Here is a 72,089-nt window from a genome sequence, read left to right on the forward strand (position 1 = left end):
AACTCACTGAAGAATGCTGGAGTTCATGAATTTTATGCAATTCTCAGCCACAGTCTTGACAGTGGAATAGAGAAGGGAAGAAAATACTACATGAGTGATAATTTCCAGGCTGAGAATGAACACTCAGTATAAAATTTTTCAAAGCATTTGTGTTGCAAACTCTGTAAAAGACATTGGGTTCTAATGTGCATTTTGAAAGAACAACATCAGTGTGACAATATGGACTTCATTAGCTCCAGCTTCAACTGTGGAAATAAATTTGTCTTGAAGACACAGTCTAACCTCTCTATAACAAATCACCACTGAGCTCAGATAAATATTTATGATTTCAAACTGTTCAGGGTAATAGGGTTTGGCTGTTTGCTGCATTAGAAAAAATGGAGAAACTTGCAATTTGAATTAAAGATTTATATATAGTACTTTCATGGAAATTGTTTTCCACTCATCAATATTTAGATGAAATCTTAAAAAGGAAGCCCAAATTAAATGAGAATGTAAATAAAAAGGATATTTCTTGATCATGTACAACATATATTGGGGATTTTTTTTGTAGGTTTATATTAGGATTAATTTTGCTTTTTTTTCCCCTACAGACTGATCAATAAAATTAGTTCACTCTTGTTGATAGGAGAATTAAAGCAGGATGCTCTGCTGAAAGTTAGGATACTGATTTGGGAAACAGATTATATCTACACAGAGTATTTCCATAGGGAAAACAGCAATAGAAACATAGAAATAGAAATAGATTTTATGTAGCTTTGTTCAAAATATGCAGTCATTATGTCATTATAGTTTTGCTTAAACCTCATAAAAATATTTTGGGCTTATCTACACTGAGTATATGTTATCTACACTTAAATATACATATAGGTACATATGGGTACATATAGGTCACATGTAGGAAATTTTTTATGCGCAAATTTTTTTGTACTATACTTTTAAGGTTTCTTGACCATGGCTTTGACTGGCCTAAGCAAGATTGTCTTACTGCCAGTTTTCAGCTTCTCACTGCTGGATCATCAGTTTTCCCTATTTTATAAGTATCTGGGGACCCTGGCAGACCGCAAGGTGGGCATGATGAGCAATGTGCCCTCCCAGCAAAGAGGGCACCAGCACAGGGGAGATGATTAGTGAAGGAGTGCAGTCAGCAGGTGGAGAGAGACAACTCTTCTGCTCTACTGAGAAACTGGGAACATGTGAGGAACTGTTAAACCCTGGCCTTCCCACTGCTAACAAAAAAGACATTGTCATACTGCAAGTGAGCTGCATAGAAGGCTACAAAGACAAAGAGGGCTCGGGACACACTGTACGAGAAGCTACTGAGATGCTGAGGGAAATGTGTGCTCAGTTTGGAGAAACCAAGAGACATTGTCATACTGCAAGTGAGCTGCATAGAAGGCTACAAAGACAAAGAGGGCTCTGGGACACACTGTACGAGAATCTACTGACATGCTGAGGGAAATGTGCGCTCAGTTTGGAGAAACCAAATACAATGATTGCTGTATGAAACTGGGTGATGGTACCTATTTCAGTCATATGCAGGAGATTTTTTACACACATACTTATTGTATTATACTTTTAAGGCTTCTTGACCATGGCTTTGACTGTCCTAATTGTCTTACTGCCAGTTTTCAGCTTCTTGCTATTGGATCATCATCCAGAGGAGCTGGAGCCACATTCTTGTCAGGGTGCATAGAAAAAGGATGATGGGCAGAAGATGCCAACTACACAAAGGAAACTCTGAATAATAGGAGCACAATATTCACAGGAGAGAGGCCAAGCAGTATCTCAGACCATTCAGAGGGGCTGTGGGTTTGCCAGCTCTAGGGATATGCAGGAGTGTGTTCAAGAGCCCTGAGTAACCTGACCTTTTTTCACAGTTCTGCCTGCTTTGAGCAAGGATTGGAACAAATAAAATCACACAACAGTTTAGGATGGGGTTGTGAGCCACTCTGTTAAGAAATACTTCTGCTTGCACTAGGGGATGCTAGAAAAAGGAATGATTTAGCAGTGTAAACACAACAACTGGAACTCAGACACTCCAAAAATTCACGTTTAGGGGTAAATAAAATGAGCAAAAGCCTCTTATGTACCTGAGACATAGCAAAGTGTACTCCTGGGAAAACGTATTCTCAAATTATACTGCAAAAACTCAGTCATTAATTCTTCATGCTTTGTAACTGGGAAATATGCCATATATGTGCTAGGACTCAATATAACATTAAAAAACCATGTTAAGAACAACTATTTTGAGTAGTAGAACCCATTAATTCTGTCTCTGAATGAAGCAGGACCACATTCAGGACCATTTTGGAGATCAGTCATATCCTTTTTAAGCTGGGGGATTAAAAACCAGGGAAGTGATGGCAACAATGTTTAATAATCAGTCTAAGAAACATCTCTAACTGGTATTTACCTGTGTTGTGGATAATCAAAGACTGTTAAAGGAACTTACCATGTCACTTTACTGAATTTATTTTTTCAGTTAAATTGTGGTAATAAAAGGAATTACTTTACACCTTCAGCAAGCATGATGCAAAACAGGAGACCAGATCACTTTCAAGCTGTGGCCAGTGCTCACAGACCAAATGGTCCTTCATACTTTAATTTTATTATCTTCAGAAATAAGAAATCAAAAATAGTTTGAAATTACTGTTATTTCTACATTTTTAGGATAAACTGCTCTTAGAGTTTTCAGCTGCAGGAGGAATCAAAGAGAAGGATCCTGAGGCAGCAGAGAACAAGGGTGAAGATACAGGTATGAATAATTTCATAATGCTGTCTCACAACCACAAATGACAACAGAATCCAACCTTAGTAAATGTGCTGTGTCACTGACACTAATTTTAGAAAAAGGAAACAGTCCTCCTGATCAGTACAGAAATAATCCTTGATGTGTTCTTCTGAAGAAATGATGTCAGTGTGAAAGGGGAAGTGGTGTGCAGGAGCTCTCACCAGCTGTCATAAGTTCACAGAACCTTGCTGGTCAGGAGGAATCTCCATGTCATCCAGTACACCCTGCACTCAGAGCCTTCTGCCTGGGGCCTCACTGCTTGAGTCTTCATCAGCTCCAAGGATGGAGAGTACACAGTTACACTGCTTGACAAATTTTTACCCTTTTAATTTTAGTTGTTTTAGGGTTCAGTGAGATCCCTGGACCTTTTAACCCGTGTGGCTCATTACTTTTTGAGGGGTTTATTCTTCATCTTCTTATTATGGAGCATGATTTCCCTTTTGCTCTATTTGGCTTAAAACTGTTGATGCTTGATCCATCCTTAGGATCTTCTGTGGTCACTAGTTCCTCTAGTAATATCCATCCAAACTAATTCAAGGAGGATAAGACAAGAAAAAAATTCTGTCAGTCAGAAATGCATTGTGTTGGTCACTGAAGCTCTGAAAAGTGCACTGGTTTCTCTTTGTAGTTTCACATAAGTACTCTGATGTTCAGTTTTAGATTTATTCATCTCACTAAATTAGCCTCACTTCTAAAAGCTATTTCTTATGGGACTTGGTGATCTTAGATGTCTTTTCCAACCTAACAATTCTATGATTCTATGTAACATTACAAAATTTTCCCTTATTCATTAGGAATCCATGTACAAGTCTACAGTATAGAAAAAAAGGGGCAAATATGTTTTTTAAGACCTTAGGAAAACAGCATTTTTTTTCCTCAATGGGATTAATTCTAGGTGATTTTGAAAGGGTCCTGCAAGTATCCATTAACTACAATGATGTAAAGGTTCCTTAACACTTCTTCAAATTACCAAGTTTACAAGCAAACAATAGATTCTTATAACCATTGACAACTTTTAATTCAATTTTCTGGAATTTTTAAAAAATTCTTGATGAAATTATTTTGGTGGCTGCTGCAATTTGCAAGTACCTTTTGTCAGTGTCTACAGTCTACCAAAGCTAACATTAAATCAAACAGAGCCAGGTGTCACCCTCAAAATTTTGCACTCATTTTCTTTGTGAGTCCTTCTAGTTTTAGCCACCTTTCCCCCCCACAGTTTTAATTCTAAATTGAATGCCTGAAAAACCCTGGCCAGAGCACACTGACAACAATGGCAGAACCACACCTATCAAATACCTCCATTTGTACTTTTCATTTTTCTGCTGAAGGTAGATCAGTACAGAAAAAAGGTCCAAACTGTTACTATTTCTGCACCAATAATAAAAAAAAATTGAATGTTTTCTGTGTTCTCTTGATTTTGCTTTCAGTTTGGCTGAAACCTATACGTACATATAGGGTTCAGAGTTACAGCCTCAGCTACTGCTCTTGTCTTTGTAGCTCACTCTGAACAGTGGAAACCTTCACCCACACTTCTAACTGAGGCTACAGGTAAAATTGTTGCCAGGAGATTGCAGAGAAATTATATAAAGAGGTGCAATCTTATTTGGAGGTGAGTTGGTTTTGGTATCAGTACCAGGCAGCGCTGACAGCAGAACACCAAGGGGTTTTCCTGATGATGGCCATGATGTAGCTGTCAGGTCTGTGTGTCCACGTGTGTGTGTGTCACTTCAAAGCACATGCCAGATTATGCTTGAATCATGGGTCATTTTGTATTTTGAAGGTCATCTGAGCCATTCAGAAATTAGCAGAGTCACAGTGGTGCATACAAGAAACCAGCACTTGTAAAATTGCTGCGTGACAATGTATCTATGCATGATCATATTTCCAGCTCCCATACCTAAAATATGGCTCAGTAGGGATTTGATCCATGATATATCCAGCCTGCATAATATACAAGTAATAAAAGCAATGAAAATCAGTGTACCTGTGAGGTTACAAGTGAATAATATGGCTCCTTTTTCTCCATTAGCTCTGTGTGCATTCCCATTTCAACCACTATGCTATCCACAGGGCCCACTGTTACAGCCACAGTCTGAGCAGTGGAGAGCCAATGAGCAACAATAAGAGTTGTTTGACCTCGTGTGACCTGTAAACACAACAGCAAACTGTAATTCATGTCCCCTGTTGTTTGGTAGTTTGGAGTAATTCCTCTAATTTGTCATATTGATACTGCTGTTACATTCCATTGATTCCATCTGCTGAATATCCGTATAATCCATGATTCTCTCTCAGCTAACTTAAATGACAACCTGCTCCTTTCCCTGGCAGACTGAAGTCATCACCTGTTCTCTCTTTTCGCTTATTGTTCCTGCTTTTCTTGGAGTATGTTTTTTAAAATGCTGTTGAAAAGCCAAGCCAAGATGTACAAAGTTGGGAGCATTTCCCATAGAATGGCTCACTGTTGAGGGACAGGTCTGCTCCCAGTGTCTCACAGATTCTAACAGCATGACACCAGTTATTTGCCATTGGTAAATGTTGCTCAACATTATCTGGCTGAAGGTAATCTGTTTGCCTTAAATAGGCAGCTTTGGGCTTCCTTTGCCACGCAAAAAATATAGAGGTTATAATTTGGTAATTTATGGAGAAAAAGCTATTGACCTCACACAAGCGCAAATGACGAATTTCCAGGAATAAACAAACATACAGGTTAGTGCCAGCACACTGCCTATACAACCAAAGAAGAGAGACAAAACCTTTTCTGAAATGCATCTTACTCAGTTTTCTTCCTGATGAACTGTTGGGAATTAGACACAGTGCAGTCAAACTGTCTGGGGTGTTGCAGTGAGGGTTCCTCCTGTCTTAGGGCCATGGTGCCAGCCCAGCCCCCAGGTAGATGAGCCAGGTGGAAATCATTATTGCAGTGGTGGTGAGGGGAAGAGATGAGAATATTGTCAAAGAAGAACAGTAGGCAGCTTTTTGCCCTGAATGGGAAATAATCCTTGTACTTGTTACAAACCTGTCAAGGAAAATGAAAACTGTCACTTACGTCTTCTCTGAATTTAAATTAAATTCATGATTGGAGAAAAGAAAAATGAGAGAGCTATCAATGACAAAGCAGTTACTTTTCCTAGTTCAATGTGAGCTAGCAATGTCTCGCCTATGTCTAGAGCAGATGCAGTGTTATCTAGTAAGAGAATTTTGGGATTGCACACTAAAGCTCAGTCAATAGCCATTTCTGGTTTCTGACCACTGATTTCTGCAGATTTCTTCTTTCAACCAAAGAAGCACATTTTGAGAAAAAGGGTGTAAGATCTATCACTTTCTGCACTGTGAACAAATAATGTGAAATAGACCTTATTGAGCATTAAGATAAATGGCAAGATTCCCTTTGATTCTGCAAAGTTCAGGCTGCAAAGGAATGGGATCTAAAAGTAATGTTTTCTTTCTAGGTGACATTTTCTCCTAGAAACTCAGTATCAATGAAAATCCACCCTAATTCAGGGTGTTTTCCCCACCGGAAAAAATTCCTCGTGTGAGCAGGTCTCCGGGCAACAGCAGCAACATTAATGAGCTTTAAGTCCCTTGGGGGCAACACCTTATAATCCATGGTGTTGGATTATAACAGAAGCAGGGCACTGAGCTTGCAAAAACAGATTTTGAGAGCTGCATTTTCCATTTTCGACACAAGGTGGCTGCAGAAAATCAGTTTGTGGTTTAAATTCATACATACACCTCCTACCCCCCTGTGTTTTACTGGATTTGCAGGGAGGCAGATGTGACCCACTTGGGAGTGGCATGTAGCTCTCTTTTCCCCTCCAATGTCCCTCCAACATTTCTACTGCATTTACGTTCATTCAGCCACTCTGTATCTTTGGCCTTTGTTCTTATTACCTGGCTGATCTTAATTTCTCTATTCCCAGTGTTCATGTAAACCCCTCCGTTTTAATTTCATTGAGTTTAGAGAAAAATTAGAGATAAACTGGTTTATAGACAAGCACAAAAAGCTCCACTACACACATGACAAAACCCCCAGCTCCTATTCAGTACTGAACTTTGTTTCAATTCATTTTCAAGGAAGAAATAGATTTGAATGTCATAACATAAAATGCATTAGGTTAACATAAACATGTTCTCCTGTTGTTCTGGTTACAGCTGGTTCATACACTGTGTTTTCTCTGCCATGTCTTACACCTGTTTTATTAGTCATCCAAAAATGATGGCTGCCTGTCTGACCATGCCTATGAGTTCTCAGAAACCTCTAATACAAAATGACTTTTAGGTTATGCTCCTCCAGGATGATCTACAGAAAACTCCCCGCTCTATCAAAGTAAGAGATTCTATTTTATGACCTTTCACCTCTGGATCAGACTGATATTTATGATAAGGCAATGTGACATCAGAATAACAAGTAACTCCTTTAGGTGGGTGCTCAGATATGCCTGCAGATAGTTAGACATCAAAATTCTGTATGGATGGCTAAAGTTAGGTAAAATAATGCCCATATGAATTGTAAAAATGATTAAGTTTAAACTAAAAATGCTTTATAGGCTGAAATGTTAGAGACTGTAAATAGATTGCTTTAAGAATTACTCATCTCCTGTGGAGAAAAAGTGATTATCACAAAAAGACAACAAGAAGGTAATTCTTAGATATTTATCAGCTTAAAAAAGTAGTTACTATTACAGCAAAAATAGCTATGATTACAGGAACTTTTATATTGTCTACATTGTAAACATCACTATTTCATCTATAATCTTGCATCAACTAGCAAATCAATCTTCACTTATGTACGTGAGCATGATATCTATTTCCAAAAATTATTTCAAGCTTGTATAGCAGCCTACATTGTACTGGACCTTCCATGTATTTTTGTGTAATTTTCCCTCAGTTTATCTATTTAAAACATCCAGGAGAGAAGAGTTTACAAGCCTGAATGGAAGTTCCCAGTTTTGTCATGCACTTCCTTTATTCTTCACTCAAAGGGGAAATACTATGAATGACTCATCTCATACAATAGACACTTTCTACACCCCTCGTATATAAAGACACACATTTCTTCTGTACCAGAGGGCTGCAAACATGAGGAATCACACCATATATAGGCAGCACAGCATGAAGTTTGAGAGGATTTTCCAAAGGCATCCGGAATTGCCCAGGGATGAGCAGAAGCTGTGTAGCAAATAGCAGCTACAGATAATTTCAAGAGAAATATTAGTTCAACTGCAACCAATTTCCTGCCCTTTGCCTTGGGACACTATTTTGCATTAGTCTATTTTAAACTTGGGTTATTTCTTTACTGTGTTGTGGTAGCTGCAGGCGCACTGCCTTCAGTTTATCAAAGCAAACATTAACTTGGAAAAATGGACTTATTCAGACAGTATATAAAGGGAGAAATAACACTGTTGCCTTTTATTTTACAAGCAAAAAATCATAGCAAAAGACATGTTGAAAGAGCTGATGCAAAATATTATGAAAGTCTTAGGCACTGATAAGAAAAACACAGAGAAAGAGCAGCTCCTCTGGCAGATACACCTTGTTGTGCCATCTATGCCAAGAAAACCCAACTGAAATCAAAGTCCTCCAGCCAAGATGCTGGCTTTGTATGCGGTGGACAAGGGGCACTCACAAAGATTGCTTTTTTGACACCCTGAACCTTTGCTGCTGACAGTAGCTAAGGGTTCCTAAGAACTCCTGAGGCTGTCCTGTGACAATTTAAATTTGAGGGCTGAAGTATCCATTGAAATCAACCTCTTGAGACCTTTTCACCTCCAGATCTGCATTTTCTTACCTCTGTGTTTTACCTCTAGAAGCAAATAAAGCTACAACACGACTCTACAGCATTGTTTCATGGATTGTGTTTATGCTAGCTGTGCTAGGAGGTCAGGTGTTGCCACCAGCTGACACACCTGTGAGCTGAAAAGAATTGTCAGAGGTGTAAGGGTGAAGAACTGGCATGCCAGTATAAAAAATGAGAAACACTGCAGAGTAAAGAAAAACTGGTACATATCTTTGCTTTCAATTCTACTGCAGGGAAATGAGCATGGGATGGAATCTCCAAGACAGAGTTTAAAAAGTGGTTGAAGATGCTTCTAAAAATATATGATGATACCTAATCCATGAATTTCCCCACTGAAGTATTGCAGATCCATACCAAGACAGAAAAGACTGTAGTCTGGAAAAAGATTTCTTGAATTAATTTTAGGATGATTGGCAGCACAAAGTTAGCAATAGATGGCATAAGTTTTTAAAACTGAAAGATGGATTGATTTTCCAAACATCCTATACCATTCCTCCATTTAGTTCACCTGTTATCAGGATCAGAAATATGCAAACTGAAAAGTTTCATATTAATATGAAAAAGTTTATTATGAATTTGTATTCAGGTGGATTTAATATCCAGTGAAGTCAATTTGGCTATAGAGCTCAAGGACTGACTTTGAAAGGACGTTCTATTCAGAAGAAGGAATAACTAACAATAATTAAACTGCCTTAGGCCAAATACTCAGCTCAAAAAAAGACTACAATAAACAAAGAACCTGGGGAAAATATATTTATAACAAAATGTAAGTGTATTTTGGATGTCAGGATCATAAAAATGAAGCCAGAATAATGTCAAATCAAGCAGATGGGGATGCTGCAAAAATTTAACCCAAATATCAAGTAGTTCTCAAGACACAGAGAGAGAAAATGAAAGAAGCAGCGAGGCCATTGTGTGTAATTGCCTCCACCACAACTGCATAATGTGGGCATTAGGTAACTACAAAGTTATTACCTTGTCTCAGCTTCCCAGGAAGCTGATGATGTCATGTATGTGGGAAAGGCAGAATCACAAAGGGGTCAGACAGCATGGAAATGGAAATGACCACGGTCAGGGAGTTCGTGGGCTCAGCTTGGATAATCTCCGTTCCGGAAAGGAAATGACATCTGTGATTCTGCCCAGAGGCAGCCAGTTTGGGACATTCTGGGTACAGCAGAGGTACATTGCACGCTTTACTTGGCAGAAAGCAGACATCACAACTTTTTTTGGATGTGAAGAAACTGATTAAAAATGACTGAGTCATATTCTAGGCTTATGCAAATAGTTTAGGCAATCCTAAATTTATTTTACTGAAAAAATGTGTAAGAAAAATCAAAAGAAAGTGCAATTTATATTCAAATTGGACCAGTCATTTAATTTAATAAAATCTTCCCACATACACAAAAATTGAGTTTTAAACCACCAGGTTAAATAAAGAGAATCTTCCAATATGTAGAAGGTTTGGTTGTGCAAATTTTCTGCCTTAGGCCAATGATGAGTATGACTTGTAAATCCAGTAAAAAACCCCTTTTTACTGGTGTAGAATAAAGACTGGCCACTGCCACCAGCATTCATAAGACATGACAAAATGAAATCTGTAACTCCATTAAATTCATTATATTATAGCCTATGAAGTTCCTGTTTAAGGCTAGTGATTCATGCCACGACTCTTGGATACAAAACAGATGTTCAGACCAGAAATTATTATTTCACTGGTGCTTTTATCTGGTATTAGAGCACTTCTAGGACTGCTAATTCATAAATACACATATATAAATATAACATCATAAATGAAGCAATTCACTTGAGGTGTAGAGAACACAATCTGATTTACCAAGAACTATGGTTATAAATACACTCTTCTGAAAAATGTTTCTATTTGAAGTAGTGGAATCACCATCCTGAAGTCTTCAAAAAATGCATGGATATGGCACTTGAAGACATAGTTTAATGGCGAACATGGAGTGGCACTAGATTGACAGTTAGACTGATGATCTTAAAAGGCTTTTCCAAGCTTAATGATTCTATGAAAAATTCTGTAAATTACTTTAATTTTTTTGTATTTGAAATTATGAACCTACTTACACACTTTTAAGTATTTGCAATTAAATAAATACTACCACATATTTATGGTGTACTTTAATAATATATTAAATGAATGAAATGCATCATTGCACATGATATATATTTATGCACCATGTGCTATAAATATGTGCACATGTATGCGTGTATATATAGCACATAGCATGTGCTATAAAATTAATATTTTCTTCTGTCTGAAGATATATATATATACATTTGTTTCTCCAGAAAGAATACAGACATTTGGGCCAGTATATGGTGTTTTCTTCATGAATTAATTAAATCCTTGACTTTAGAGTATAACCTGAAATAAGAGCTGTGATCTGTTGTTTCATGTTGTGCTTACAGGATTGCTTTTGCCTAATGAGCATTGTTATCTTTTTCCACTTTTCCCTTGAAATACCAGCAAATTATATTTCTTTTCTGAACACATTCAACATAGACCTTTCCTGTCCCTTCCCCAAGATGAATACTCTTGACTCCTACAGTAATTCTGCCAACTCTCCAAATGATGTATTGAAAGGGTTTTCTTTTTAGTATCTTATCTGTGTTTCTTGGTGAGGCATTTGAACCTGAGTATATAATCAATAGTTGGCTAAAACATAAGTTCAGTGGAACATCTGCTCAATTTTATACAGAAAATTTTTTGGATTAAGACTTTTTAGTTTTTTTTCTTTTTTTTTTTTCCCCCTCTATTTTTTTCTCTATTTTTCTTTATTTTTCTTTTTTTTTTTCCCTGGGTTAGTGAATTTACAAGAAAATTCTGATGGAAATAAACATTCCCATGCTGACAAAAGTGAATAAAAAGGTCATGGCCATACACCATAAAAATAAGCTTCCTATTTTAACATATTTAATTTGAAACGATGGAAGGAACACGCCTGAAGACAGCTTGGAGCCTGGAGCAGGAAGATGTTTTCTGAAACAATACAATTATTTTTAAATGACAAGCCCTTTTTTCCAGAATTGGGAAAGTTGCTGTACTTGGAAAAAGGATAGATATGATACATTTTGGAGAAGATCTGTTATTTAGGACATTTCTCCTACAATTTTCCTTTGCCTCAGCAAGACACATGGGTAAGCATGGCTAACGGGGGACCCTGTAGTTCAATCCTACAAAACAACATTCTTTGAAGAACGTATTGGAAAAAACAAAGGAATTAAAAAAATGAGAAAAGTTCCATGTCCATCTCTCCTTGCAATAATGTTCTCTTCAAGCACTCAGAGTCCATTCCAGCTCTCCAAATTCATCACACACATCAATACCTGTCAGGATTTCATTTTAAGGACAAAACTAAAGATTAAGCCTTCTTTCCATACCCAGGCTCTGACTAATAATGGTGAGGTCATGGATTTGATCCTGTATGAGCCGTTCATTTAAAACTCAACAATCCTTGTGGGCCCCTTCCAACTCAAAAAATTTTGTGATTCTGTGAATAGTGTTTTGACACCCCAGGAAAAGCCACCAAGTTAAATCTGGAGCAAAGTAGAGAAGTTGTTGGACTACCCTTTAATTCTGTGGGGTTTTTTCTCCTCACACTTGTCTCCATGTTAATATTTCTTTACTATTCATTTCAGTGGCTGGTCCCACTAATGCTCATGTTGGTGATGGAATGCTTTTCTTGATGGCTCCCCAGGCAATGCTGTGCTGGAAAGCTTTATGAAGGAAGGACATGTGTGTAAGAAAGAAGCCAAGGAGGAAACATGAAGGGTTTCTTTGAACTCCGGCAAATTGTCTTTGTTGCCAGATTTTGCTGGTTTTGCTGCAGAGATTTTTAAAAGCCAAGCTTATCTGCATAATTGATGAAGAAAGTATTGCAATTTAATGAACATTTTATAAAGAAATATAGGTCATTAACAAGATATCCTCCTGACTCTGGCTTCTTCCCTTTGCATTGTAATGGTGGATCATCTAATCTGCATGTGCCATTGTAGCTCCTAAAACACTGACTCAGTTTACAGTCAGGCTCAAGAGCCACACGTCTAGATTCACAAATATAGCCAGTTATGAGATCTGTAGAAAGCACAGAGATAAAGGCAATATTTAAATTTTAATAAGGAAAAAGAGAAGTGAATGAAGTTTTGTGAAAAACTGAATTTGCTCTCCCTTGCCTTTCTTTGCCTCTGGCTCCAGGGTCTCCTTAGTGAGTTGTCACCTAGCAGGATGATTACTCATGGAAAGAGGGAAAAGCTTGTCACCCAGGGGGTGTTATCATGTCCTGCATGCAAGAAACCTTTCACTCAGGACCACTCTGATGCCATGACAGCCCTGACTACTCAGTGGGGTTTTTTTTTGCATTGCTATGTAGGAAAGCTACTCTCTTCTTCTAAAGGCAGCATTTGTCTCTGCTTGTGCTCCATTTTATTAGTCATTAGCAGCAAATGCATCAGTTATTGCTTCTCCTGAGAAACCAGCAATAGAAATCCAGTCTCCTCACTGTGCTTGACTTCTCTGCTTTTGATACAGAAGATTTCATTGAGTTCATGATGTGCAACTTACACAGCTTAGGTTTCTTTACAGACAGCTGGTTTGGAGGTGAGAAACCTAAAACTCATTCATACAATAAAACTTGACACCATTTTATTACCAGAAACACATGAAATGGTAAATCAGCTTTATAGGATCTCTTTTTTCACAGGTTTCTTTGCTGACAGAAGGAAAACAAACCAATGTTTCTTGGTTAAAGTATATAATCCTTTAAGTTTTCCCAGCATCTTTTTAGACCCACATGGTAGTAGGTAAATTCCTTGTGAACGAGCCAATCAGAAAATACTGCCATTGAAAGATGTCTTAAAAACCCCAAGAAACCTAGCAGAATAGGAGATTTAAACTGATGGAATACTCCTGAAATACTAAAGCACACTTTATTCCAGGAACTCAGTTTATTACCAGAAACACATAAAATGGTAAATCAGCTTTATAGGATCTCTTCTTTTTTTCCAGGTTTCTCTGCTGACAGAAGGAGAGCAAACCAATGTTTCTTGGTTAAAATATATCATCCTTTAAGTTTTCCCAGCATCTTTGCAGACCCACATGGCAGTAGGTAAATTTCTTGTGAATGAGGTAATCAGAAAATAATGCCATTGAAAGATGTCTTAAAAAACCCCCAAAAACCTAGCAGAATAGGAGATTTAAACTGACCTAATACTCCTGAAATACTGAAGCACACTTTATTCCAAGAACTCAATTCATCTTCTTGCATTGAACTACACAATTGAGAAATAATTATGGGAAAAAAGAGGAACTATAACCAGGAGTTAATATCTGTTAAACCACATACTCAGCTAAAACCATTATTTTGGCATCTCAGTAATCAGGCAGCTTCAGTTAGAAGCAAACCTGTAAACAGTCAAAGCACGCCACCCTAAATAAGAAAAGTTGCAGCTACAATGATAAGCAAGAAATAAAACCACCTGCCTATTGTCCACAGCCAGGCAAAGAGCAGCAGATAAAGTCTCTAATGCCCATGTGCTAATTGTTATTATTACCTTGACTAAATGTCATTTGTCCTCTCAGTGAACAAGCTTATTGACAAATAGATGTGGCACAGGATCTGACTGCAAAATTCCCTGGGACTCTTCCTCAGGCAAATTACTACTGTGGTGCTTTTGAAAAAAAAAAAATTGCTTTTTGAACATATGAGCAGGGCAGGTCAAGTGATCTAAACACCCCAACCCAGGACTTTCAAAATTCACAAGCTAATAATTGCCTCTTGGGGTGGGAAATCAGAAAGTTGGAAAACACTGCAATACCCTGTGGCTGGACTTACACACAGCCTCAAGGATTTTACATCTAAAGGAAATAATTTTACTATCAGTCTCGTTTCTAACTTCCTGGCCCTTGGAGAAGCACTGGGTTTCCAAGAAAGAAGAGATTCTTGAAGTCTTTCCCCAGAATACAACACATTACAAGACCATGTTGCTGCTACAAATGAATGTTTACACAAGTGGAAATGCCTTTAAAAAAATGCTAAAAAAGAGGGGGCCCACTGTGAGTGGGGATTGCAGAAACATGGACTCTTCAGTTCATAGTGTGCAAAAGGAATAGGCCATTGACAGTCTGGACTGAATTTTTCAGTGTCCTACTAGCAAGTTATCCCAGAGGCTCTTTACAGGGCAGCTCTGCCAGTTTGTGGGGCTGTGCCCTGGAGTGGCAGCATGCTACTGCAGCAGCGTGGCACTCACGGCACTGTTAAGGCAGCTAAAAATATTGCCACAGAATAAACAAGCAGAGATCAGTACACAGTTTGTGTGCCAACAGATGTCAGTGTTACATATCTTATGTAACTTTACAGTTTTGGCAAATGCTAGCTCTGCTGGGAAAGATCTGTGTATGTGTCCTGTTTTGTTTCATGGGCTCTTGTCTATGCTTTTTTTTTTCTTTTTTTGCATCTAAGCCTGTCCATATGACAAAGCTGGGGCATCTGCTGGCTAGTTCTTCATCAGTTAGATAGCGATAAATAAGTTTTATCTGTCAAATAACAGTAAAAGCAGACTTCTTTCATTGATCTGATTAAATTTGCAGGCCAGACAATTAGCAATACCATCTGCAATCCTGTTGCTAATCAGACTTCAGAGAGAGAACAGAGGTGAAATGGAGGAGCTGAAGAGCTGCACAGAGCAGCCCACAGCGGCTCTGATGGCTCAGTTGATGCTCATACTATCTGCTCATGTGCCGAGTTGTTGTGGGCACACGTAACCGAGAGCAGGACTTGGCATGTATTTTTGGCAACCCCTGGGTCTGACTCATGCTCTAAGAGAAATACCAGAGCACTCCCCTGCTAAAGCACTGGGAAAAGGTGCCTCTTCCACCCTGGACACATCAGCGGGAGACTCCACTATGCAGGAAGGAGAATTTTTCAGGGGTTTTTGTTCTCTCACCAGGGGTTTGTTTTTCCTTACTTGCCACATCATTCATCCTGGCCAATTCCTTTTCCACTTCAGCAGCCACTCATGCTCCTGCATCTGTGGTTACGTAGCAGGGGAATCACAGAAAATGTTACTATAATTAATGTGCCACTGCAGGATCCTGTTCTGCCTGTGCTCTCATTCTTGACCAGTGACTCAGCCCTTCTTTTATTCCCCCTTATGGCAATCAACACACATCAGTGCCTTTACCCCAAATGGAAAAGTTTTGATTAAGGACAGCTGGTGCACCCCTTGCTTGGCAATACCAGGTAGAACAGGCAGTTTTGATACTACCACCGCAGCAGAAAATTCAGAGATTTTTTGGCCTCCTGAATTTCCTGTGTCTCATTAGACTGTCCAGTGCACATCTGTAACAGTTCACAACCAGGCCTGTCAGCACATGGTTCATTAGAAAGCCGGGGCTGGCAATTTCTTTTGGCTGAAATCCTTCCCTTCAGCAGTAACACAAACACTGCTCTGTGCACTGCATACCTTCCTGGGAGCTTGGAGGGAAGGAAAGCAATCTCCTATCTGACAGTTCACTTCTCTGTGGGAGGTCAGTGTGTGCTCATGTGCAATAGCCTCTGCTCTCCTCCAGAGTCGGGAAGTTGAAAATCCCCAAAGATGAGACTCTGACCTGAGGAAGTTGCCTTGTAAATTACACAAAAATGCCCAATGGGTGAGAGATTTTGTTCTCCTGAATTTGTTGTTTGTTTTCCTTTTCTTTCCTCCCCCAGTCACATTGTATGTCATGCAACTCACAAGATATATACTTAAAGATAAAAAAGGAAAAAAAATACCAGATGAGAATTTAAGTCAGGGCTATTTTATCCAATTCTCCTTTTCTCTGTCCAAATTAAAAAAAACCAAAAAAACCTTTCTGGTAAACTTTCTGGTAAACTATTGGAATTTAATTCTTGGAGCAAAAAAAAAAAAACAAAAAACCAAAAAAACCTTTCTGGTAAATTATTGGAATTTAATTCTTGGAGCATGTGAGCCACTAAACTTACGTCAGAAGCCGGGATTCCTTAAGCTTAAGCTGCCTTGAAAATTTATCATCCTAATAACAAAAGCTGGACATGCAGACTGAGTATCATCACTTTGCTCTGTTAATGCTGCTCTTCTTCAGGAATCTCAGATATATCCTGCACTGAGGATCCAGAGAATTTCTTATGAAAATGTAGCTCAAGACCTATTTTGGCTAAAACCATTGATTTATGGCAACTTAAAAATATTTGACTATCTGCTGAAGCATTAAAAGGCCCTGAGAGCTCTTGGACCTGTGTTAAGGAAGGAGTAAAGGTGGCACTTCATCAATAAGAGGAAATTGGGTGTTGTTTTTTTAATTGTAAAAGCGTTAAAATCAGAAAATCAAATTAAACTAGGATGGAAACATAGATGACAGCTTTCCTCCTCCAGACCCAGGGGGCAAAGCTTGCTCAGAAGGCCCACAGAGGGCACTGCCAGCAGCCCTGGACCCCAGCACGCCTCCATGGGAGAGGGTGGGGAAGGAGCAGCACTGCAAGGCTTCCCTGGGACAGTGCAGGTGGTGGCTGTGCCATGCAGGTTCAGAGTGGCACAGAGACCCTCATCATGACAAAACCAGTTTTTGTGTGGTGAGCACCAGAAGAGGCACACTGAGGGTTATTATTGTGTTTCTTGTGCTTGAAAGTGTTCTGGCAGGACTGAAGCTGGATGGTGCCGGTCATTTCACAAACAACTTGGGGAAATTCCTCTCCCTCTCTTGGCATGCTTGCCATTTATTCTGAAGCAAGATAGGACAAGAGAATATGATGAGCTGAAAGAAGGAAGGCCATGGGGAAGATGGATGGCTAATGTCCTTGTAGAACATAATTTATGCCTCAAGCCTCATGAAATATTTCCAGAAAACACCCACATCTGACTATCATTCAATTCAACCTTGAATGGCTGCCAAGTTTTTTTAAAGGTTAAAATAGTGTAGAGTCCTGAGAAAGATTTGAAGACACTTCTGTTTGTGTGTATTTACCTATCCACGTACTTCAATATTTAAGGTTTGGGGTTTTTTCCTGTTTTAATTTTTGTTAGATTGATCTCATTTGGGTCAGGATTTTCCTTACCTCATCAGAACAAGGCTGGTACATTTTAGAGGCAATTGTCCAAATAATAAATATGGTAACAATCATAGTAAAGTCCCATCTGACTCTGACTTGCTATCAGACTAGGTTTACATGCAGTAACTGCATCTCAGTACTGGAAGTTCCCAGACATTTCCAGTTCTAACACTCGATCAGGACATCTTTATCTCCCTGCACAGTAGATAAAACACAGCAAGTCACTTTTTGTGTGCCTGTGTTTCCAGAGAAATATTATTTCAAGTAATGTCTCACTAAACGGGGCCGTGCTAGTCTTAGTGAAGGATGGAGCTACCAGGATACCTTAGCTACTTTCTGTGTGGCAGCTTTTGCCACTGAAGCATTGACTAAAACCTGGGGCATTCTGAGAAAAAATAATGGAGATGAAGGAAATTCTATCAAATTTTGGGGAAAACAAACAGAGCTACTGGTATTAAAAAAACCCCAAATGCCTATGTATGTAATGCAGCAGGTAGTTTTTAGCAATGTTCTGCTATTTACAAATCACTTGTAATCAAAGTACACAATCTGCTATATGCAACATTAAAAAAAAAATCAATGTCTGTTCTTCTACTTTTGTGGTTTTTATTAAAAACTGAGATTCAGACAAAATATGACTAGTGTTAACACAAGTCTATTATAAAAACCTGTGGATGTTTATGCAAATATGCCACTCCTAGTGGCATTATGATTGAATGTACTTAACATGAAAGAGGATAAAATGTGGTTTTATGTGAACTGTGCTCCCCATAAAGATGAAAACAAGCAAAAGAAGTCACAGCAAAAGCTGAACTTGAAATGCATTTAAAATGTCACTACACAACACATTTCTTCACTGGTGCTTGGCAGTACTGTGTAATGATGACTAGGGTGGGATAAGCTGTGCTGGCATTGACTTGACATAGTTTTTAAGGACACTCAGTGTGAGGGTGTTGGCCATGGTGGCACTTCTAGGCTCCTTCTGTGCTGAGAATTTTCTTACATTGAGTGGGGTCCTGAGAAGCAGCATTTCAGGGCATTTCTGTTCTCCAGTTGTTCAAGAATGATGCACAACTGTAGGATGGATGGGGGAAAATAAAATATGAAGCCTTCACAGGAAAACGATGCTTTCTGGATGAAAGGAAGCCTCTGGCAAAGAAGAGAGATGAGGAAAGATTTAATTTTGCTGAAAATATTTTCAGACAAGCTGTTTTGAGTTGTGTAGTTTTTTCATAATATCGTCTCTCATGAAAGCCGGGGGCAGCGGGACAGACCCTCTGCTGCTTTCATAGCCTGAGCTGTCTGGGCTTTTCAAGTGCAAGGAGTTTAATTGCTTTCTCAGGAGGCACAGCTAAAAGGCCTAGACATAAAACTAACAATGGTTCATCTACTGAAAAATTGAATAAATACGTGTGAGTCACTGGCGTCATGCGGGCAAGTGAGTCAAGTGAGTCAAGGGAGAACTTAAAAGTCTGACTAAGCTGAAAAGAGAAATTGCATCATCAAAGCTTGATGAGAGAGATTTGCAGGAGAAAAAGATAGTTTTGACTCTGCAAAACTGAACTAAAATGCTGACAGCAAATGGAATTTTCCCACAATTAATTTGAATTTTTTCTTGCATTGCTTTCAAACTTCTCATCATAAATCAATCTACAATGTATATAACTGTAGACTAATATATATTTTATATATATATATAACTATATAACCATTTAAGTATGCTCTCATATATATTTGAAAAACTTTAGCTTTCCTCTTTTCTATAAATGGGGCAGATTAGACATTTTTCTGTTAGAAAAAGCATATTCATAACTGTGTTTATTTGTTAAAAACAATTACGAAGTGATAGATCCAAAGATTAAATGATGGTGGTGGATGCAGAAAAATTTGTCAAAATCAAAATACACTATCACTGTGTGCATCTAAATTTATAAATGTAAATAATTGCAGTGAGGCCCTAAGACATACCCTAAAAAAAAAAAAAAAAAAAAAAAGAAGAAAGATGGAGAGAGAAAAAGAGAAAAAACCATTAAAACATGACACTGTGACACTGAAAGAGTTCCAAAATAATTGGCATCAATTCATGGAAAAAGTTGTCCCACATCTCAAAGTATGTGTGATATAGGAAATTGAAGAAAATAGTGTAAGTTTGTATTGGGAATCCTATTTATTCTAACTAAAACTAAATTACTGAATACTGAAAAGTAAACCAAATTAGATATCTTTTCATATTGCTGTAGAATAATAAAAGTCACCCATTATAATTTTGTTTCCATATTCAGTATTGCTGATATACACTTCATTTGTAGTAAACACATAGAGTGGGTTTATAACCAGTAGTGCTGCATAAAGCGATAGTTTTTTGGTTGAGTTTGAAGAAACACACACACTGCACTGTCAGGGATATGCTCATATGAGTAGCAGATGTGAAAATGGGAACTCTACTTATTTTTTGTGTGATTTCATAAAAGGCGTTATATGTAGATGTTGGAGACATCAACTATTTTGATTCCTGAAAATGTTAACTCCTTGTTTAAAATTTTCCACATGCCATCCAAGAGGGGAAAAAAATGAAGATTCTCCTAATCTAGTCATGGTTAAAAGCTGGTTTGGGTTCTTCTGCAGCCTCTATGTTTCCTTTCCATTTTTGCACATTCTGGATAAATATTTCCTGGTTCCTGAATGTTCTTCCTTCACTCCAAACTTCTTGCACAGCAAATATCTAGATGAAGAAAACTTGGCCTTGTTTACTGCACTGTTGCTTGAAGCACTTGGCTTCAAGACTGGGCTCCCTAGTGCCTATCTGGATTCCAGGTAAGGATCTCCAAGGATTATTTGCAGGACTGATAAACTAGCCTAGTGATCCCTGAGAAAGATAAAACATTTGGAATTGAACTCTCTCTACCTGATGGAAATGCATACTCTGGCTAAAAACTGATACTCTTCTTTTCAATTTAGGGTAAGAATAGTCACTTCACTGATGTAGTTCACCATCTATTCAGTCAGACATTTGGAAACAGAAGAGTCATGTCCTAGATGACTTTAAAGGCAATCTGATTGATTAAACATCTGCATTGACCCAAACATCTACAGTTAAGTGGGAAGTGCCCCACAGCCGTGTCTCTTCCCCCTTGTTACCCTCTTGGTAGAATCACATGTGCATTCTCCATGAATGCTGCTCACAGTGGATCAAATACTGAGGATATCCTTTTCTCCTTGGGGTGAACTTGAACAATTATGTCCACAAAAATAGCCATATTCATATAGTCATTCTTTCAAATTTCAAGTATCATAACAAAAGGGACGATCCCAGTGGTGATTGACTCCAAGATGGTTTTGCTTTGGATAACACAGGAGAAAGAGGGCAGTAAAAACACATTTTGTTCATAAGGATTAGAAAGAAATGACAATTTCTTTCTAACTCCTATGGAAAGAACAGTGCAATGAAAAGTATATTGGTCAATTTCAACATGTCCACAAAATCTATTTGCTGAGCAAACATGACTTTAAAACATCTTTCTGTGAAAGCATTCAGTAGAGACTGGCATCTTCAGGAGAATTACAGGAAGGCTCAGCAAGTTTGCTTTGGGGCTTGTGATACTGATGTCACTGGGGAGGCTGGGGATAACTCCAGCAGATGTGTGAACTTCCCTAAGGGCAAAAAAAAATATTATTTCCAAATGGAAAGATGTGCTTCAGAAAATAGTTTCTGAACTCAACTGCTGATGAACCGGGTAGGCAGTAAAATGATAAAATGAGCTAATTGCTAGGGTTTCAGGTAGACAGGAGCTGCCTGCAATCTGGATAACAAAGCACAGCACAGAGGCAGATGAAAGCAATCCAGTGTAAGTGATTAATTTACTGAATGCAGTGACCAGTTTTCTGCTGAGAAATTTTTGTTAATTTTAGAAAGTAATCCTTTAGATTTGCTATTGTTTTTGTCACTTCTCCTCTCATCTCTGTCTGTGTTTTGCACCAGTTCACATGGTGCAGCATCTGTTGTGTGTGCCAGGCAAGGTGCTTGAAGAGGAAAAGCAGTCCAGGCAACTGGAAGAGAACAGTCAGGGAGAGCCATAACCCTGGAAAATGTCAGGGTGATGGGAAGTGTGTGGTGAAGCTTATGTATAGGGCAGCTGGAAGGTGATAAATGATAACAAGGCAACTGGATTCTTCTATCTTTGCCTCTAAAACTACCAGTCATTTACAAGTACCTAAGGATCAGAATTAAACCAAATAGGTCATTAAAGTGCATTTTGTAAGAAAAAACTACACAGAAGCTGTTTGTGACCTTGTTGCCCAGCTGTTTCTCCTCTTTACTTTGTTGATGACCTTAGAAACATTTCAATGTCTCAGACATGGAGAAGATGTGTTTTACAGAAGTCTGGTTTGTCTACATGCAGCAACAGGGAGACACAGAGAGAGTGAAAGCACAGGCTTTTATCCATTGTTTTGTCCAGTTTATTCGCAGTTTGGATATAGTTCTAGTGAGTGCCAGACCACATTCCTCTAATATTATCCAAATCCATTAAGAAACAGAAGAGTTTGAAATACCTAGGAAAAGCTGCCACTGCATTTCCTGCTTCAGCAAGACACAACCCCATCTCTAGATAAACTATGTGAATTTTTCTGCTCTCCATGGAATCACAGGTCGGTTTGGATTGGAAGGAACATGGAAGATCACCCAGTCCCAACCTCCCCACCATGGGCAGGAGCACCTTCCACAGACCACTTTGTTCCCAGCCCCATCCCCCTTGGCCTTGAACACTTCCAGGGGTGGAGCATCCACTCTCCTCTGGGCAGCCCATGTCAGTGCTTTACCAACCCCATAATAAAGAATTACTTCCTAATATCTGCTCTTAATCTACTCCCTCAGTTTAAATCCATCACTCCTTGGCCTACCACTGCATGTCCTTTTATAAAATCCCTCTCCAGCTTTCTTGTTGGTCTCCCTTAGGTAAGCTGTTTGTTTCTCCCTGGGCCGAGTGCCCATGGTTGCAGGCAGCAGATGAGCCCTAAAGCAGATGGGCCGAGCTGGAGCATTGCTCTAACAAAACCACACATGACTGAAAAGAACCACTTCTTCCCAGAAGAAACTCTGTTTGCCTCACACCCAGCAATGATGCTGAGGTGGTATGGAATAACCATTAGGTCCTGGCCAGGCCCCCTCCTTGCTACTGCAAAAACTAACCCTACCCTGGCCAGAACCAGGACATGTAGGACATACCATACAAACCAGGATATGTATGACAAACCATACAGACTGGGACATAATGACTTTTTTTTTTTTCTGAAATGTTTTCTCTGTGCTGCTTTATATTCCAGGTGTCAAAGTTTCCCCTAACCTTGAACCACTGTTGGTGTTTTCCAAATGTGCTCATAATATGGTGAGTCACTGTTGGTGTCACTGGGGGCTAAATGACTGCACAGGGACAGGGGTGAAAGGAACATATTGGCCTGTGCTTGTCAAGGAGCACCAAAGGCCTCATTCATGACTAGAAGAGAAGCACTTAGCTCAGAAACTTGCTTAATGCCAGAACTAAGTCTTCTATGGAATTATTAAGATATGACTTCCCAGAAAAGAGAGTGAAGACTTCAGAAAAGGCATTCAGAAGGAAAAATTGAGTGTTTACTTGGTGGAGCCAACAAATCCTCTGTCAGGGTTGATTCTTTTGATCTCTGTATCATACAGGGTTAGTGCTGAAATAGGTGCTTTTGACATATGTTTCTCTCTTAATTTAGGTCTGCTTTTAATCAGAGCACAGCCAATTTGAACGCTCTATGGGCATACCCAGCCAGGAAGGTGACTTGGATGGTCTGGAATCAACTATCAGAGCATAGAGTTTACTGTTAGTGCCTACAAGCTGAACATATTTATCCCTTTATATCTCATGGAGTCAGCAAAGTCATCCAGCTCCATCTGTGTGCTGGTGGGCAGGCACAGCAGTGTCGAGGGCCTGGGTGTCTGCACTGGTCCTGCACCAGGGAGAGGGTTCCTTTCATGGCACCAGCGGTGTTCTCTGCTCATGGTGGCCCCGAGGCAGAACAAAAGAATTATCAAAGCAGTTTACACCTCCTTGGCCCCTTGGCCACCGATGCAGCATCCTCATCTCCCTGAGGATCAGGCTGGCTGTACAGAGGCTGAGGCCTGGTAAGATCCTCAGAATGGGGAGCTATTTCCAACCTCCATTACTGGAAAGCTCCAAAAATGGAGGCTGGTAATGGGAAAGGGAATTGGGCAAAAAATTACCTACTGCTAAGAAAAGTATTGGTTACTTCCCTTTTTACTTTGAAAACTGAGAATCAGAATCTAGTGCTTGTAATTTTAACTCCAGTGAAGAAACAAAACAAGGAAAAGGGAATTAATTGAAGCCCAGATTAGATAATTGGGAACGTAATAAGGGCAACAGTTCCATAGTATGTGCCTATCACAAGAAAATTAAGAGATTACACAAGAGGGATGCCTGAATGAGTAAAAATTCCTCTTGAAACAGTCTCTGAGAAAAACTGTGAGAGAGAGCAACTGTATTTATTTTGGCAAATCTGAGATCAGATTTTGTTTTGTGTGTTTTATTCCCCTTGCAGGTCCTGATACTGGAAAATAATTTAAATAAGCAAAGGAGATGGTAATTACTGTAAGTTTGTCTGCTACAATCTGGAAATTATAAAATACTGCAGGTTGCTCCAGGCTATAAATCCTAACCCAAAGCCACGTGCAAAGCCTTGGAAAATTGAAATGCTGCAATTGGGTTTAACCAGCCAAAAAACCCCAGCTGCTGAGTCACTCTGACTACACAGTACATATTCTTCAACAGCTAAAGGATGTATTGCAGCACCCTGAGGAATACATGAGAGGAATAAAAAATTATTAAAGCACATGTATAAACAATCTTTGTCAGCACTTAAAAAAAATCTTTGAAATTATTAACAGAATAATAAACTCATTTAAAATGGCAAAGACAATTTAAATTATCAAGTCCAAATGTTAACCTAACACTATCAGGTCCACTACTAAACCATCACCCTAAGTACTGTGCCTATTAAAAAGAAAGGAACTTATATTGAGAATAATTTCCCTTTTTTTTTATTTTAAAGAAAGGCTGTTTACGTGGCTGACAGGAATCCACTCCAATAGATGCCATCCTAGCTCCCCCCAAAACTTTTGAAATTATCTTGATAGATACAAGGAATGACTAAACTATGTTAGGTCAGCATTTGAAAAACAATAAACAAAACGATGGTATCTTTTATGCAGTTTATTTTGATATTGAAAGGTTGTAACTATTATAATTACTGTCTGAATTTGAGTATTGAATGTCCAAGAAATGTGTGAAGCACAGTAATATAAGAAATGTGGCATAAAGTAGGGAGAAAAACCAAACCCATGCATCAACATCCTTCTCTTTAACTTTAATTTTTTTCTTTTTGGGACTCTCAGTCTTCTGTAAAAATTGATAATTATCTTTAACTAAAGAAGATTTAATGACTTCATCTGGCTGGTGAAGAAACCCGAACAGCAATCACAAGGTTGTTGTTTGTCCATGATGCTTAACTGCTGTCATGCTCTGTTATCACCTTGGTCTATGGCAGCTGCTGTGAGCCAGGGTTTGGGGGGACAGGGAGAGCAGGGTACCCACCTGAGCTGTGGGTGAGACTACACCAGGTCTGACACCCTCCAGAGCATGTGACACACCAAACTGCTCAACATTCAGTCCCTAGGACTCCTCTGTGCACCTTCTGTGACCCAGCACTGGGCATGCACTGCTCATCCCCATGGATGTGTGGGCCGAGGGCTACACTGGATGCAGCAGCCAGGCTGCAACACAGCTCCTGCTCGGTCAGCACAAACACAGCCACAGTAATCCTCTGCAGAGATTTTAATGTCTTCCCTCAAAAAACCAAAACAAAATAAAAATCCCCAACAACTCAGCAAGTAATGCTAATTAGAGACTTGTGCATTTACAAGGGCATAGTAGTGTCCTTCCTTGGCCAGCAGCTGGCTGTGGGTGCCCTGCTCGACCACCCTGCCGTTCTGGATCACCACGATGATGTCGGCTGTCTGCACCGTGGACAGACGATGAGCAATGACGATGCAGGTCCGACCTTGCCGGGCGTTATCCAGAGCTTTCTGCACAATCTGTTTACAGAGAACACGACAATACTGTTAGCACCTGAAAAGGCTTCCCTTGTCCCAGGAACTACCTTTGATTTCTCCTCTGTTATCACCCGAATACATGCTCCACAGATATACATGTCAGTGCACACAGGACACCTTTACTCAACAGAATTTCCCACTGAGGTCAGTGAGCCTGATCAAACAAATGTGAGACATGGAGAAGTGGGTTCTTGGGCTTCCAGCTTGGGTCAGAGCACAAATTCAGTATTTACCATCAAATACATTTGATAGGAAGGTAATTAAGGAGTATCAGATCAATGTGGAGTTTTATACTTAAAGTTTCAGGTTTTTTCTACTTTTTATTCAGTAAATATAAACATCTTTATAGTATAGTTCAATTCAAACCTTTCAGGTGGAAAAGCTACTGTGATACACCTAACTTGTTTCACAGTTGAGCATTTGTAGCATGTTTGCTTTAATTTATTCTACAGAAAGCAACTAGCCATGTACATAGGCATAAGTATTTCACATCATAATCATTATTCACCTTTTCACTTTCCGTGTCAAGAGCAGAGGTAGCTTCATCCAGAAGCAGAACAGCAGGATTACGAACCAGAGCACGGGCAATTGCTATTCTTTGTTTTTGACCTCCAGAAAGTTGTGTCCCTTTCTCACCCACCCGTGTATTATATTTCTGGATGTTAAAAAATAAAAAAAGATCACCAGTGAATACTATTAGAGAAGGAAGATTGGAAAAGTAAAATTTGACTATAAATTTAATCTCGAAAGAAAGAATAGCGCAAGAGGTTTTAAGAAAGCTAAGGCTTTACAAACATCTCTAACAAGACAGTTAGGTATCCATCCCTAACAAGCAGTTATATATACAACCACACATATTCATACCCAGTCTGAAAATTTACTCCCTCAAAGGCTGGAATAGATCTTGAATGGTACCAGCAGTGAGGCATCCAAAGAGCGTATGACCATAAGATTAACAAAGAATTTAATTCTTACTGATATATGCACAAAGAATTTGAAGTTACGTTGCTTGTGAATTAAGAATCTCAAACATTATTAGTAGTAATGAAAACAAAATATTTCTCAGCATTTTTGCATCAGTTTTAGGTACCCAGAGCTACAGCGAAAACAAGCTATCAAAGCATTTTTCTTGTTAGAACCAAATTCTTGTCAGGCATGAAGGTCAAATACCATGCCATTCACTTTTGATTTACTGCCCCTTTGTATATTAAGAAACACTCCCTATGCACATCCTTTCGATTAGAAATAGACTGCTTTCTTTTACTATTTTAAAAAAAAATATATATTCATCAGAGTAACTTGAAGAGCTTCTACTGTCAAAGGAAAAAGATATAAAAAATTATTATGAGCACTTATTTCTACATTGACCATCCTCTCATTCCCCTCTCCCCACCTCCCCTTCATCCCCCAAATATTCTGGGTTGTCTACCATTGTAATAATGAAAACATTGGCTTTTTTTTGAACAAACTAAAAAGGATTTTAAGTTTGAAACACACTCACAATTCAAAACATAAAGACTATTATATTAAGGGGAATAAAAGTGTGCCCTACCTTGATATCTCTATGTCATTCCAAATATATGAACTCACTGTGAAGAGAACATCACTGTCTCTCACCTCTGGCAGTTTTTCAATGAAGGCATGAATATTTGCTGCTTTAGCTGCTTCTTCAATTTCCTCCTGACTAACCACCCTACTGTTGTCTCCATATTGGATGTTTTCAGCAATGCTGCAGTCAAACAAAATGGGCTCCTGTGACACCAGGCCCAGCCTGGACCTCAGCCATTGTAAATGTAGAGATTTGGTATCAAATCCATCTGCTAGCTAGAAAAAGCAACAGAAACATGATGCCAAGCTGGCTGCTGAGCTCATTCACACATATCTGCTGTAAACAGGAAATGGGAATTCTAAGAGAAGCCCTTTATGTGTTATTTTACCAGATGCAATCAAGCAGAATTTTTTGCATGCTAAATGGAAAAGAACCAGCAGAATATACAAAATATTTTCCTGCATTGGTTTTTAATTTTGTGTAGCTTTGCTTCCATTTGCTAGCAAGCAGAAAACATTCAGGTAACAGGTTCTTAAGGTCCTTCCAGCCCTACTGACCACAGGAAGCATCTGGAAGCTCATGGGAAAGCCTACTCCTTAAGAAGCTGAACACAACAATAAATATTTTTAGCCATAGGCCTTTCAATCTTACAACCTCCAGAGGAGGTTTTTTCCACTTTTTATACCCATTAACAGGGGGGTTCTTAAGGTCCTTCCAGCCCTACTGACCACAGGAAGCATCTGGAAGCTCATAGGAAAGCCTGCCCCTTAAGAAGCTGAAAACAACAATAAATATTCTCAGCCACAGGCCTTTCAATCTTACAACGTCCAAAGGAGGTTTCTTTCCACTTTTTATGTCCATTAACAAGGATTGCAACAAAAAGCCCATTGGGACCTCCTGATGGTGATACAATAACATCTACATGAGATTACATTTGAGTTATCTGAAGCTGATGTGTTAGTTCACATCAGCAAGAACACTTACACACTGACAAGCAAGATACATTAGTGTTGTGCTCCTGTCCAGGGTGTGAGGAGCCTTGGGGAGGAAATGCAGTCAGACCTGGTCGTTCCTTTCCCAGGCAGGATCTGTGATCCGAGGATGCACACTGTGCCAGCATGGATGCCACTGCTGGTACATGTGGGCAAAGGCACAGGGCAGGCACTGACAGGGGTTTGGGGGATTGTCTACAGATCCACTGGGGGCACAGCCTCCAACTCACACCTCTAAAAAGCATCTCAACAGAGGGACTGCCAGACTTGTCAAAAGCCTCTGAAATCTTGGCAGATAAAGAGTTCTGTAGATCTAATTATTATTAATAGCCATAGAAGTCTGTTCTTACCACTTGTCCTTCCACAGGGTCATAAAATCTCTCCAAGAGCTGAATGGATGTGCTTTTGCCACAGCCGCTGCTTCCTACTAATGCCAGAGTCTGTCCTTTTTTAACTTTCACATTGAGTCCTTGCAAAACCTGAACTTCTGGCCTTGTTGGATATACAAAATGGACATTTCTGAATTCAATGTTGCCTTCAAAATGGTTCTGAAAAGCAGTAGAGAGTTCACATGCTCATATTAACTTTTATTAGCCTTAGCTGTAACAACTCTTGTTGAGACTTGGTTATTAAAGTGAGAGATCCAAGAAAGTTTGGGAAGATGTTTTCAAAAGTGTTTTTGAAATTCTTTTAAATGACATATTGGACTGAGCATAGCATCACTAGTTATAGGATGATCTGTAAGCCACTACATCCTTCTGAGAAGTTTTCTGCATCTCTTGTTTCTATTTTTCAGTTCATCTTTGAAAAGAGTATCACAGAAACACAGAATAAGCTGAGGTGGAAGGGACTCCCCAGGATCAGAGTCCCACTCCCGCACAGCACCATTCCCAAGAATCACACCATGTGCCTGAGAACACTGTCCAAACACTTCTTGAACTCTGTCAGGTTGGCACTGTGACAACTTCCCTGGAGAGTCTGCTCCCGTGCCCAACCACCCTCTTAAGAAAAGTAGAAAATATCCAGATTTTTCATTTCTAACAAATTTAATTGAGATGTTTCTATTTGTAATATAAACTGTATCATTTGCTTTCCTGATCTTACCCTGCAGGTAGCACAATTTGAACAAATGTAACACAAGGTCAAAATCAGAGATTAAGATAGCAGAGCTAAAATCTTCAGTAGGCCATTCACAAGCACGAAGGACAAGCTGTGTTTAAAAAAGCAGTGATAGTTAATTAGACATCCTAGGCAGTTGATATTTAAGCACAAGAGGAGGAAAGGGGCAACATGCCAAGGCTGTCCTGTTCTTTGGGGTATGACCCAGCCCCCATCACATGCCAGCAGCACCGCTAATGCAATGCTCTCACAGCAGGTAATAACCTAATTTGATGGGCTCAAACATTTGCTTTGCTAAGTCATAAGCACCACTGGCAGTTAAGGCCAGTCTACACTAAAAATGTTTTCACTTAAGTTTTATTTTACTGGAGACCTTCTGCCAAGTCTTTCAATGTCTGTGTCAGAGAACCCCGGTTCAAGAAAATATGCAAGCATGCTCAGAACTTCAAAGGCTGAAAATCCTGTATATAAGCTTTAAGTTATAGAAAACTGGATTATGGCTTCCTGAGTAGGAGCTACCACCTAAACCTACCTGGGAAGTTAATTTTAAATTTAGATGAATCTGGATCTGCCACTGTAATCCTTCCAGAGCATGTAAATTGAAAGCATTACATGCAGAAATTTGACAAGTGCTGAGGTCAGGCTCCTTAATGACAATTTTGGTTTAGAAGCAAGGCTCACTGGGGAATTTTTGAGTGTTTTCTGATTTTACTTTTTATTGTTTTTTGCTTGTTGTCTTTCCTACCCCAACTTTAGAGCAAACTAAATTATTCATTAAGCTTGTTTTGCCTTCACAAGAGCACATTATTAACTGTAAAAGTTGCCACAGATGGAATGGGATGGCTTTCGGCAAAGTGCCTGTCTGTAAAGGAACTAATCTCTCTTATTTACATAATAATTAGAAAAATGCATTAGTATTTTATATCTCCCATAAACAAAGACAACAAACCTTTTATTAGAAGTGACATTATCAGTGTTTTCCTGAAGCCATTTACACTGTGAGTCAGTAGAATGAAGTAGTATTTTTTTTAATAATTTAGAGAAAAAACTACCTTAAAAGCCATTCATTTTTGTCTGAAACCCAGAAATAATATGGTCCCTAAATAAGTCAGTACCACTATTTATATAGTGTCTGTCTTTTGACAGAAACACAAAATGGTTTGGATTAGATGGGGCCTTGAAGAACATCTAGTTCCAACCCCTCTGCCATGGGCAGGGACACCTTTCAGTGGACCAAATTTCTCAGAGATCCATCCAGCCTGGCCTTGAAAATCTCCAGGGATGGGATAGCCACAACTTCTCTGGGCTACTCATTCATCTTCACAGAAAGAATTTTTTTCTAGTATCTCATATGAGTCTACTCTCTTTCAGTTTTAAGCCATTCCCCCTTGTCCCATCACTCCATGCTCTTGTAACAAGAGCATCTCCATCTTTCCCGTAGGCTCCCTTCAGGTCACAGTTAAGTCATCCTAATTCAGCATCCTTTTGTGACACCCTAAGAAACAGGCACCTCTGAATACAATTGCTGACAATAATTACTAATTTAGTTTGTTACAACATTTTTCCTGTGGAAAAAAGAACACTCCTTCCAAAAAAAAATACACCCAAACCCCCAAAGAAGCAGATCTCCAATACCCCACCAAGATCCCATACAAAATGACACTAATTTTTCACCTTGTTCACAACCCTTACCAATTTTTCACCTTGTTCACTGTAACTGTCAATTAGAGGTTTTCTGTCCAAAAGCTGAAAGATTCTTTGAGCTGACATTCGAGCTTTGCCATAGTCTGGTGCCATGGAAGAAGACTGACCAACATTCATAGCTGCAAATATGACAGAAGAGAAGACTCTAAAAAGCAAAGGACAAAGTGTGATTCATTCCAGGTAGAACAATGCATTCTTTTCCTACTGTGTAAAACACATCTTCAGCATAAAGTTTTTTAGTATTTTAGGTTATGATATTTCTGGAGCTCCTCACACTCCAAGATGTCATCCAGTACTAGGAAGTTCAGCTTGCTCCCATGGCTACTTTATAGTTGGACAGAAGTATATAATTTTTCTTTTTAACACCCTCTGCAGCCTGGAAGGGACATCAAAGGTTAAAGGCTTCTCCAGAGTAGATGCGCTGAGCTTGCTGCTCACTTTTGCTGTTTCACTGCCCAAAGGTGCACCTTTCCCCAAAACAGCCCTTAAGCCCAAAGAAAACTACCAACCAGACTGAATTCCTAGATTCCCATGCCCCATTGCCTCTGTAATTTGATAAAATAATTTGCATGCATTGAAGTCACTACACTGTGTACTAATTTTGATTTTTTTTATGTTTTATAATGTATACTCACATAAATACATTTTCAAAGTTGGTCAGACCATTAGCAATGAGCCATGCTCCAAATCTGAAGACTGCTGCATTAATAAAGTACTCTGAACATTGAGCTATTCCGTAGGTAAATCCATAGAAAGGGGCTTTTCTCATAGATTTTCTGATAAACAAAGAGACTTTCCATAAACTACTTGTAAAAGAGAAACAACAGATACTGGCTGGGGGACAGCCAGATTTCAGAATAAAATGTTCAAGCAATTCAGCTCACTCCCAAAACCACAACAAATCAGCCCACAACACACACACTCAAACAATCCCTGCCAGACCCTAGGAGCCCCTGGCTTCAGGACATAGAACCACCCTTAGGACAGAAAGCAATGAAAACCTTGATCCTCAGTTATCTTAAATTGAATCCCCTTCCTTTGCTTTTATATAGCAGGGCAGGTCACCAGAGCAGTTAGTTAAAAGGAAATAAGTTAATAACTACCCCATATGACCCATTTTATTATGAAAACAAGCAGGCTTCAGCCTGGCCTGAGAGGTGCCTGCAGGCTTCCACCAGCTCATCCCATTTGAGCTGAGCATGGACACATTGCTGGGTATCCCCACTAGAATTCAGACTATGCCACTATTTCTCAATCTATTCCTCTGGAAGGGTTTCATTTTGTGTAGCTAATTGAACACACACCAAATAAGAATCTGGTGAACTCTCTGTCCTCATTGTTTAGGATGCTCTCTGAGGAAGAGGAAATCTCCTTTCTGGTTTGAGCTGTGACAGTCCAAGCAAGCATCCTGCCCAAATCTGGGCTCTTAGCAGTTCACCAGACATTGAATTTTAATACTATTTTGGCTGAGGACAGATTGTGCAATGCATAATTTTCAATTCCTTCTTTTACATTAGAACCAATTTAGATTTTGGGCTATTTTATTTAAATAAAATGGAGGTAGAAACATCTGGCAACCATAGTGATTGAAATGCATTTCAGCAGAGAAAAGCCAGTAGGATGTTGTGGATCAAACAAGGCAAATATATGAAGTTCTTTTCAAGGTTTCAAAGTCATATGAGGGGAATAAAACTGGTTTATGTTATAAAGGGTGGAACTGTCAGGTCAATTCCTAAGTTAAGTAGCACCAGTGCAATACACTGGCATGGAGTGAACATATATCCTATATTGTAGACATACACAATATTCTCTAATGCATATGCTGAGAATGCAGTTTCTAAAGTCTTTGCATAATAAAAGACAAATCCTGCAAATGTTTTTTTTTCCCACTCTACAGTGGAGAAGGTATATTAAAATATAGAGACTATACAAATTCCAAAGCTATCTGAACAGTTATTTATATTCTTCCTGGTCTTTTGGGTATTGGCTAGGTTCCAAGAAATGTATTTACAGTAAATCTGAAAGACTACAGTGCACTGTAAAGAAAAAAAAACCCACCTATATGTGTCATTCAAACAAGCAACATATCTTTCATAAAATGCTTCTTCCTTGGTCAGTGAAGCTACAGTTCTTATGTTTTCAACGGATTCTGTTGAAATCTAAACAAAGAGATGAAACAAATAAGAGGTAATCTCTTACAATTGCAGTCTGCAAGATATCTTCTGAATACTTAATTTCTTCTCTAGCATTCATTTTATATCAGAATGTGATTGTTTAAGAGTGGGGATGAAGGTGAAGAAAAGTCCTAAGCAATGAAATTATTCATCAGCAGTGTCTTCCCTAACCCATGGGTTGTGGCCCTCATGAATGAAACCAAATTTAATAAAATGGGAACAAGCATGAGTAATCTGGACACAGCTTGCTCTTTTGCATGGACTACTTCTGTCTCCTGGAAGAGCCCTATCAGGTGAGTGAAAGCAGTACCCTGAAACTCTTGAGCACATTAATGGCTTGCCTTTATGACAGAATAGAAAGTTATCAATGTTGCAACATTTCTGGCTGCAAAAGACCAGTGCAGAGCCACATTGCTCACCCTAGGCACCAATGCTGGGGCTGCTTCTGCTGCAGCTGCCACTGGCCAGAAATCCACTATGGAGGCTTTCAAATGCATTTTTATATTTTAATTTGCAGATGGTTTGTGTTATCAACGTTTTGCTTTTCTTGAAAATATATAAATATTCCTCTCAAAACCCTTCATTTATCTTGGACAATTGAGTCAGTAATAATATAACTACAATGTTGTCCTTAAAAGTGATCTCACACAGAACTCTGTAGTTAAAAATGAAGAACTTACTCTTCCAGCCTCCTCCAAAGCTTTTTGATCTTCTGCAGCATGACCAGACATAGAGCTGGCACTCACAGCATTTGCACCAACAATAAAAGGAATGCAGGCCAGGATAAGCAAAGTTAGCCGCCAGCCATATGCAAATGCAATAATGATGGCAGTCACAAGGGTAAAGACAGTCATAGTCATCAGTGCAAGTCGGCTTCCAGTTGCCTAAGAAAACCCCAGAAACCCCCCAAATATATGTAATTAGATTTTTAATTTTTGTTGCTTAAATTACAATTTCAAATTGCTGTAACAAAGGCCAAAGGTTTGGCTGGAAAATGAAACCGCGTGCAATTACACATGTGGGCATTGTGCATCAGCTTCTGTAACCATTCCTAGAGATTCCTCACACCTGCCAGCATTCAGGCCTTTAAGAGGTGTTAATGTAGTCTAGAGGGTTGATCGTGGCAGTTATTTAATGAAAGGTATCTGGAACTTTACAATCTACCTAAGGTAGAGAAAATTGTGACCACTGTGACAGTAGGGCAAGCTGGCAGTTTGATGTCCAGCAATAGGCAAGAGTGGCTTGGTTCTAACAGCAGCCAACCACTGAGACCCTCCACACTAACAGTGGTGAAAAATATTATTCCTCAGCTTCTTACATTGCTGCACTTGAGGCTTTGTTCTTAGAGAAAAGGACTCTGACTTTGGCCACTCTCCAGAAATGTTTTATCTCAGTGGGATAATGAGTAGGAAAGACTAACTCTGACTGAAGAATTTTCACCTCCTCCCAGCCTGTATAACCTTTTCACCAAAAACTTTTTAAAATGAGAGTTGATTAGCATGCAACATTCGGGTGGGCTCTAATCTGCAGAAAGAACTTCTGCAAATAGTCCTGTGGAAATAGTTCATCTTCCAGACCTTGGCATGATGGTAAAAACAAAAACTCTTGGGTGGGAAGCAAATATTCTTCTTTCTTTTGCCAAAGGGTTTCCTGCCCTGAAAAGACTTTTCTTGTTCAATAAATTTACAATATTAATACTTAAGCCAATGCCAAGGTGAATTGTTGCCATATGTTCTAGGGTTGCACATAAAGATGGATTTGGAAATTTCTAGTGCAGCATGAGGCATGGTACTGACTTACGGATGTTTGGTACTCCAGACATCACAATAGCTCAGGAGATCCATTCATGCCTTAGCTGTTTTTCATAGTTAGGGAACTGTGTGCACCCCTCCTTTTTACTGCCCTGACAAGGTGATAGACTTCATTGCCACTGAAGCAAAAAACTTTAAAATATGAAGATGACTAAATTTTGTCAAAGACTATTTCATTCCTGCAAGCCTGCAATGAAGGAGAGCTGGAGAGAAACAAAAACCTATGGAGACTAAAAAATGTAAAAATTAAAGGATTAGTGATGTAGAAATATGAAGGGGAAAAAAATACACTAGTAAACCTTTCCCCACAAGTTCTGCAGTGATTTGCTTTTCCCCACAAAGAGACAGAAAGAAACAGAAATGTTTGGCAGATTGTCAGGTTCTACAAATGAAGTGAAAAAGTGAAGGAACTGTGCAGAATTTGCCATATTTTCTCACCAGTGTCCAGTGACCACCTCTTTATACCCGCTTCTTGAGTAGTTCCCTTCCTTGGCCATTGGTGCTTTTTAATTGTGCTGTTCTATTTCTTACTGTTTGTGAAGCACGTTTTGTGGCAATGGGAAGAAGAATTCTCTTGACTGGGATGAGTAAGGGTTTGTATCCTCTGCAGATGCAACCTCTTCATAGTATTCAAGTGATACCCCTAACATGGTGTAAAAACCTAGGGTTCAGTGACTGTGGTCCCAGCATGCATGCAGATTTCACTTTCCATGGTGAAATGGTCTACAGTTATTATATATTTAGTTTAAAGACTTGCAGGGAGGTATGTGAAAGGTATATGAACATCTGTTAGAATTTTGATAGTTGTAAATTATCAGCTGAGAAACCATTTCCAATGTGTCTGTAGCATGCTATGTAAAGGCATCTACTAGTCTGTGGGGTAGACTTCCAACTTTGTTTTCTGAAATAATATTGGAGTTCCTTGCCAATTGCAATTAATATTTGTAAGGAAAAAGATATTTGAAAAATACACATAAAAGAATCAACATACGCCTTTAACTTGGGAAGCATCTGTAGCAAGACGAGTTAGCAGAACACCAACAGCATTTTTCTGGTCATCATACCATCCAATCTCCTGCAAGAAAAGATAATGATTTTTCTTCCAAAAAATTACATGAAAGTACAAAACAGGATGTCTAACTGAATATTCTCTCTGTGTAGTCAACATTTCCAGGTAAACAAAAAGAAAAAGTTTAAAAAATTCTTTGGTGGACATCTAATTGTTTGTAATCAAAGTGTTCTTAGCTGTGATGTTTTCCTAAGCATGCCTATTTAGAAACTTTTATTATAGCCCCCATTTATTTAGACATTCCTTTGTCCTGAAGAGGCTAACTATTCTCTTACAAGCTACCTATCCCATCAGCTACAGAATCATAGAATATCCTGAGTCAGAAGGGACCCACAAGGATTTGTACATACAGAAAAGAAAGGAAGCTTTCTTATTTGCAAAGACAATGATTCTTTCCTTTTTTCTTCCAATCACCAATTTACTGTCTTCTGGTACCTTTCAGATGTTTCTGTGAACACACAGGTTCTTGTCCACACCCATTTCTCTCTCGATATCCTAACTACCTAATTCATACCTGCTGAAGCAATGCTCTGAAGGACAAAGAGCGCAGTCGCATAGTTAGGGTTTCCCCAGACTTCCCAAACATGAATCCCTGGGGGAGAAAAAACAGTCACATTTTCTCATCTGTTGCTGTAACTCTGTTTATAAATCTGCACAACAAAAGCAATCACACCAAGAAGCTCAACAAAAGCCATTACACCTACAAGCCCCTGTGAATACATATGTCCTGGGAAAAGCATCATTCACATTCCTGAACCCGAAACTTTATTTTCTCACAGAAAGGAAGCAACATAGCAAAGTAGACATCTATATATTACATACTTGTATCACAACCACCCAAACAAAGGGAGATTGAATTTTTCTGGTCAATCTTACACACACAGACAGCAGCACTACAAGATAAACCGACCTGTCTAGTGATTGGCTTCCCTACCCTGACTGTGACCAGAAACATTCACTCACAGCAGTCATACCAATGGATTTTTATGATGTGGACATCAGAGAGCACGCGGTGCTTTCTGCAAGCTTTAAGAGCACAGGAAATTATGGAATTTATTCTATGGTATGGAAAGCACTGTCTGCAATGGAAAGAGTGAGTCTGCTTTATACTTACTTTGGCAAGACCTTATAGACTAGTCAGTGAGAAATATCAGTACTGACTTTGACTTTTAAGGCCAGACCCTCAACTTTGATTTCAATCATGTTGAATTAACATATCCTTCAGTGGATTATTTAAACCAAGAACAAATATAGACCTATGCCTTTAGGTAAACATTAAACCTATGTATCTCAGGAAGACCCTGGCACTTGTGCATATTTTTGTAAGCTCTGATTGTTTTTTTACATCTCAGATTGTGCTGATACGAGTTACACCTGCAGCCTGCTGGAGAGGTCAGAGCTTTTAAGATTTCAGTGTAGTGACACTTACTTGGATAATGTATGCTGCTAAGATAATCACTCCAAGTACAAGAAATATTAAAGAAAGCAGCACAGTGTTTTTACTCCTTTTTTCTGGATCTCTTTCTTGAAAAGCCTATGAAAAGAAGAAAACCCACAAAAATGAGTACATAGAGAAGCATCCATTACATAAGCCAGCCTTCACTTCAAGAAGCTTGTCTGTCTACTTTAATTTCTTTTAGCAAGTATCCTGGATCCTAAAATCAGTCTGCAGTCAACTTTCTGTTGAGGACCCAGCAGATATTCCAACTTTCCATTTAACCTACGTCGCACTAATTTGTTCTCCCAGATCCATCAATGTTCCTTCTTTCCTCTACTAGTCAGATGCAGTTCCACTATCCTCTGCTTCTAGAGAGTCCCTTCAACATTTTTCAATGGATGTATTTATATGAGTTAATCCCACTCAGAGACTTACATGGAAAGAAATGAGTGGTTGCAGGAGTTGCAGGACTGCAACTTCCAGCTGCAAAATAACCCCCCACCCAAACAAAACAAAAACCCAAAAATCATCCCTCCATATACCCCTAAAGAAACAAAACTCACAAAAAAACCAAAAAACAACTACCAACCGAAAAAAACCCAAAACCCCAACAAAAAAAACCCAAAAAAACCACAATCGAAAAACTTACCCCAATGATTTTTCCAAATATAACAGCAAATGCAGGATGGACTGCACCTATGACAGCAGCAGCAATCACTCCCAGCAGTACATAGAACCACTCAGGTTTGTTCAGAGCCAGGATTTTTAAGTAAGGCACAGCAGGGAGATTTTCTTCCTACACAAAAAAAAGTTGTCAGTTTTCCTTGAAAAGTTGCAGAACATAAAATTCTCCAGACAGTGGGTGTTCACTAGGCCTTGAGCAGTGAATTTTCTTGGTAAAATGCTGAAAGCCCTCTCTGTGCACTCAGATCAAGCAAATATGCTGGAGATTTGCTGCTTTGCTGTTTCATGTCCTGGAACATCATCTGCACTGTAAAAATTTGTAGGCAAAAAACTTAACAAAAGGCTAAGTCATGAGGAGAGAGGGGCCAGGACAGTTCACTGAAAGTCAGAAAGGACTGGTCATCATGAATGGCAACTAACATTTCAATCGCTATAAAGAACTGAACGTTTCACAGTTCAGAGGACAGAAGAGACCCCTCCAGTTCAACTAAATGCCAGTGGGCTGGCAAGAGAACAATTGGGTAGAGAGGTCAATTTTCTCTTTGGCAAACTATATCAAATGAATCATTACCAAAGCCAGGAACGAGGCATATGTTAGAGTCAGTTAGCCTGTTTGTGCTTTCAAGGAACAAAAAACGTTCTGTCTTGCTTTACCACTTTATTTAAGTGCCTATGCCTCCAAAGGGATATTTCTGGGAAAGTAAATAATGAAAACAATCAGAAATGAGGCAAAATATTAGTCAGGATCATAAGCAAGTTGCTCTTGGTTCCTGGTTATTTCATCCTGTGTTTTAGATGCTGAATGAGGGTGGCTAAGTCTCAACTATAAAAGTGGGCTGATTTTTTCTGAATTAATTACAATTGCCGGATGTTTGACTTCATTTTTTTCTGAATGTGATGAATATCGTATTCTTGAGCATGAACACCCACTACTTCCTCTAAGGTCTTAAGCAGTATTAATATACAGCTAAAAAGTATCTTCTGAAAAATTACATGACATTTTATATGATAATGGGAATGGGTCCAGCTAGTTCTTGCTATTTGAAATATTAATTACCTTGAAGATGTATTTTAGAGAGGAGGAAAATCTACTGATAAAATCATACCAAGGATTTCATAATTATTTAAAATATTTATTACAGATGAGATCCTGACTTCCAGAGACTTAGAAGAATTAATGGTTTTACTTCAGAATTTATATTTTAGTTCTTCACTTGAAAGGTCTTGAAATCAGGCAAAAAAACCCCAAAAACTAAACAAAAAACTCAAGCAACCTTAATATACCAAACCACTCTTCCGATATATTTCATGAAAAAAGTACTACAAAATAGAAAACAAAATCAAGTTTCTTTTGAGCTGCTCATCCCAAGTCTGTTCCAGAATGCACTAGAAATCTGCTCTTTTTCATGTTCTGTGCAAGTTTTATTCAACATTGATGAAACAAAATGACTTTTCTTAACCCCAAATTTCCTACGTGTCTTTTATTGATGTGTGACATACATCAAGTCAAGCAAGTTGTTTTATGTGTATAAACCCTGCAAAACAGAAGCATATGCTAAGCCAGAAAGTATAATGGCTCTTCTAATGGAAATGCTCTTCAAAGTGTCAGGGGTTTGATTCCTGTTTTTTTTGCTTGACATAAGCGTAGTATGATACCCAAAGTGCCTCCAATTTGAGTATGCACACTCCAGGGATTATAATATCCAGCAATATCTGCAACAGTAAGTACCAGGGAGTGAAGAATCTTGCAAATGAAATCTCATAAATATCTTCAATTAGATAGAATTAAAATATCTATACCACTGAAATAATTCTAAATTGTATAAAACAATGTGACAGATCAATAGCAATTTTTTTCCTGTTCCACATTAACTCAGAAGCATTAAAATTAATATCTTTGTTAAGACAAATTGTCCTCAGTCTGGTGAGTACTGACTGCAATAGCACCTGAGTAAAGGTTGCATAAAAGACAGCTATCTAAAAGCATTCAAAGTTACATGGTTTTTGTTTATGCTTACATCTTATAAATGATTGAAAAGATTCTAAACTGGAGTTCTAACACCAACCTCCACCTCCTTTTGTTTCTTCTTTTTTCCAAAGGGGTTTTTAGATGAACTCCTCTTGCTCTTATATCGGCTGGATCTTCTTTGTATGCTGCCTTTCCCTGGTATCACAGAGGTTTCAAAATGATTCTGAAGAGTGGGCTCTTCCATAGGATTTATGTTTTCCTCATATTCCTCAGCTCCTGTGCTTTCACTATCTTCTGATGTGCTATCATCTTGGACATCACTGGTACAACCCTAGTGAGAATTCAAGATATACATTTACAGTCATTTTGACTAGAAAGAATGACTTTTTTTTTCTCCTGAACGCTGCTGTTTCAATTGTGTAACTGTAGTTGTCTATAGGCCACATATATTTCAGTCTGCAATTGCAGAGCAGTAGACTATTTGATTTTGTCCCCCTCATTTCCTTTCAAGCCATCTATGGAATCCACCTGGAATCTAACACCTCTATGGTTATGCCATACCTTAAACTCACTTATGTTTTTGTCATATTGGATTGTGTAAATATGAAATGCTTATGGGTAAAACCCACAAGAATTCCAAGCCTGTGTCTGTGCCCAGACTAGAATAACTGAGTAGCTGCCAGCTGGATAACATGCAGGAACTACAGAAAAAATAGCTCCACCAATCATTTGACAACTTTGTGAAATGGAGAAAGCAAACAAATAAATTTTCCCTTACCTGCTGCATTACAAGGGAATAGTAGACTCCTTTCTGCAGCATCAGTTCACTGTGTGTCCCTTGTTCAACCACGACACCTTTCTCAAATCCAGCAATAGTGTCAGCAGTCCTGATGGTAGACAGTCTGTGAGCAATCACAATGGTGGTACGTCCAGCCCGAGCCTTACAGAAACACACAAAACCCAGTTACAGTTAAGATGTGTAAGAAAATAGCACAGAAATATAGTTATTTTAGTCACCTGTAATATATAATAAACCAAAACTTTAAAAATACTTTTCTTTCTTTTAAAAACCAAGATTGTTATTTTTTTCTGTCTTTGTGTCCTTGTTTAGCAGTCCAAGGACAGTTACATTTGACTAATTTAGATAGAGAAAGCCACATTAATCTTTTAGACTGATAACAAGTATTAAAGACCATAATTAAAGTTTATTTATTATTTGACTTTTATAATATTTGAACTGTTTGAGCTAAAGCTTCTCACAAAGTGTTTCCATGTGCATGTAAGCATGATGGGGAAATGTCATCAGAATAGTTAGATCTTTCTGAAAACAAAGCTAGGCTAGTAAATATATAAAGAGCAGATATTTTCTTTATATACTGTCCCTGCAAATTTTTGGAAGTACATCAGCATGATTTCTGACAAGACTTAGCAGGAAAGCATAGAGGAGCAAACTTGCATCAAAAATGGGTTTGAGCCACTCCCTTCTGAAACAAACTTATTTGACAATAATCCTACTGGGATTTGGCAGGAAGAGCTGCTGAATTCTCAGTCAGCAGGTTACAAGTTCCAGCACCCTCACCCAAACCAGTGGCACACACAGCTCTCATGCAGCAAATGAACACAAGTCACCTTGTGACTGCTGGAGAGGCTGGCTTCCCTCTGCCCTGATGCCTGGAGCAGATGGCAGCTTAGCAGGAGGAGAGATCCAAGGGAACCTCATGCAACAAGTGTGTTCTGTGAACCTGGAACCTGCTGGAAGTTTCTTGCTACAAAAGTTGTACAACATATGGGCACAGGAACAGGGGCATGAAGAAGGTGAGACCATCTGCAGTAGAGGACTGCTTCCATGGAAATTTGAATTCTTTCCCCTACACCTGCCATTCTTTTGGACATGATGCAAGTCACTCCCAGGAAGTCTGCCACATTGTGGTTTTTATGCCTCTGGCCTAACACACAAAGCCTTCACCACTGCAGCTGGGAGTTGTGATCAGAACTAGCAAAATTTTTTACAGGGTGCAAAGTTATCTAAAAACATCTGGCTACAAGGAGCTGCACATGAATGCCTTGAAACAGTGAGCGTTCATGGGGTTAGCATCTCTGCTACTCAGCTGTAAAAATAATGAACAATAATAGCACCATTTTTTCCACTCAGAGATGTTGAAATGAAATTTGGAAATCTCATTAGGGGACTACACTGATGGACATCAAAATGCTGTGAAAATATGAGTAAGTTATGATTCAGGGCTCATTTTGGTGTGTTCTGAGACCATGAAGAGGGATGAGAAAGAGTCCACTTAGTTGAATGACCTCCCTCTCTAATGCACTAAATGAAGAAAAAGCTTTTGGAAAAGCTAAGTACTTTATTACAAAATTAAAAAAAAAGAAACACAGAAGAAAGATTATATTAATATTATTTTTGCATCTACATGTTACCTCAATACTAATATCAGTGGAATGACATGACTATAACAAAGAGCTGCACTTTACCTCAGATTTAAACTGACTAGCAAGTGAAGATGACAAATTCTATAATTCCCTTGAGTCATACTGGTAATTCATATCTCTCTGCATAGCTACTGAAATGAAAGGCAGGTTTTTCACTACATTTAAAAAATACCTTAAAAATATTATACAAAAGAAAAAACATTCCAGCCAAACCATAAAGTTATTTATCAATCAAAGACTATGGGTTCTATTGTATGCTGATGGGAACTTCTGATGAAGGTGGGCTGTGAGGAAGGTATCATGTGCAGATCAGAGAAATGGGTACAAGATCTGACAACTCTGCTCTGCAGCAGCACCCAGCCTAGAGCTGTGGTGCTGCTAAAAGCAGGAAAAGAATGAAAATGGCTAAATTTCAGGAGCCTAAAATTATAAAGCAACCATTCAATAAAGAACTAATACTAGGGATATTAATGACATATACTTTTCTAGTAATCTACCTGAAAAAGGCCATTCCATCCTCATACCTTGCCTTGATAAGATGCAATCAATGTTTTACCAGCAAATGAACAATTATGGTTTAAGAAAGGGAGTGCAGGAGACCTAAGTTACAGTTCCACATCAGTAAGTGTTTTCATAATTATTAATAATGCAAAACCAAAACCCCTAAAATATTAAACCAGATTTTCAAATAAATTTTTGATGGTTCAAACTCCCTGTTAAAATGCTGAAATTGAGCATCCATCCAAATTTTATTTTCCAATGCTCTTGATTCTGATGGAAGGCTGCACTGAAAATTGTACATTAAGTTTTCTTAAGTGCTCGTTGCACTTTTTCATGGCAGCTGCTATCTTCAGTGAGTCCTACCTTATCAAGAGCTGCTTGCACTATGGATTCACTCTGGGTATCTAATGCAGACGTAGCTTCATCCAGAAGAAGAATCTTGGGATTTCTTGCTAGGGCACGAGCAATTGCTATTCGTTGCTTCTGTCCTCCACTCAGCTGAGCCCCTCTTTCACCCACCATGGTGTTAAATTTCTGATAAAGGAGAGAAAAAAACAGAAGTTGTGAGACATCTCAAATCCTCACTTTTCAGTGCAACCCTAAGCACTCATCTTCTAGAAGATGTAGCTTCTTCCAGCTGACTTGAGCACAAGAAAAGCAAACATGGAAGGATGTCCATCCAGCTGGCCCTTAGCCAAACCCTCCTACATGTTGTGCCTGCCTAACTTTGAATTTATGGTTCTTTAAAGGTCTTTATTGCTCACTCAGTGCTCCAAACCCTGGGATTTGTCAAGGCAAACCTGTAAAAAGGATCTCTATATTTTCTGAGGATTGCTTACCTTTTCAAAAGGGTTGGCATTATAGGGACGCACCAACAGTGTGCCTCCTTTGAATCTGAGGCACTCCCCCTTGGGGCCATGGTTTGGTTCCTACTGACCATATCACTTACTGCAAAGTCACAAGTCTCAAAGTCCACTGTAGTTTATTACATAGCTATTTAAGAGTAAATATGAAACAAATCACTCTTCCTGAGAAGAAGGAACCTTGGAACAGATTGACATACTTAAAATGGCACATGCTTGAGAGATGGGGCCAAGCTCTCTAAAGCAGTAAAAGGATTTGAAATCAAATCCCAGGTGGGCACTTTTCCCACATTTAACTTCAGGAGTAGAGACAAGGACATATTATCCATTTATAAGGATGTGTTTAGAATGCTTGACCTTGCTTCTCACCCCCATCCTGAAAGGAGTAAGGCATCTAAGAGAGGGCTTAAAGCTGTGAATCTCAGGCAGAGGAAGAGCCTTGTAGTTGCTTAAAGGACATACTTATTTACTTCAGGGCATATTTATTTACCTCCACCCACTCCCCCCTCTATTTCCTGTCAATGTACAGACATCTCCTGACAAAGGGCTTTGGATTTTTGGTCATTCTTTTCAGAAGCCAACTCTTCTATGCCTCATGAGATGGGTAGGGATGGCAATACAGCTGGGAAGCTTCCTTTCTCCTGAGTTAAGGCACTGACATTTTTTCCCAGACTCCAGGACAAGTCCTTTGAGAGCAACAAAAGGCACAATATCTAGTTGAAAAACTTTCTAAACTGAAAGCTGCTGGAGGCAATAAGTATATTTTGAGAAGCTCGATATGACTTCGACTCCCATGCTCTGCCTCTCAGAAACAGGACACCAACCTAAATGGACCTTTCGTTCTTACTCTCAAAATAAGTTCATGAACTTACATCAGGCAGTCTAGATATAAAGTCAAAAGCATTGGCTTCCTTAGCTGCTTGCTCAATTTCAGCATCAGAAATGTCCTCTCTGCCATAGCGAATGTTCTCAGCTATTGTGGTTGCAAACAAAACAGGCTCTTGGCTCACAATGCCAATGTTCTCTCGTAGCCACTTTGTATTAAGGGTCCGAATGTCCCGACCATCTAAGGTAATCTAAGAGGAAAAGAACCTGTTAAAGAAGCCGAGCAAGTGCACTCTGTTCATAATAAAGTAATTAATTACTCTTACATGAATGAAGTATCAGCCAGAAGGTCAAGAAAAAAAAAAATTTCTTTAATAGAGAGCCATGTTGGGGGAGAAGCTACAACTGCAGTTTTTCCATTCATTGCACAAGATGGAAAATTATGATGAGCAGCATAAACAGAGAAGACATCAGGGGCTTCCCCCCCCCGCCCCCATGCCATTTGTTATCCCCCAATAACCATTGTGTCTGAGTTGGCTTAAGAATTTTACACACACTTGCACAATTTTTACATGATTTACATTGTGCCCCTATGCCAGTTTTATGTTCTCACAGTTAAGGATACACAATTACCTCTGTGGCTGTGCTTAACACCAGATCAAAGAGAGTTCAAGTTGACTAAAAGGAAAGGGAAAGTTATTTTTAACCTAGGTAATTTGCAGTGTGGTCTTATGAACATTGGCATTGACACAGCAAAATGAGGCATGGGGGCAGGAATGAACAGCCACAGGAAAACTAAGTTTAAGAAAGAACTGTGTTGAAAACTGCTGCCTTGATACCTTATATACTGATAATTCAAGATTTTCACATTTGAAATTTTTACCTACTTTCAACTAGCAGTAGCAACTATTAAGTAGCATCCTTCAAATATCAAGAATAAAAAGCAATTTTTCTTAAAAACACATTGTTTCATTTATCTCTTTTTTTTTTTCCTTTGGAAATTTCATGTAGGAAGTATTTACCATTTACCAACAAGAGTTAGTGTTTAGTGGTAAAACACATACAATGCGTAATGATGGAAACTTCTGCTGTGGGTTAGAGGATAGTGAAAAACAAGCCAAGAAATCAACCATTTAAAATAGGAAAACTCTCTCCAGGTATTAGCTTACATTCAATGAAAAGGAAGCAATATACAGCAGGACTCTGTTGGATTATGCTTTGCCTAAAAATGTTTAGGGAATTTTAAAAATGAACAGTTGATAATTATTTTAAATTCAGAACTTGCAATTCTACTCAAAGACTTGTGGCATTTGCTATTTGTGATGTAGCACTGTAAGAAGGAGCAGAATAATGAAGTCAAGCCAACAAGAGAAGACAGTTAATTTGAAATTTAAATTGTGGAAATATGAATTATACAGGTATATGGTGAAATTCAGTCAAAATAGAGAACAAGGTTCAGTCAATATGGGAAACTCATGCATGTCCTAATAGCTCTGAGTTTTGACAATACTTTTGCAGAAACTCACTTCTCCCTGGTCAGGATCATAGAATCTCTGCAGCAGCTGAACAGTAGTGCTTTTTCCACAGCCACTGGCACCAACTAAAGCAATGGTCTTCCCAGTTTGAACTTTCAAGTTTAGACCTTTGAGTATCTGGGAATAAATGAAAAAAAAATATATATATCTTAGTTTAATAGGTTTGATTAGAGAACAGTCTGTCAAGGTAAGTGTAGCCGTTGCTATCAGTGAGGGCCGCAGTTTGAAGGTATGGCAACATTAATATAATTGTATAATTGTATTGTATTATTGGCAACAATAATATAATAATTATACCTGGGAATATCCTGGAGCACTGATAGGAAAAAGTCTTCACCTATGCTTGTGAAATGTATTGGCCTTTGAAACAGGATGGCTGCATGCAACCTGCCTTTTGGCAATGGCCCCTAGATCCTTCTCGTTACCAAAACAAGCCTGGGAATTTTTTGAGAAGATTGATAACTGGAACAGGCCAAGTTCATGCCAAGAAACATTTTAAGAGTTCCCTTGCATAGACCATTGCATTCCATTGCCTGGGAAAATTCCCCAGCACACTCAAACTAATATAGACACAGCCACACTACTCTGAACTTCATAGCTAATTTTCTCTGATTTGTGTGATCTGGTAGCATGCTTGGGGTCTTAAATTATCCTGCTGTTCCCCATTTTCCAGAGCACAATAATTATGAATCAGAAAATTATCACTACTCTGAACTTCATAGCTAATTTTCTCTGATTTGTGTGATCTGGTAGCATGCTTGGGGTCTTAAATTATCCTGCTGTCCTCCTGATTTTCCAGAGCATAATAATTATGAATCAGAAAATTACTTTCAGGTGCTAAAAGGTATCACTGAAAACCAAGCCTGCTTTTTTCTATTTTTAAAATATAAATGGCTATTTTTGACGAAGTAATTGCTGGGAAGCCCTTAATAAATCCTATTCCTTATTGTTAACAGCCTTAGCAACCTGGGGAGTAGCTGCAGTTAATGATATAATTTTTGCTATTTTCACATTTAGAGAACATTTTACCTCAAAAGATGTCCATGTCATTACAAGTAATGCTGTGTAGTTGCCAAACTATTTGGCTACTATGGGAACTCTTCTTGTTTATACCATGCTGATTTATAAGTTTGCCTACACATGTTTTTGCAATGAGAGATTAAAATAGCTGCAATATTCCTCTCCTCTCCCTGTATTACATCCCTCCAGTTTTATATCCTCAGGAAGCTGATATCCTGGTGCCTGCATTATCAAGAATAAACTTCATTCTGTATACCACAACATTTCCAGATGAAAAGAACTACTACTGCACACTAGGCTAGTTCTAAATCTCTTTCATCAGGCAATGTATTGCCAAGATTAAACTAATAGTAACTGTACTCCTTAGATCTCTTTGATTTGGTTTGACAGGGAAGATCAACTGCTTATGAGATTGTGAGTAACTTCTGCACAGCTTTGGTGATTCCTTGGGCTCTACTAAATAACATTGATGCTCTTAGTAGGGAGAGCTGCTGACTCAGATTTGGGAAGGATGAGAAAGATTTCCTATTTCCCTCCCATTTGGTGTGCTGACCCACAACATATCTCAGCAGCCTGAATAGGATTTTTAGGAAGAAGGATGAAGACTCTGCTCTGTCCCCTTAGATTTCTGAGCCAAGAGGCATAGAAGATGCATTGTACAAGATTCTGTTAAGGAGAAAGCCCAGCTTTGAATCTGCCCTCCAGATATTCCAGTGTCCTGGAAACAGATTTGATGCACAATGGGACAGGCTTCAGATGACTGAGTTGGGAAAACCCACCTGAAAAAACAGCCAGAGAGGTATAAACATTCCCATGCTCGCCACTAAATCAGCATGTCAAGCTTTTAATTGTTGACATTTGAAATCTCTATTTCCACCTTGTTCTTCACCAAGGAAGAAACAACAGCAGCAAATTCCTTTTCCTTTCACCTTGATCAAGGTGTTTAAAAGATTGTAAACAAATATGGCAGAGAGGTCAAACCAGCTGTGTCACTACAAAAGTAATCACCATGACATGATGTACACAGGTCACTCATGGAAACTGAACTAGCAAAGAACAGGCACAACAGTTTCTTGAACAGCAATTTTAACATATTCCCAAAACAATGTTTTACTTCCAAGTGTACATTTAGGATGATATATTCACAAAAATACATTATCAATGCATTGAAATTATATCTCTGATAATTTTTAAAATGGGATGTCATAACTCCAAAGAGCGAAGAAACTAGAAAAAAGTAATTTTCTGGTTTAACTACTTTAAGTCTGGAAACCTTAATGAAAGATTTTGAAAAATCTTATTTGATTTATCAAAACTCTTTTTCATAGAAATTCAGACTAGGAGCAACACCTATTAGGTTTGTCCTGCAGAAGAGAATGAGATACACAGTGACAGTAGATTTAGAGCTTTGTCTTTGTGCATCACTGGGGGGGGGAATTATGTCCCATCAGCCAAAACAGGACTGCGTCTCACATTCAAGAACAAAATTAGACAAACAACATGGACAGAAGTTGAATAAGTTTAGTAGTCTAAACAGAACACTTACTTTAACATCAGGTCTGGAAGGGTAACTGAAATGGATGTTTCTGAATTCAATTTCTCCTATGAGTTTTTCTGGCTTGTAACCTTCCTTAGAACTGCTGTCAATGAGCCGTTTCTGGAAAGAGGTTTGTAAAATAAATTGGTGGTTATTTCACTTTTGGAACTGTTATTTCTGCTACATGCATTGTTCTCTACTTTCTCAGATACTGGTTTACACTGCAGTACATCATTGAAGAACTGCTGCATTTTACCTGCAGAATGCTGAATATGGGGGAGCATCAAATTGTGAATTCTGCTTGAAAAATATAGTGCATTTTCAAAAGCAACAAAATCTATAGCAGAAAATCTATAATTGCAGAATTTAACTGCATTCTCTTGCAACCAAAACATGGGTCTCAGTAATCTGTATGGGAGGGTTTTATACTCACATCATAAAGAATGATGTAGCCATTTCTCCATGAACTTTTGATTCCTACTTTAAAATATTTTATATACATAGATATGCAATTGCTGCATAGCACAGCAAAATCAAGATAATGATATGGAAAACCTTTTTTATAACAACATCAGCATTACAAATTATTATTGTTATAACTTTCAGTAGTGATATTAATCCCTCTTCACCAATTCTCCCTCCCCAATAAACCCTATCTCAGCTGAATTTGTGCATACATGCATTTTTAAAAACTAGTATAGTGCAATGCTACTTTGCCTCTGGTGCTGAAAGTCTAATATTAGAGAAAAACCTCAACCATATATCTCAGACACACAAATCAGGTTTTCCAGCTGTCACTGTAAGAAAGAGGCTGTTTTTTTTTAGATCAATGAAAATATTATGGGTTTCTGTAGTAAACATCTATAGAGTTGATGATTTGGGGCTTTAGAGCACTTTTGTTACATTTCTCAAGCGAAAAAAGAAATAAAAAGCAGAAGGAGTGGAAGCTAAATTGTTTGAAAGGCTTCCATTCTATATAGTTAGATGTTTACCTTATTGATAATCTTATATACTTCATAGGCAGCCCCACGTGCATTGGCCATACTCTCCAGGTTAGGAGCTGCCTGGCCCAGGGAGAAAGCTCCGACAAGCACAGAGAAGAACACCTGTTGGAGATGGAGAGGAGCACTGCAATTAATAATTATATTAATGCCTGCATCGGCACTAGAAAGACTTAAGCACCAGCTCTAGGTTATTCATCCCACCTTACAAATAGAGTCCAAGGCAATCGAACTTGTTTTATTAAAAGCTAGGCAAGATGAATACTATTCAGTTGTTTTATACTAAATGAGTCTCTAACAGCTAATTTAGCAGGCAAGTGGCAGAAAACAGAGAGACCACTTAAATAACTTCCCCTGAAGATACAGAACATTTTTCAAAACTGCACTGCTGTACTTACAATTAACACACGGCCGATGTCATAATGTGGATCCTCAGCAGTGAGCTTGGTCCCGTACCAAAATGCAAGGGCATAGGATCCAAAGATAAAAAATTGTGAAAGACCTAGACATGTGTTAGTGGTAATGGATTTTTTCATTCCAACACGTTTAGCCATCTCTAAGTTAGCATCATATCTGAAAGTGAGTAAGGAAACCATTAATTTGACAGGTACTACATGCCATTCTGGTTAATACTTTCTACTGCCCTTTCCTTAATTAGCAGGATTTATGTAAGAAAAACAATTAAAATCTCAAAGAGAATACAAGTTTGATTTTTTTTTTTTTTTTACAGAGGACTATTAGGGAGGTAATTAATTTGAATAAATCTGCTCTGATATATGCCAACAAAATTGGCATACTGTTATTAAAGACATTCAGAAAACAATTAAGCATCACAACTTTGTTATCACAATGGAAGACACAATAACACCCTTGAACTCATTGTTTCCATTAATCCCAAAGAAACCTTGAAAAGGTTTTAGCAGCATTTTTTATCACAAAGGTAGAAGTTAGTTGTCCACTTTTAAAACAAGCAAAAAGAAAAAAAATCATCCAAAAACCCCAGGCAATAAGGAAGGAGATAAATGAGATAACTGAACCCTCTGAATGCAAAGTTGTTCTCTTACTGGCCATTTTAGGATATCAAGTATTTTTCCCTCAGGTCAGTTTACTGATTAACATATATAACCACTGGACACAGAAGATCAGTATAGAGACTAAAAAGTTCAACTAGAGAATTATTTTTGCGAAGGATGGTTCAAATTCATTCACTCAACAATTGTTTTCAGGAAATAGCTTTCATTTACTCAAGCTCTTTATGCAAACTGTAACCTAGGAATAGTATAACTTTCTAGCTGTAATCAACATGGTTAGTAGCTTGCACTCTTTTCCCAATATGTATTCTCAATAAAGTACAACCCCATCATAGGAAGACATGCAATTCATTCAGCTGGGAAGCAATCTTAAAAAAACCCAAAACAACAACAACAACAAAAAAACTGCATTAATATTGTTCATGTTAGGAAGACATGCAATTCATTCAGCTGGGAAGCAATCTTAAAAAAACCAAAAAGACAACAACAAAAAAAACTGCATTAATATTGTTCATGCAAATTTCTAAGATGCCACTAGTGTTGTATTTGTTAGTCAAACATATTGAAATATTTTGACTTGATTGTGCGCTTAAAACCAGGCCCTAAGTTTGAGTCAGCAGGGAAATGGGTACTGCATTTAAGTAGTGTGATAAATACAGGTCATCTCTGAAATACTGAGGAAAAGCCAAGCCACTGCCAGAAACTAAAAGTAACTGAAGTTCCCTTGCAAGAGTAAACTTTTGCTGTCAGTGGGAGCACTGTGCAGTGAAAGGATGCTTTTCCTAACTCTGAGGTCAGCATTCAAGAGCTGTGTAGGAGTCACAATCCACTATCTGAAAAATGCACTCCCTGGTAGGAGTTTGTCCCTAGTAGATGTTACTAGGGGAGCCACTATGTTTGTTTGGGGTTTTTAGATTAAATGGAAGTAAAACTGTAGAAGAAGCTGTCTGGTCAATCATAAAAACTTACTTGACTCAGGTATCAGTTATTTTGTCTTTAGACAAAGTATTTTGAATGAATATTGACAGCTCCTGCCATTTAGTTTTCAGACATAGGTAATTGCAGAATATGGGGAGAAGGGCAGGGGGCAACTTATCTGGGTCATCATAGGGCTTTTTTTGCCTTTTCTGTGCAAACAGGAAGAGTCCAAATACTGTTGCATCTTAAAACCAAATTCCAGGAAGCAGAAGACAGGGCTATAAGATAGTCAGAGCTCAGTCCCTGGAAGCAAATACAGGAACAGGCTGTAGGATCCTAAACTAGTGTTGACACCATCTTAAAAATCCTGCACAAGAACAAAGGCAAACATGAGTTGAAAAAGAAGAGTTTCATGGGCCATATGGATAAGGTCATCTGCTTTGCCTTTCCCAACTGCATGGAATCAGTGATTTTTTATTTGTGTAAATTGGTATTGGTATAAAAAAATTTATTGCTTATGCTTGTTGAGTTATTTGATATGCATGTCAAAAAGTTTGTGGCCAGCCACAATCATTTCACCTTGTATGCATGACTAGGGCAAACGCTGGGCAACTACACATGCTGTTTGCAAATCGTTGTAAAAGCCAGTAATGTGTTTTTACCCAAGGCTGTTATCCAGTGTAGTTTAAAAACAAGCTCAGTAATCAAAGATCAGAGCAGTAGCACAAATGCTCTAGAAGATAAGCAACTGACTGCATGCTTTGCTGCATCTAACTCATGGGTAAATGTAACCTTCTCACCACTTTCACATTCAGTTCCACTCCAGTTCTCAATCTAAGGAGAAATTTTGATCTCTGCTGCAGTGATAGCACCAAGTAATCTGTATTCACTGACTAGGTCTATTCGCACACCTTTGTTTTCAGCTGATTTGTCCACTTACAGAAAGACAAAATGACACAAAGGAGCATCTCATCCCTCTGCCCCTCCAAAAAAAAAATCCTCACAAAACAAATTCACAACTAAATGTCCTTGCCATATTTTAAATATAATAATTAATTAAAAAACTTACTTCTCTAATGCCTTTTGCTGTCCATTGAAAGCCACAACAGTCCTGATTGCTGTCAAAATTTCTTCTGCCACAGCTCCTGCTTTAGCATAAGCAGACAGCTCTTTAGCAGTAAGGGATGCCAAGAGCTGAAAAGTTGGAAAACAGCTGTTATTGCAGCCTACTGAAGGAATACTCGCACTGTCTTGGTGAATAACAACAATCACACAAGGTGCACAGGATCAGACTTTAGCAACAAGAGGGTCAGCTCCTCCCCATACTCTGAATTTCCCTCAAATATAGCTGTCTCCTCATTACAACCAAAGACTACACAAAGATCAGGTGAGCTTCCTGATGGATCCTCTTTCTTCCCAAGCCTACAAACTACACTGGGAAGAGTGAAGGAGGGAGTGCCATAGCTGGGCTGACTTTCTGAGGTGTTCAGACACTAGAGCACCAGCAGATATTGAAGTAAGCAAGAAAATCACATTACAGCCTCTAACGTGCTTTTTAAAGCTTATTTGTAATGCTTCAGGTAGGAAAAAGCCCATAAAATCATAAAAATAGCTACTCAGGAGTATGAGCCATACACATTAATGTGGCTAAACAGTGAGTAAGGGGAAAGTTTTCCTATCTGAAAGGGAAACCTCTCCAGCCATTTCACTGATTTATGTCACTTCAGTTTTCAGCAGCTGTATGTATCTGCAAAGCTGTATAGATTTATTCTCTACACTGCATGAAACTTGGTAAATTATTTGCAAGACATGTGGCACATACATGTGCAGATGGAAAGGTAGTTGTGCTAGGAGGGAAAAGCAAAGCCTTCCCCAGTGCTTGCCATGAGGAAATTGCTGTGCTAGAAAGATGCTCTGACATAGATTATCCTCATGAAGCATGGCATGAGGACAGGATATGCAGACAGAAGGAACATAACTTACAAGAGTGTGCTTGGGAACCCAGAGAAAGGCTGCAGGAGGAGTAGAAATCAAATTAAGAGTGGGGCTAACCTCCCAGCTTAGAAACCACATTAGTTTTCTCCCATTCTCTACCCCTTTTCTGTGCATAAGAATTGTAAGGTTTTTTTGGTTTCTTTGTTTAAAAATCCCCACACACTTACAGTTGACCAAACTGCTGCTGATGCAGCAAGAAGTGGGCTCACTGACATAACCACCAGGGTCAGCTTCCACCCGTAGATGAATCCTATAATAAGCCCTGACACAAATGTGGAAAAAAACTGCAGAAATATACTGATCTTGTCTCCGATGCCTCCACGGATGGTGTTGATGTCACTTTAAATAACAATCATCAAAAAAGTTTTGTTAGTTTAGAATGACACTCATTTTAACTCTCCCCCCCTCCCTTTTCTTGCTGTGTGGCCTCATGTCAGGAGCTTTGCCATTTCCTAACTGGCAAAAGAAAATTTCTAACCACAGCTACTGAACTGTACCATTAGGCTCTTCTGTAGCCAAAACACAGCAGAAATCTCCTGTTTTTAAAGATTCATTTTCTGCATTCACAACATTCTCTGCTGTTTCTGTGCCATGTCACTAGGTCACCAATGACCTAGTTTTCTCATCTGGTGTCCAAATGGAGCAATATAAGTAAGGAATCAAGCAGCCTCCTCACCCAGCTTGACCATCTCTAAATGATTTCTTCTGCTCAGCTCTCTGATGCATTTTATGCTTGTAATTTTTGGCTACTGACTGAGATGAAGAGCTAACTCCATTCTATCATACCATGATTTGGAATAACCTCAATTTTTATTACAAATTTTCTTCCCTATTTTCTCTTCCCAGAACACACAGATGTTAGAGTTGAGAGTGGTTTCAATTAAGCTTCTCATACACTTTTCAGGACAAATCTGTGTCCAAAGCTACTATAAAATCCAGAAAAAATATTAAAAAAAAATAGTGTTCACATATATAATCCTATCGCACATGGGCATTACAGTCCTCACCCCTAAATCTATTTAAGTTTATGGAACAACTCCAAAGGCTTTAACTGACTAGATAGACTACTGCCTGAGATACAAGCCACATTTGTACAAGTATGAGCCTGAAGTACAGGCTCATTTCCATTCAATTAAGTGCCAGTTTTTGGTGTTTATAAACTAGGTGGAGACAGCAGAACTGTTTGTTTAACAGTGGCTGAACTTGTACTTCATGGACGTCAGAAAGCCAGTGTTCAATGCACATATCACAAACTGCACAAATGAAGCTGAAAAGGATAAGGAGTTTCTCACTTTGAGCTGTAATAGTTCACATTTTATGTTTGGTAGATTTTTCTGTTCTGTTTTTTTTTTTTTTAACGGTCTATAGGCTATTCTGCTGAGGTAAATGTCAGGTTTTTTTTAGGTGCCATGCTTGGTGATGTGTGTATGTGTATAAAAAAACCCCAACCAAAACAGAGCCCTCACTCTGTCAGTCTGGTGTTCAGTGTTCCTATCTGGGTAGTGTCAAACCAAGCCATCTCCTGATGGAGCACTGCAAAAAAGAACTTCTGCCGGATCCTTGCGGTTTGCCTTGTAGCAGTAACCAAAAATGTCCACACTTGGATGATGCTCAGGATCAACACAGCAAAGCCAATTGCCACGTAGTAGTAAGCAAACCTGGGATAAGAGAACAAAAGCCCATGTGATCCCACTGTAACCCATGAGAGAAGTTATACACACAGAGCAGCAACTAGTCTTCATTAATCACACCAAAGTAAATTCTGAAGCTTGTGATGCATTATTGGGAAGGCAAAAATGGCTTCTGCTCAAACAGATACCACAGTAAAAGAAAACCCTCCAATACATTATTAACAGGATAACTACAGACCCTTACTTTGTCATTTCAGCTTCTATATCCACACCTGGATCTGATGGGGAGCTGGAATTGTTTGCTGAAATACCTGTGAAGAGGAAATAAAAAAGAGGAATATTAATGGAAATGCTATATAGAGGAATTCATTCATGGCAATATGGGGTCTTCAAGTTTGGGAATGTTTTGTATTTTGCAGGGGGGGTCTTGCAATACAAACTTAAATACAAAATTATTTGGCAAATACACATTTCTTTTTAAGCAATTAGCGATAACTGAGTTTGATTGTACTCCCTACTATCTCAACAAAGTCAAAGTCATTCATAAAGTGCACATCTGATGCTTTGGTTTTGCCTTGGTCTAGTCATTAAAGATGGATTGAAATAACTGGGTTATTTCCAGCAGGATGAGTGTTGCTCATAATATAGCATAACAATCCAGCTTCCTTAGATACTTACCAGTGTATAGTCTAGGGGAAAAATGAATCTTAGCCTCAGTAGCAAAGCACAGCCAATATGTAGAGAAATTTAATTTAAACTTTTTACCATTGGATTGCACGCCACTTAGCACAAAGCTGTTTGTCATCTCTCCAAAGATAATGATCATAAGTGGCATTCCAGTACCATTTGCAGCCGCTGCAACCAAACCAACTATCATCAACAGGACATCCACCCCATCAGCATAGCGAAACTATGTAAGCATTAGAAAGAAAAAAAAGAGAAAGAAGTGACATTACACCTGACAGTTCATGCATTTGCTACAGTACAGCTGACTTGCAGAACATGCTCCCTCCATATATTCTAAGCAGCAGCACTCCAACTGAAGGTAAACTCAGCACACAAGGATTTTGCAGTAGTGCAACACATCTTTAAATTAGTACCCAGGCTGCTAAGAGAACACTGGCAGGACACAGATTCTCAGTCTGGAAAAAAAACCTACATGCTTGCAAGTGATGATGACCTTTGTAGAATATATTGTATTTTGTGTTCCAGGGAGTTACATATTTACTAAGATAATGCCTCTACTATGTAAACAAGAGTGAGTTATTGACCAGCACTTGGCTTATACCTACCAGTAGAAAATGTTTTCAGCAGAGATAGATTGTATCTTAAGACTTGTCTACCCCTGAAGCTGTTTTGTTTGAAGAAGGGTGTGAATTCAAACTGCTACATATATCCCAGGATATGGTTAATCTGAAATCGGAGCATTTTATGGCTGACTGTCCTAAGCATCTCATAAAGTGCAAATACACATGGAATAAACCAGAGAAGAATAAAACTTTTCTTGTTTCAGAGTAATCAAGTCAATATGCAAAAGCTATTTTTGTTTGGGAATAGCTGTCTTATAGACAACAGCCACAAATCTGTTATCACTGGTTCTCAGAGAGCAGCTCTGAAATCAGCAGCTCTCAAGTTTCTTCTCCAATTTTTGGTTGCCTATGAACTGTCATTCATAAAAAACTCACAATGTCAAATAAAGAAAAGAAAGTATAAAGCAGACCATCAGACGGGACACTAACCAATTCAAAAATGCCAACCATTCGTTTCTCTGGCTTCTCATCTTCCTTCCTAGAGCAGAGTACAAATACTAATTAAGATGAGGGATTTTTTTAGCAAACCTGTGTTAAGCTCTTCTCCTCCATCCCTTGCCCCTCTGACATCCCCATACACCCAGTTAACTTTAAGTTTAAAAAATACCTACGTTTCCTTCTTGGGCTCTAGCTGATCGATTTGTTCTACATGTTCTTCATGCTGGAAAGAAGGATCATCACACCCCTTGCTTCCAGATTCTGTGAAATAAAAAGACTTTTTTAGCATAACAATCCAGCTATTGTACTACTTTCTTGTGTCTTTCAGTGCTGATTTTGCATTTAAAAATTAGTTTTTCTCATGTTCTTGAGAGGAATGAGCAGAGTACAAATACTAATTAAGATGAGGGATTTTTTTAGCAAACCTGTGTTAAGCTCTTCTCCTCCATCCCTTGCCCCTCTGACATCCCCATACACCCAGTTAACTTTAAGTTTAAAAAATACCTACGTTTCCTTCTTGGGCTCTAGCTGATCGATTTGTTCTACATGTTCTTCATGCTGGAAAGAAGGATCATCACACCCCTTGCTTCCAGATTCTGTGAAATAAAAAGACTTTTTTTAGCATAACAATCCATCTATTGTACTACCTTCTTGTGTCTTTCACTGCTGATTTTGCATTTAAAAACTAGTTTTTCTCATGTTCTTGGGAGAAAGTTTCGAGAAAGAGCCTGGTGAATTTTTCTCTTCAGTTCATCTTTATTCCCAGAAAAAGCTTCCATGTCCATTTCTGAGATGGAAACAACTTCATTTTTATAATGACAATATATTCATACGGAAAGATTTTCAAAGACTAAAAGAAAAAGAAAGTTAATTCTTCCTTCAAGTACCTACACAACTCAATGCAAATTAGGAGATGTTCTCACAAAAAGAGTGGAATTGCTTATAGTAAAGGTTATAATTGCTGTAGGTAACACAGAATAGATGGCAGTTAACTAAAGTATCATGTCCTTGATGCTAATAACCATCTTCACTATTTGATAGCAGTAGTTGTTGCATGTCCCACTTCCTTTGTGCTGGGTGGGAGCTTCAAAAAGTCAGATAAAAGCATAAGCCTACCCAGGAAGCTTATAGTTCTAAATGCATAAAATAAGACACAAAGAAATTATAAAGAAACAGACAAGAACAGTGGGGAGCCAGCTGTAAAACAAAAGCAGACAAAGTGCTCCCCATACCAGCCACTCCCAATTTACATTTACCTTAACTTTTGCTGCTGACTCACAATGAATAGAATTTTTTACCTACTGTTTTAAGGTTAGTTAGCCTATAATGGCTGTTTGAAACAACAGTTTGAAAGGAATAACATTCTTCCAGCTTCCCTCAGAAGAATTTTCATGCCCAGGCTAAGACCCTGCTGAACAGTTTTACAAATGCAAATCAATTTTGTTGAACTTGACTGAATGATTCAAACAAAAAATATTTTATAGGTGTGGCTTCAATTCGCTCATTCATAGGAAACTCATCATGTTATTGCCTACAAAATCACTGTGGCAATCAGAAGAGCTTTACAACATACTTTAGGTTCAAATCTGTGGAACAGATTCTTCAAACACACGTGTGGTGTTCCTTCTTACCAGGATCGGAGAGGTTCTCTTCTGTGGAATTTGCAGAATAGTCCTTCATTGTTCTTTTTGTTGTGTGCTTATGAGAGTCACATCAATTAGAACCTGCAATAAACCCCCCCAAAAAACCACTTTGATTTAGCAAATATTTAAAGACTTCACATCTGTGGGATTTTCCACGATTCATCACATTTTTGTCTCAATATTATTCTACTTAAATAGAAAGACTAAAAAAACAAAGCAAGTAACAACATGAAAAAATAAGCACTATTAATGAGATATTAAGAACAGTGCACAGCATTACTAGGTGACTTAAGTCAGTAGCTTGTTTCAGTAGTGTTTTATGATAAGTCCTGAAATCATTAATATAAAAGTTACTGTAAACAATCTATTACAGAAGAGATTATTTCCCTCATTACCTTATGCTTGGTTAGAACTAAATGAACAGCCGTAACACGGTCACAAGTACAACGATAAGACACGCACTTGTTATGCCATGTGGTGCTACTAGGATGCATTTAGAGGCAGTAAATAACTGATGCTCTTATTCTCCCGAAGCTTTTCTTCTTGATCTATCAAATATACTGGTTAAAAATAAAAAAATAAAAAAAAGAACAACAACAACAAAATCCCTAGCAAAAAGCCGCACATGAATCTGATGAAGCCTGAAACAACATTGACAAGAAAATGCCTAATCAACCTCAAATAAAGAGAGAAAAGAAAAAAAAAAATCTCAAAAAACCAACAGCAACACCTGTTGGATTTCTGCCTGCGCTCTCCCGCTCTCGTTGTCTCGGCTCACCTCCGCAGCCCGCGCAGACCCCGCACGCGTGGCTGGCTGCGGCGCCGGCGGCGCGGTCCCGGCGGGCGGGTCGGCAGCGCCCGCTCCGGGCTTTATAGCGGCGGCACCGCCCGCCCGCCCGGCTCGGCTGGCGGAGAAGGTCGGCGCCGCGGCCGGGCAGAGCCGCTCTCGGCTCGCCTTGCAGATGAAGGTCAGCGCCGCGGCCGGGCAGAGCCGCCCGGGATAAGGGGCCTGCAGAGGGATGCCGGCCGGCTCCTGCCCTCTGACGCCTTTCAGAAGCAGCCCCAGGGTGTCCGAGCCTGAAAAGCGCGCACGGAGAGCCCACCAGCCCCTTGACAGAGCACTGCTTCCATCCTGACTCTCACAGAATAGTTAATCTTAGAAGGGGAACACTGGATGTCATCCGGCCCAACCTCCCTGCTCCAGTGGAGTCATCTAGAGCACATGACTTAGGATTGATTGGTACAGATACATTTTGACTATTCCCAACAAAGGAGAGCTCCACAGCCTCTCGGGGAAACCTGTTAGAGTGCTTGGTCACCTGCACAATGCAGAAGTTCTTCCACATGTGGAACTTACCGTGTTCCATTTTCTGATTGCTGCCTTTGCCCTATTGCCTGGTGTCGCTGAGAAGAGATGCTCTGTCCTCTTGGCACCAGATACTCACAGGCATCAATGAGATCCCTCTCAGGCTAAACAGGACCAGCTCCCTCAGCCTTTCCTCATAAAGGAGGTGCCTCAGGACCCTCATCATCCTCACAGCCTTACACTGGACCTGCTCCAGAAACTCTATGTCTCTCTTATGCTGAGAAACCCAGAACTGGACACAGCCATTACTAAAACGAGATGAATTTAAATCTAGAAAACTCAGCTGCTAGGTGGAGATGAAGGGGAATTTGGAGATTTGCTTGTTGAGGGAAACATTCAGATTTGGGAAAGTTATCTGCAAGGTCCTGTCACATTTGGGAAATTGTATCACTGCACTTGGAGAATTTCAAGTAAGACTGAAGATATGCTGGTGAATTTCAATGAAGAATTGTTATTAAATAAAGGCTTTTCTGTTCCACTTCTAAATTACATGATAACTGAAGCCAGCTAAATTCAACATTGTTTTTAGAGAAACTAAGCAACATGTTTGGCTCATTGGTTCTCACCTTTTCCCCACAACTTTTTTTTTTCTTCCCAGAAATAAGACTGTTTCTTGACAGGGTGGTGGTTGGTTTTGTTGTTGACTTTTTTCTCCCTTCTGAAGAAATCAGGTAAACAAATCAGGTTTTCTGCAAAAGCTTAAAAAATAACAGTTCTTCATCTCTCCCACTTGTACATATTATAATATAGATAATTTCCTTTCAGTAATGCCTCCAGGGTTTGATATATAAACTCCTAGTTGTTCTTCCATCCACCAAATGCCAGTATCCCAGAGAAGACTCCCAGCTATTTAAACTAGTTACTCAGCTGAAATTTTTCTCAAGTAACAAGTTCAAGACTTGGCCTAATTTAAGCTTCTCTTGTCTACCTCCCACTCGGTATTCAGATTGTGTTTGTGTTACATTCATTGGTCATGATGCTCTGAAAGAACCTCAGAAGAAAATGCATTATTGGGTGTTATTGTCTCCTGCCCACTGGAACCCTGTGTGTTCAGGCAGAGTCAAACTCCTGCATGTCTTCTATACTTTCTTATCTCATTAGCATTAGCATTACTTAGGATTTATATTACTTATTTATGTTTTCTATTGCTTGTATGTGTATGTGGAGAAAAGGAAGTGAAGAGGAGCCTTGTCTTTCTCCACAACTACCTGATAGGAGGTTGTGGCAAGGTGTGCATCTGACTCTTTTCCCAAATAATAAGTGACAGGATGAGGAAGTGGCCTTCAGTTGTGCCAGAGGAGGTTTAGTTTGGATATTATGAAAAAAGATCTTCACCAATGTTGTCAAGCTTTGGAATAAGCTGTCCAGGGAAGATGTTTTGTCACCATCCCTGAAGGCATTTAAGATGTGTGCAGCTGTGGCACTTAGGAACATGGTTTTGTGGTGGACTTGACATTGATGGGTTAATAGTCCAACTCAATGATTTTAGAGGTCTTTAGGTCTTTTCACACCTAAATGGTTCTGTGATTCGATGGCTCAGTGTTAAGCCTGCATTATGCATATACACATCTGTTCTCTGCTTAAAAACATTAAGAAGGCCTTTGGCTTCTGCTGCCATGAAGAATATGAATTTACAGATTATTGGAAGAGACAGAAACACCAAGGTGAAATTACTTTGCTGTCCCAGCCTCAGGCTTCACAATTTTATAGAGTATTTCCTTTACAAAAGGTAATAAGTTTTCTTCTTACCTCAATGAGAGTGAGAGCATCTCCTTACCACATCTCAGTTTTTTGTTTAAACCAGTCATAAACTATTATTTTCAGAAGAAAATATCTTGGCATATAAAATTTTAGACAGAGGGACATCCCACCTGGAAAGCAAACTCCTGGTATGTGACTGAGAGCACATAGATAGCAAAATAGATGAATGGAGGTAGGATGAATCCAAAAGGTTACTAGGACTCTATTTCAGAGCTATGCAATACTCACAGATGGTACTCAGCATCACAGTCAGCTAGGGAGTGTTTAATACCTCCAAAACACAGACACTCACTTTTCAAAGCTTCATTATTAGTTATTCACACACAGTAACAACGAATTTGTTACAATCACAATTGAGATCCATTGCTCTGCACTCCACAGGCCTGTCAAGAAAGAGCTGAGTTCCCCTGCATAGAAAAGTTGGTCCAAAAAGGGTGTGGGAGAAGAGCAAAGAACTGATCATGCAGAAAAAAGAATCACAGGGTGTTGAGCAGGAATTTGTTTCCTTTTCTCTCTCTCCTCTCCCCATTTCTTCCTTTTGAAGGGATTATATGCTCTATGCAAGTTAATGAGCATCTTCAAAGGGGGAAAAACCCACCCAAGCTAAACAAAGATATTAAATAGAAAATTAAAAAAGAAGGAATAAAAATGGTCTCCTGGAAAAATATTCCCCATCGAACCTACTGAGAAACATGAGCTTGTAGTCTAGCTGCAGCTAACTACTCTATGCTTAAGTGAAAAATAAATCAGTATATTCTGATATTTTTTCAGAAGCAAAAATTCTGGAATAAAACATGCATATAAAACAGAGAAGACTCCCATCAATAGAAAGGAGAGGAGCAACACAAGAAAATGTAGTTTACAATTTTGTCTTTGTAATTTTGGGATGAACACACTATGATAAAAATATCATAATTCAATTTTGAAAGGAAATACTATTCTTTCTTTATCAAAAAATATTTTCTATCTTTGGAAGGTGACATATGCATCTGAAAAATATTCTATCTCAAATAGCCAATATACACCCATGTCTCCACGTGTTTGGTTCATCTGTCCAAACATTGTCACTGACAGGAAGAGCAACATTAAAGACAATTAAATGTAATCAGTTAACACAAGCCATAACAGACTAGAAAATGCATCTACTTAAAAAAACCCCACTAGTATCCATAAGCACATTATTAAAAACAAGAAAACACCCTACCAGAAACACCCTGTTACACAAGCTGCAAATGAAGACTTGTTTCCCCAAGAAAACCATTAACCCTGAAAAGAATGCAATGCATGGTGTGCAAAACCAGGTGACACCCAGCTTTACTGAAACATTTCCTCAAAATGACAGTCAAGTACAAAGAAGGTGTACTGTATTATACAGGTAGTATAGCTCCTTACCACTTTGTGGTTTCTCCAACAGACCAGAAGAACACCAGCAAGACATCTCTCTGCACTCAGAAACCACATGTGGGAAGTTAGGGCTAATACTTGACCCACTACCTTAATTACAGCTGGTCACCTTCATATTTCATGCTGGCTTGTAATTCACAGGCAGGACCTATAAAAGACTGTGTTGCACTTTGGTTTTTGTTGCTTTGTGACTTTTGCTTATGTGACCTGAGATTCAGCCAGAGAGGACTTGTCAGAATCACCTTAAGATAAGAAAGTCCTGGTTTTTCATTTATTTGTTGGCAATCAGACTGAAAATGGAAAATTGTTATTGTAGGGTTTGGGGACCATTAGTTTTAATCCCCTCCCACATATCCACAACAGTACAGTGACATTTGTACTGTACTGAAGCTCAAGAGTAAAACTATTAGTAATCACTGGGAGTAGCTGTAGCCATGGCACAGTGCTTGGAATTAGGAGACTGGATTTTGGTGGGCATAAATGGAGAGGCTTAATAAAGGAAGCAGCCAGTGAAATGTTGTAATTCTCCAAACTGAAACAATGTTGCAGTTATTCTGCTGTCGCATTGGCAACTGCAGAGCTGTTGGAGATTTGATGCAGTGAAAGGAGGAGGTCTGGGTAGAGGTGAATGTTGGAAGAATGAAAAATCAGATAAAGAAATATCTTTATGTCCCAACACTTGAACTTTCTGAGAAAAACTGAGCTATGTTATCCAAAAGTCCTAATGCTGTAACCAAGCAAAATTATTATTTGTGGTTTCCCAGAAACTGGGGAGAAGGAATACATCTGATTCTTTTAACTAAACATTAACATCAAAGATAGCTATTTATTTATAACAGTTTATAAACAGAACAACTTGTAAGAATTCATTAATGCTGAAATAGTTTTGCAAGTTGTCTAGTACACATTCTCTCAAAGAATAAAAACAAGGAAATGTATCTCACCTGTGAAGTTTTTAGGTCTGTTTTAGGTGACACTTAAGTGATAAGTGTGAGGAATTTGGAAGGATTACTATAATTCCTCTTGCCTTAACAAGACAGTCAAGCCAGTGTGATTCATTGCTTTTTATAAAATAGAGATTTTTAAATTCTTTTTTCCTTCTAAGTGATAGAGTGGGATAAGAGGTAAGATCATATCAAGCAAAGAAGGCAGTCACTCTGCTGAAAACTTTGTATACTCTGTGCAAGAAAATTTCATACATTATGGAAATGGTGACTTAAGTTCAGAAAAAAATCTGTAGAGATAGTTGAGGAGAGGATGTTGTTATGCACGTATTTCTGAAAGACAGGGAAGAAAGAAAGGGAAAGGGAGGAGGAACTGTCTTGTGTAAGCAGGTGATTGATTCTAGGGCCTTCCATCCTGTACCAGGAGAAAGACAGAGCAATGAACTATCAGTTCAGGATATCAGTGGGCAACAGAGATGAGAGGTAAAAAAAAAAGTCCCTTAAATTCTTGGAAAGTTCCAAGAACAGAATTTTCTTTCAAGAGTTAAAAGAAGTAACTGGAGATGGGCATTTCTTCATTTCATCCTGAGAAATTGAATGAGATCAAAGAAGGAGATTTCCATAAAAGAGATGGTGATATTCTGTAGTTCATTAGTATTAGTAGTAGTTAAAGAATAGTAGTTCATGTTTAGAGAAAAGGAAATTAATAATAACAGAATAAATGAAAGCTTGAATATAAGATTATTTTTTACTCAATAGGATTATTGTTACTGATGGAAAGGCTGCCTAAGTTCAAAAAATATAAAAAGAGTCAGTAATTAATAGAAACTTGTTATGAACTTGAAACACAAATAAGAGAACAGTTCATGCAGAAGCATGAGATTCTTGTATAGGAATAATCTATCAATAAGAGAAGCTGGGAAGGACTTTACAGGAAGCTTTTCTACAAAATAGCATCTGGGAGATGTACTGGAAGGAAAGCTGAATAGAAGCCAATGCTGTCAAACTGGGAAGAAAAAAACCAAACTTCTCAAAAGAACAGAAGAGTCACATGTAAAACATATGGAGTAATCTTTTCTCTGTGTAGCACTGTCAAGTCCTGAGCTGGAGTGCTGTGTCTAATTTTGGTTGTTTCAAGACAGATGTGAGTGATAGAAATTAAGGAAGAAAATGAAACTGAAGGCATATGAAAGATATGACACTTGAGGCAAGACAGATGGAACTGGGTTTCATATAGTGGAAAATATGTAATCAATTCTAGAAAAATCTGAAAGACTATTGCAAAACCAGTATAATCCAGTGTCTTCCATATCTACTGTGTTACTGAATTACAATAAGAAAGAAAAAAAATTAAAAATGGCCTGAGCCAGATAACGGATGAAACTCTCGGTGTCTAGACTTTTGATTTATTTATTTTGGTGTTTCTTTTTCTTTTAAAGTCAAGCTATTTTGTCTATGAGAAAAAAAAATTAGTATAGATTATTTTGCCTTGAAGATTGGGAAAAGATGAAATGGCCTGAGATCTTCATCAGCTCCATTTTCTCCATAATGAAGGGTAAAACAAAATGAAAGTGGTTTAATCACAAACAATTTGCATTGTGATTAAAGACATGAGTTTAGCAATAAACTGAGTCTATGAAACAGCTGGCAACAGTTTTGTTGAAGGTCTCACTGATGACAGATTAGAAAGTGGACAAATGGCAGGGACTTCACAACCCAGTCTGTGCCCTGGGGAGGGTCATTGACATGGCCCAATGAAAGTAATACAAATTTTCAGTCTTCTTTTTGGAGCGCATCAGTTATTTCACTTTCAGATGGAAAGTGGGGTTTGGTTTTGTGAATATTTATTTCTGAGTTTACTCCCAAGAGCTTATTTCTATAGAACACTTTTTATTCTTTTCATCTTTTGCCATCCTGGCATATTGTCCTTGTGGCTTTGTTTCTGCACACACATGATGCATTCTAGAGAATGCAATGTATATCCTTAGCTTTGGCCAACAAAATTGCTTCTCTGTGCTTTTTCTTTTCATAAAACATCACTGCCAAGATGCCAAGGAAACTCAGGCTAAGTGGTATTCCATAGAAGTGTGGCCTTCCAGAGGGACTATTTCTGAGCAAAATGGATAAAACCATGAAGTCCATGGACCTCTTCTGCAGGTAAGGGATATCCTTTCAGCAGTGTAGACATAATTCCTGATACAATTTTTTCACTGGTACAATTTCATAGTGTTTCATGAATATAAACCCCAGAATGAACAAAGCTGTGTGAAATGAAATCTTTCTGGGTCTGAAAGGTCTTATTCAAGCACTCTACACCATCTCACATCAAAAAGTTAGGTGACAGTGAATTATCAAAAGTTCATAATACAAAAATGTGAAGAAAATATCAGATGTCTTTACCACAAGGATGTCACCAGCCAAGCTCCTGTCTTGAACTGAACAACATTTTGAATGTGCTGCATAGTGCTGGGCAGGATGTGAGCAGCACAGAGAAAGTTCACTTTTTAGTCTCAGACTCTCAAAGGGAATTACCAAATGACAATTATTTTCTTTTAAATATTTGTATTTCTCAGCATAATGCCAAATCTTGAGGGCGAGGACTTCTCTCTTTTACTTTACCGTCTCACCCTCCAATAAAACAGAGCTTTGTACAAATATATAATTTAAATAGCATGACTGAATTAAATGGGTGTTATTCATACATGTACCATGTGTTTTCTACTGGACGATGTTCTGATTAAATGTTTATATGCTCCCAAGGGTCAGTGAACATGGTAATTTTCATTTAAAAGAATCAATGTAAACATCTCTCTGAGCATGCTCTTAATGACTCATGAGCACCTCACTGAATCTTTCCCTTGTCAGGACAGGCCATAATAAAAATTAAGGTTTTAAAAAAATTTTTAAACATGTGTGCAGAGAGTGACTTTCCACTGATACTATTTAATCTAGGAAAAAGAAAGCTAAAATGCAGAGGCAGGAAAAAAGTGATGAAGACAAACACAAAACATTTAACCCCACATAAAATAAAACTCTTAAAACAAATTACTGTGGGTTTCATATTTAAATAACATATATGAACATGTCCTGACTGAGAGAGTGCCTGTCTCTGGATTGAGCTGGTCCTGAATTTGGGAGCATAGTTTTTCCTAAATCACGGTTTTTCCTATCTGCTCCCTCAACCAGCTCTGCACCCTAGCTGTCCTCTCTTCTGAGAGACACAGCACCTGCCTGTGCAGCTGGTGTCACCATTTCCCTCATTTCAAACCCACATTTTTCTTTTAAAAGTTTAAAAGTTCCCATTTTTTTTGGCATGCCTCAGGTGTTGAAAATGTCAGCTATCCCCTGGTTTTACATCTCATAGTCACCTCTAAGATATATGGTCCCTGAGCACATGAATAGGAAAAGCATCCTAGAAGTAATAAGACATTTTCTCAGAACAGAGAAGATGGGGAAAATTTCTGAAGGCATCTGCCTTGTACTACTTGCATGCAAATTACAACTGATCACCAGAAGTAGTTTGGTTGATTACCCTACTTATAAACTTGGCATAAATCTCTCAGATTAGAGAAGTTACAGTTTCTGCTCATAAAGTTGTGTTATGTGGTCACAATATTGTTTTGCCTTGGGGTAGTTAGGTTTTTTCCATGACAGACCATTCACTTGTACTTGGCTGCATTCTCTTCTGAGGAAAAATGTTTTGGCATTTCAGAAAAAAGCAGTAGGATTCCTGCCAGCTGATGGTTCCTGCATTTCAGACTGCAGTGTCTGGTGGGTAGTTTTGATGCTAGGTAGGATGGCACTGATTTCTGGTTCAGAGGTAACAAGACTGGCAGGGCTGAGGGGAGGAACAAAGTATCACACCTGTCTGTGGCGTAGGTAGATATTGTGTGTAGGTAGATGTAGGTATAATTGTGGTGAGAGGCAGAGTGAGAACTCAGTGTCCCAAAGCTGCCTTAGTCAAACTCCACTGTTTAAAAGGATGATGCTGTCATTTTCTAAATTTCCTTCGCTTTTGAGTAGGTAGTTTCTCAAGTATCACTACAATCTCCCTTCTCTACTTCTTCCCCCTTCCGCTTTGAGAAGTGACAGTATTCACTGACCTTGGTTATTTGCATATTCTGCAAACTGGGGTCTAAAACTACATCTGCTTCCCATAAGTTCCTGATGCAGTCCTTCAGCTGACAGGTGAGCAGGGTTTAGGAGTATGTCTTGTCCAGTGTAATCTTTAAAAATTTACACTCCCAAAAGTGAAGGAAGCCCTTTACCTGGACTGAGGAGTCCTCAGGCAACTAAAGGAGCTAGTGAGATACAGATCCTGATTCCTATTGTGATGTAAACTCTAGATCAGGACCCTCTACTGTTTTCATGCAGGGCTGAACTTTTAGCTCTAAATGTGTTTGCAATATTAAACTAGTTATGTAAGTGTACATTTTTGTATGCATCACTGCACAGTCATGCCTGGGATCTCACTAAACTTTCCTTCTGTTGTACCGCTTTCTAAACAGACTACAAGAACTCTAAAGAACTTCTGGTTGGACCAAAATTAGCATGGCTGACAAAAAGGTCTGATGAAAGATATTTCCTTTAAAGTAGAATTCGATGCATCCAAGGTATGTACAAGAACAGGCCTGAATAGCTCTCAAAGATTCAGGAAATGGTTAGCCTTTTCAAATTAGCAATAGCTAATTCAGTCTTAATATTGTTGCTACTCAAGCATTGCTTTAATTTATTTAGGGATACAAATTTGTTTAGGTAAACAAAAAAAAAACAAACAACAAAAAACCCCTTTTTCTTCTTGTTCCTCCTTATAACAATCTGTGTCATTCACTATGACCCAGTTGTAATATTCTGATGAACTGATACTTATGGAAATAATTAGAAGATCACAGCAGCAGCCACTACCCACTACCAGATATCCCTGAAGTCAATATGCACTGTGTCTTCCTTTTTAAAGTCATTCAGAAAAGCTCTTAATGAATTGCAAGTAAATTCTTACCATATGTCCAAGAGAGCAATCAGGAGGAACTTTCAGCCAGTAACACTGTAAAAGGATTGGATTTTTTTTTTCTGTTTGTATTGGATGCTATCCTATTACCAATAAGAAGACACAATCTGAACATTCATCACTTTTACACCTCCAAGGCATTTGTACTGTAATGCCATAGAATACAATATTCTGCAACGTTGCCCTAGCTATGCATGTGATAAAGATTAATAAGCTCAGAACCCAGCTATTTCTGTTGACATCTTAAAGATTTATGTATTTTTTAATCAAGAAAACTATTATTGTGTCTTTTCCATCCAAAGACCCCAGAATAATCTGTCATAGCCTTGACCAGAATCCAACAGGAAATAATCCCTCTCTAACCAAAAGCACATAAAAGTACAACCATGGAACAAGAAAAAGCCAAAAATTACTGAAGTGCCAAAACCAATCAAGAGTGAGGGCAAGAAGCTCTTATCTACCAGAAGCTCAGCATTCTGTGGGATGCACAACATTTAAATTGCTGCTCTGAGGATGTAGGGTCACAAGTGTGGCTCTGGGAGTAGGACATCTCTACAAGCAGATATCTGAAGTGATGTGTCTGAAGGTGGGAACCATGTCCCTTGGAGAATAGAAGTGAGGATCCCTGTGTTTTTGCAAGTGTTAACACATTTTTCCCAAGGGAAAGCCTGGAAAGATGATGGTTCAGGATGGTCAAAACATTCAATAAGCATGTTTTTTTGTTTAAATAAATAAAGTCCACAATCCAGTCTGCTCTACCATCCCCTTGATATGTTACTCTGGAGGAATCACAATAGTCTTAGTTGTCATTCTCTTGGAGAGCAAAAAATTAAGTTGATCTTAGGATAACTGTGTCTCTTGCTGTCTGAGACTCAGTACAGAAGGTTCACTCTTTCAGAAAAGAAAGAACATCTGACTTGGTTAAACCTTCCATTATAAAAAGCTGTGCTTATAGGGGTTTCCTTCTGATGATTTTCATTTTACGTGCCAGCACATGTTTTGAAAATAATGTGAGTTTAAAGTAACCAACAACATTGAAAGAGACTTGTGGTGCTGGTAAATATTATGAACTTGCATTTAGTGATTTGAGTATTTGCATGCAGAAAAGTCATGTGACTTGTTGTGAGAATGGTCATAGACGTGAAAAGAGATTAGCTAAATATACAGTTAAAAAATATATTAAATTGTCTGCTTTGATGGCCTTTTTTATAATATGCTAGAAATGGTGAGAATGGTCATAGACGTGAAAAGAGATTAGCTAAATATACAGTTAAAAATATATTAAATTGTGTGCTTTGATGGCCTCTTTTATAATATGCTAGAAATTTACTGTTTTTGGATAAAATTTGCTGTCTTCAATAACATATCCTCATTGAATGACTGCACTATTACAATCAAGACTTATCCTACCCATTAAGGTAGATTTAATACAAGAAATAAAATAATGCAATTTATCTACAACAATATAGTATAATATTTCCACTGTAACTGCCAAGAAAGAGTTATTCATGGAGCAGAGTCATGGACAGTGGTATGTCTTGCTTTTCTTTGCTTTATTTCTAAGTATCACAGGGACAGTACAAGGCATGATGTAAAATTCCATACAGGTGAATTGTAGGAGTAAGAATCCATGAAATGTTTCTAAAATGATGCTGTCATGAAAAATTCAATATTTCTGTGGTGTTGAATAGTGTACAGGTTATTTCCTCATGGTTGTCACTTTTTGAAGAAGGAATCTCTTCCTATGAATTTTGGTCAGAACATCTTGCACTAAATGCAGAATTCAGGGAAATTTTTAAAATGTATTTAAAATTAGGTTTTGGGCAAATTAAATTTTTATGTAGCTACAAAAGGCAATATTTAAAGAAAAAATTAATATTCTCCAAGTGACATGATTATTTTTATGCTCTTCAAATTGCCCCATCGCAAAAGCTTTCCTAAAAATATTGCATAACAAAAGTTCAAAGTAATTTCCTTAAGATGGTATTTTAAACTTTGTGTATTGAGGATACATAAACATGCAAATTAAGAAGTGTTATTTTATTACCAACCATCTTCTTTTATATGCATAACTTGAATTAAATTAAAGTTCTTTCACCATGAAGCCAGAAGGTTCACAGGAGAGGCAAATCAGACATTGAAGTGGTTGATTGAGCTTTGATTCAAGAATACTAATATGGGGAATTAAATTGGAACTCCCCAGAAAACATTCCTTATGTGATATCTGTTAATCCTGTAACAATATAACTCTCCTGGGTTTATAACAATAAGAACTTTGCTCTAAATATTTAAGAAAATAATTTTTAGACATGAGATAGTCCAGACAGTGGTGATTTGTTTACTTTTCTAGCTCTTCAACCTCTAACTTGTATGATCTTGGGCACATAATTTTCTCCCATTTATGTAAAAATAAAAGGAGAGCTTTTACTGAAGTTTTAAATTATTTATATATTTGTGAAATAGAATTTATGCAATATCCCTTTCCTGATCCACAGAAGTGCTCTAAGAATACAAAGAAAGAGTGAAATGCCCAAATTCTACAGACAGAAAAGTCAGATATGTGCATAGTACTAAACAT

The 72,089-nt window shown here is 38.5% G+C and overlaps 1 protein-coding gene across 13 annotated transcripts; it reads right to left on the reverse strand.

The window, feature by feature from the left end:
• Positions 1-24,911: 24,911 nt before the first annotated feature.
• On the reverse strand, positions 24,912-60,161 carry ABCB5 (ATP binding cassette subfamily B member 5). 13 transcript variants are annotated; one of them, XM_039708926.1, is made up of 30 exons: positions 59,807-60,158; positions 59,491-59,588; positions 59,017-59,109; positions 57,894-57,981; positions 57,377-57,425; positions 56,403-56,547; positions 55,882-55,948; positions 55,473-55,664; positions 54,174-54,345; positions 53,081-53,205; positions 50,461-50,635; positions 50,054-50,167; positions 49,071-49,181; positions 46,496-46,621; positions 45,017-45,220; positions 43,645-43,815; positions 41,114-41,275; positions 40,433-40,666; positions 38,332-38,478; positions 37,674-37,778; positions 36,759-36,836; positions 36,167-36,250; positions 34,045-34,248; positions 33,249-33,349; positions 31,826-31,966; positions 31,179-31,335; positions 28,718-28,915; positions 27,444-27,650; positions 26,335-26,481; positions 25,611-25,808 (listed from the first exon to the last, which is right to left on the reverse strand). In XM_039708926.1, exons 3-30 carry the CDS (start codon positions 59,063-59,065, stop codon positions 25,611-25,613), a joined length of 3,951 nt encoding a protein of 1,316 aa, XP_039564860.1. In that variant the 5' UTR covers positions 59,066-59,109; positions 59,491-59,588; positions 59,807-60,158. The 13 variants fall into 13 exon arrangements, 12 of the variants coding, with proteins under 12 accessions (XP_039564887.1, XP_039564870.1, XP_039564878.1 ...); XM_039708890.1 differs by having other exon boundaries at positions 59,424-59,588; XM_039708899.1 differs by having other exon boundaries at positions 59,424-59,588; positions 59,759-60,158.
• Between the last annotated feature and the right edge of the window lie 11,928 nt (positions 60,162-72,089).

Source organism: Passer montanus, unplaced genomic scaffold (assembly GCF_014805655.1).
Source record: "Passer montanus isolate IOZ18808 unplaced genomic scaffold, ASM1480565v1 scaffold10, whole genome shotgun sequence".
In the NCBI taxonomy this organism is placed as follows: domain Eukaryota; kingdom Metazoa; phylum Chordata; class Aves; order Passeriformes; family Passeridae; genus Passer; species Passer montanus.

Bases quoted from the DNA above. Each gene is read 5' to 3' on its own strand.
- ABCB5 (XM_039708936.1), bottom strand. From the start codon at position 59,065: ATGAAGGACTATTCTGCAAATTCCACAGAAGAGAACCTCTCCGATCCT. The intron at 54,346-55,472 runs GTGAGGGCTCTG...TGTTATTTAAAG, and splicing joins CTGAACACCAGACTGACAGA to TGACATCAACACCATCCGTG. The intron at 50,168-50,460 runs GTAAGTACAGCA...CATCTCCAACAG, and splicing joins ACATCGGCCGTGTGTTAATT to GTGTTCTTCTCTGTGCTTGT.